The sequence below is a fragment of the Malus domestica genome, chromosome 15 (genome assembly GCF_042453785.1).
Source record: "Malus domestica chromosome 15, GDT2T_hap1".
Taxonomy (NCBI): Eukaryota; Viridiplantae; Streptophyta; class Magnoliopsida; order Rosales; family Rosaceae; genus Malus; species Malus domestica.
This window is the reverse complement of record NC_091675.1, coordinates 5,400,939-5,473,027: the sequence shown is the minus strand read 5'-3', so window position 1 is coordinate 5,473,027 and position 72,089 is coordinate 5,400,939. Positions and strand designations below refer to the sequence as shown.

Genomic DNA, 72,089 nt, shown 5'->3' with positions numbered 1-72,089 from the left:
CATTAAGCAGGATTCCACTTTGATTACTCACCAGAATATTTGTTGGAGCATTCAAGTCTAGTAATTTTTTTAAGAACTGGACTTGGATGCTGCTGCTGATCTTTTCAACTTAGAAGTTCTATTCTTTTTATAATACAAAAAATATATATAGCACATGCATTGATAGAAAATTTATGATTGTATTTCTTAGTCAATAAGATTACAACAGATGGTTATATATACAACTAATAAACCTATGAAAATGACAGCTCATCTAACTGATTTACAGCTCATGAAAACTAACTATATCAGAAAAATATCTTCTAAGTTTTATCTTTTACAATATTAGCCTTAATATCCCCCTTCAAACTAAACGGAGGTTGTCGCAGAGCAAGTTTGTGACGGAGAAGATGAAACCGAGCTTTAGACAAAGGCTTTGTGCAAATATCAGCAAGCTGATCTTGGGTGCAGATGAAGTGAACCGAAAGAGCTTTAGACAAAACCTTCTCTCGGATATAGTGGTAATCAAGTTCAACATGCTTTGTCCGAGCATGGAAGACAGGATTTTTCGCAAGATGCATAGCAGAAATGTTGTCACACCAGAGCTTAGGAGGAGAGGGAAGGGTCAGACCGACATCAATCAAAAGCTTGCAGATCCAGGTGAGTTCAGCAGCAGAGTTGGCTAGAGAACGATACTCAGCTTCAGTGGAAGAGCGGGCCACAGTAGGCTGTTTCTTAGCACTCCAGCTAAGTAAAGATGTACCAAGGAAGATACAGAAACCACCAGTGGAACGACGATCCAGGGAGCAGCCGGCCCAATCAGCATCAGAGAAGGCAGTGATGCTAAGAGGTGTGGGAGTTTTAGAAAACCACAATCCAAGTTCAAGAGTACCCTTGAGGTACCGAAGAATCCGCTTGACAGTTTGAAGATGGGATTCCCGTGGTTGATGCATGAATTGACACACCAAGTTGACTGCAAAGGACAGGTCAGGCCGAGACCAAGTCAGGTATTGCAATCCACCAACGAGGGACCGATATTCTGTGGGATCAGATAAGAAGGGAGAATCATGATCCAGAGGAGATGAACTGAGGGGAGTTGCACAAGGTTTGGCACCATCCATTTTGGATTTCTGAAGTAGATCCAAAATGTATTTTGTCTGAGAAAGAAAAATACCAGAGGACGACCGGTGTATTTCTAGGCCAAGAAAATAGTGCAGTGGGCCCAAATCCTTGATAGGAAACAAAGCACTGAGCTGAGAGATTGTAGCTTGACAAGCTCGAGCATCAGGACCGGTAACAAGGATATCATCAACATAAACAAGAATGAATACCAATGTAGGATCCTTTTTAACGAAGAGGGAATGATCATTCTGTGAACCATGGAAACCAAGAGAAGAAAGAGCAGAATAAAGTTTCTCATACCATGCCCGAGGGGCTTGCTTGAGCCCATACAAGGACTTGTGCAGTCTACAGACATGAGTTGGCTTTGTAGGATCTTCAAAGCCTGATGGCTGAACCATAAACACAGATTCAGAGAGGTCCCCATGCAGAAAAGCATTGCTAACATCCAATTGATTTAGAAACCAATCGAATTGAGCTGCCAAAGTAAGAAGTAACCGAATAGTGACAGGTTTTGCAACAGGACTGAAGGTCTCCGTATAATCCAGACCATGTTGCTGATGGAACCCTTTCGCAACAAGCCGGGCTTTGTACCGAGCAATAGTGCCATCGGGGTTCCTCTTAATGCGGAAAACCCATTTGCAACCGACCAAGTTTTGAGAAGGTTGAGATGGAACAAGAGACCAAGTGCCAGTACTGAGCAAGGCATTGAACTCTTCCTGCATAGCCTGCCGCCAATGAGGGTGTTTGGAGGCTTGTAAGTAGGTATTAGGAATATAGTCTAGAGATAGAGAAGAGGGAAGGGGATGCGTAGTTGCTGTGTAGGCTTTAGGCTTGTAGATCCCAGACTTAGAGCGAGTTTGCATAGGGTGATTATTAACCGGAGATGAAGGAGGAGGAGGGACTTGAGGTGGCAGAGAAGGAGAGGAGGGAAGGGAAGTAGAAGGTCCAGGATTAGGAGTTGAAGAAGAAGAAGAAGTGGACTGAGACAAAGATGTGATAATAGGAGTGGTAAATGTTAAAGATGTGGGAATGGGATTGGGACAGGTACTAAGAAGTGGAGACAGAGAGGAAGAGGAAGGAATGTGATGAAAAGGAAAATGAAGTTCATCAAAGAGCACATGACGGGAGATATAAATCCGTTTTGTCACAACATCGAGACACTTGTATCCTTTATGTTGCAAACTATACCCCAAAAATACACAAGGCTGACTTTTGGGATCAAGTTTCGAGTGAACATAAGGTTTTAACCAGGGAAAGCACTGGCAGCCAAATATTTTGAGTGTATGATAATCTGGAGACTTGTGAAATAGAGATTCCCAAGGAGAACACTGAGAGGCAGTAGGAAGCCGATTAATCAGATATATAGATGTAGCAAAAGCATCAATCCAAAATTCATGGGGAACTTTAGAGGCAGCAAGAAGGGTGCGTGCAGTCTCAACAATGTGCCTGTGCTTCCTTTCAGCACAACCATTCTGTTCGGGGGTGTGAGGACAGGTAAGTTGATGTATGATGCCATGTGTTTTCAAGAAACAGGAGAATTGAGTACTAGTAAATTCCCCACCAGAATCGGATCGCAAAGTCACAATCTTAGTACACAACAGATTCTCAACCATAGACTTGAATTGAGTAAACACAGTGAAAGCTTCAGATTTGTATTTAAGTGGAAAGAACCAGCAATATTTGGAGAAATCATCAACAAAAATGATATAGTAGCGGAAACCGTGAACAGAACTAACTGGTGAGGGACCCCATATATCAGTATGTAAAAGCTCCAAAGGCTTGCTTGATGAACAAGAAACAGAAGAAAATGGTAGTTTTGAACATTTTCCCATCGCACAACTAGAACACATAGACTGAAGGGAACTACCAGTAAAAGAAATACAAGAAGTTGAAGCAATCTTATTCATTATTCGAGACGAAGGATGGCCTAATCTTTGATGCCATATATCCTGAGAGGCCTTGGATGTTGCTGCAAAAGCATGTTGAGCACCAACAGAAGAATTTGTAGTAGAAAAGGGATAGAATCCGTCGCGTACAGGTCCTTTAAAAAGCACCTTCTCCGAAGAAAGGTCCTTCACAAGAAAGTGGAAAGGATACAGGTGAACTGAGCATTGATTATCAAGAATGAATTTGTTGGCAGAAAGCAAATCTTGCTTTAAGGCAGGAACATGTAAAACATTCTTAAGATCAAAGCAGTGAGTATTAGTAGAGACACGAGAAGAGCCAAGATGGAGAATAGGCAAACCTTTGCCATCGCCAATGTAGACTTGTTCAGGACCAGAGTAGGATTCAGGATTTTGCAGTTTTGCATAGGAGTTTGTCATGTGAGAAGAAGCTCCAGAATCAAGCAACCAGGTGTGGGGAGAGGAAGATGTAGTAGCACAAAAAGCAGATTGGGACGGAGCACCAAAATTAGGATTGAGGCGTTGGGAACACTCCAGAGCTTCATGGTCAAATTGCTTGCAAATTTGACAAGTCAGTCGTTTGCCAGAGTTAAAGGAATTTGAGTTGTTGTTGAATCTGAAGCCACGATTCTGAAAATACCGCTGATTATTAGGCCTGGTGTAGTGATTGCGCTGAATATTACCCCTGAAATTTCCACGATTTTGCGAACTTCGGAGATGCGAGCCACGGCCTTGATTTGAAGAAGAAGTGGAGAAACTCTGAGCGATGTAAGCCTGAGAGGGAGGAGGTTCAGTAGGTGTAGGCAAAATACCAGCAGAAGTATTAAAGGCTTGGATCGGTGCAGAGGAAAATTTCTTCCGATTTTCGATCTGAATCTCTTTACTCAACAAAAGACCGTGGAGTTCATCAAGAGTTGTAGAACCGACTCGGAATTGAACAGCATCCACAAATGAGTCAAATTCAGGAGGTAAACCATGAAGTGTAACAGAGATTAACTCAGAATCATCAACCGGAGCACCAGCGCTGGCCAAAGCATCAGCAATTTCTTCAATCCGTTGAAGAAATAAGGCGGCGGAGGATTCACCTTTGGTAATGGTGCGAAGCCGAGATCGGAGCTCATGAATGTGAGAGTGCGACGCCGTTGCAAGTCTTGATTCAAGTTTAGACCAGAGCTCGCGAGAAGAATTGACACCAACAGTATAAGGGATCAAAGAATCAGAAAGAGTTGAATTTATCCAGATTAGGATGTTCTGATCATTTTCATACCAAGAAACAAACTCAGGATTCAAGATTGACGTGCGATTTCCAGAAGAATCACAGAGATACTTCGGCGGAGCCACCTGAGATCCATCGACAATGCCAGTAAGATTATAGCGCCGGAAGATCGGAGCAAATAGTGCACTCCAGGTGAGATAGTTGGTGGTAGTGAGCTTAATCGGGACCATTGAACCAATATTCTGGATGGTAATGGAAGAAGGTGACGGAGAAACACCATGAGAAGACGAGTCATGACCAGAGGAAGGAGACGCCGCCATGGAAGACGATTAGAGTTGCGATTGAGAAGAAAGAGAAGGCGATTAGGGTGACGATTGGGAAGAAAGAAGCGGTGCGAAAGCAGTGTTTAGGGAAAGGATCGAGAGAGAGTCGTAAGACAGATGGCGAGAGATACCATGATAGAAAATTTATGATTGTATTTCTTAGTCAATAAGATTACAACAGATGGTTATATATACAACTAATAAACCTATGAAAATGACAGCTCATCTAACTGATTTACAGCTCATGAAAACTAACTATATCAGAAAAATATCTTCTAAGTTTTATCTTTTACAATATTAGCCTTAATATGCATGACATCAGCATTGTTGGCAATGGCGGATGCAGTGCACGTCTTGAAGCATTTTAAATTACAACAAAGCATATATGCGCACCGTCAAATGTTTTCTTTGGTGTATTTCTTCACATGGATTCACATGTTTCCATGGAGCCCACATTTAGAAACTAACTTAATTTTCTAAATCACCTAGAAATTTCCTAATGTAAAACAAAGACACTCAATTCGACAATTTGGGGTGAATGGACGCATCTGGAATTAATTGATAAGTTAATGCTGGTTATCTGGCCACTTTTTAGGTTCGAAACTAGTGGATGACGAATTTGATACCAAGTTAAATTATTCATTGTGTAGCTTCCGAACTTTCTTTTATCTTTAGTGTAAAATATATCGTTATACAACTTATACTAAAAGAAAAAAAATACTGCTTATTTGGAACAAGTGAAGTCGGAAAAGGAGAAAAAATAAATTGAAAGAAATTAACTACCAGCTCCAACTAATTGGTATGTTTACTCGTTTTTAAATATTTAATTATGAATTTTTAATGTAGAGTTTATGTTTTAATTTTTTATTACATGTGAATAAGAAATCTTTTTCAAAAACGTGCTTTAGTAAACGCAAAGAAGTAAAGAATTTAATACTCACTCTATATAAATAAACATGAAAAAGAGTTGGTCAATATCTTTTTCTCTAAAAGTAGTGCAGGGTAAATGCGTATATTTAGCTTACGACAGTTACTCGTATTTTAGTAGTATTAATCTTTACTTATAAATAAAATATATATTAGATTTAATTTCGGTGAATAGAGAGATGGATACAAATTATTATAGTTATTTTATTGTGTGATCTATCTTAAATCTTTCACTTCCTTAATGCAAATATATTGTTGCATTAAAACAAATACGATGTTCAAAGTACAAATTTTATCTGTTATACTATTTGAATGATGGAAATAAACTTGAAATTTTGAAAAAATTCAGATTTTATAAATTGACATGCACCAATTTCCTTGTTTGAATTCATAAACATATAAATTTAGAATTCATGTGTGGAAAAAAAAAATTGGATTATGGGACCTCCAATTCCTAAGTTTAATTCTATGTAAATAGGTGTCGTTTCCAAATTTTTATGAGTAACTGATTAAAATAATAAACTGCGTATTTAAATTCTATTGTTCTTTTAGATTAACCAAATAAGAAAATTCACAAATTTTAAAAAATAAATTTTGTCATTTTAAAATTCCTCATCTAAACAAAGTGTTATTGTATATTGTATTTTGATATTTACATGCGATTATTTTTCGTAAACAAATAATTCACTAACATTTTCTCTTAAAACAAGTGAAAGACTTTAGATGCAGGTATAACCGCTTTTAGTTACGGACTCTGATTTTTACATGCATTTTTTGGTTCTCACACGCATTTTTTGGTTCTCACACACATTTTATTTTTATGTATCAGATTGAATAAATGAAATGAAAGGCACAAACATAAATAAGTATAAAAATAGCTATACGATCGATCATTATACAATATGTTTATGATATGCAGGCGGTGCCAACTGTGGCATGTCTGTCAGCCTTATTAGTTCCTAGCTATTTCGTCTAGAGATGTAATATCTACACATTTTATTTTACTTCTCATATATCTTTTTGGTTTTCAACCGTCGGATCGGATGAATTGAAAAAAATCAACGGACTAAAATTAACAAGAAGTGTATAAGAAGTAAAAAATGGTGTGTGGATAACACACCCCTTTCGTCTACCCAAACTTTAGCACCCACCAAATCACAAATATTAACCCCCCACTAATCCTAATTAATTAAAAATTAGCACCCCCAGTTTTGTCTTCCCTCTCCCTCGCAGCAAGGTATAATCTTACTCCAAGTCCCCCTCACCCCCGTTACCCCTTCATTGCAGCTGAGCTCAGCTCACACGATATTGCCCCAAATCGCCCTCCCTTAAATCCCCCCAATCCACCACCAAACAATCCAACCTCCGCCACAATGCACGCCAAGACCGACTCCGAGGTGACCAGCCTCGCGCCGTCGTCCCCCACCAGATCCCCAGGCCGCCGCCCCGTCTACTACGTCCAGAGCCCCTCGCGCGACTCCCACGATGGAGAAAAGACCGCCACGTCGTTTCAGTCCACCCCTGTCATCAGCCCTTCCGGCTCCCCTCCCCACTCCCACTCCTCCGTCGGCCGCCACTCCCGCGAGTCCTCCTCCACACGGTTCTCCGGGTCACTCAAACCCGGATCCCGAAAGATCAACCCCAATGACGGGTCCCGCCACCACCGGAAAGGTCAGAAGCCGTGGAAGGAGCAAGCCGTCATTGAAGAAGAAGGCCTTCTGGAGGGAGAAGAGCGATCCAAAGGCTTCCCTCGGCGGTGCTACTTCCCGGCTTTCGTTCTCGGCTTCTTCCTCCTCTTCACCATGTTCGCTCTGATTCTCTGGGGCGCCAGTAAGCCCATGAAGCCCAAGATCACCATGAAGGTTCGTCCGATTCGCCATTGTCCATTCTCAATTCTCCATGCTATCATCTCTATTTGGCTAATTGATTATCTTTGTAGTGATTAAGTCGGTTAATTTCGTTTAATTGCAGAGCGTGACGTTCGAACAGTTCAAGATTCAAGCGGGTTCGGATTCCACCGGCGTCTCCACTGATATGATCTCAGTCAATTCCACAGTCAAGTTCACATTTCGCAACACCGGCACGTTCTTCGGAATGCACGTAATGTCGAAGACTCTAGATCTATCGTACTTCCAAATCACAATCGCCTCCGGAACCGTAAGCCAATTTCCACTTTCAATCATTAATTTTCATAATTTCATCGACTAGTCAACAATTAGATTGCTAATCTCAATTGGTTTATGCAGATCAAGAAGTTTTATCAGTCGAGGAAGAGCCAGAGATCGATCAGCGTTCAGTTATTCGGCGAAAAAATCCCGCTGTACGGGAGCGGCGCAAGCATCAACAGCGCGACGGGGACGACGGCGCTGCCGGTGCCGCTGCAGCTGAACTTCGTGATCCGATCGAAAGCCTACGTTTTGGGGAAATTGGTGAAGCCGAAATTCAACCGGCGGGTTTATTGTTCTGTAACTTTCGATCCCAAAAAGCTCAACGTTCCGATCAAGCTAAACAACTGCACCACTAGTTGATCCAGAGACGAGGAAGCACACGAAATTACAAATTTGTATTCTTTTTCTTTGTTTTCGTTGAAGAGAAAAAGTGGCGGACAACTCAGCGGGCAGACTTTTGGAGTTCGGGCAGAGACTGAGGGTAGAAAATGACGCGGTTTTGGGACTTTTTGGGTGCCCGAGATGAGTGTTGATTTACAGGTTGTATTACTACTTACTATATTCAATTCACACCTTCTCTCTTGTTTATTTATTTTAATTTTTTTCTTTTTATTGTAATTGTAAAAGTATGAAATTATTTATTTATATATAATCTCAATAATGCAATGCAATTCCATTCATAATTATTTTTTGAGTAGTGCTATTCACAAAAATTCTTTAATTTTTAGCTGTGAATCGAATGAATTAAAGAAGATTAATGGTAAAAAAAATTTGAAAAAGTGTGCGATAGAAAAAAATGAGTGTTTAAATATATATATTTTTTCTTTTGCGGTGGGTAAGCACATGTAGATGGATAAACTAGTGCCTCATTAGCCTAAATCCTTATTTCTCAAATATTGAATTACAAATTTTAAGGTACACTTACATTTTTTAGACATAATATAGAGAGCCCGACTAAAAAAATATCACGAAATATCCCAAGTTTGGGTTGGACATAATCATGTCAACCCATTTGACACGGTCAATAAATTGCTCATGTGTTGAGTCAACTAGCATAATTCGAAAATTACATGTTTTAACATGTTTAAGTAATCCCTATATTTGATACAAACATTATATGTTAGGTAAGTTTCTGCTTATGAACATTAACTAATTATTAATCGTAACATTATTAGTAATTATGTTGTGTTCGAATATACTATTTTTGTTTGTGTCCGACATGAACCCGATCTGAAAACACGAATTGCCACCCTAATTGAATTGTATGATTAATGAATGATTTAACTACACTATAGACTCGTTTGGAAGTACTTTTAAAAAGACTGAAATCACTTTTTGATAAAAATGTTTTTGAAACCAATCCTTATTAAAAGTCTAAGTGTTTGTTTGGATGTGCTTTTAAAATGATTGAAGACAGTTTTGGTGAAATTGTTTTTGGAACTAATCCTTAGTAAAAATACAAGTAAATTCTGGAAAATCACTTAAAGTGCTTACTTGAAGAAAGCACTTTAAGTGCTTTTGGAACCAAATTTTTTTTCTCTAAAAGCGCTTTTAGCCATTTTAAAAGCACATCCAAACAAGCTTTAATCTTGGAAAAGCACTTTAAGTGCTTCTTGCAAGAAGCACATATCTAGTGCTTCTTTCAAAAAGCACTTAAATTCTTTTGGAACCCAAAAATAATTTTACCAAAAACGCTTTTAGTCATTCTAAAAACATTTCGAAACGAGCCAATGTCATTATCCTTTGCACATTTTCTAAATATGGACCGGACTGCAAATTCACTATCAGGCCCGAAACTATTGGGCCGAATCTATGGGACAAAGTAAAATTTGTGAGATTTACGAAAAAGCCCACCCTGATGACAATGAGGACAAGCGGTGAAAAATAAAAGATGGAATTTTCCACGGCCAGCGACTCAGCGAGCCAGCATTTCACACAAGCAACCTCTCTCGCTCTCTCTCTCTCTCTCTCTCTATTCGTTTCTCTCTCCTCAGAGAAAAGAACTCTCTTTCTCTCTCTAAAACTCTCTGAGACTCTCTCTCTCTAAAACCTCACGAGCTATGGCTCTTCCCCAGCACCATTTCCAACAGCACTACCCACCCCAACAACAACAACAACAACAACAGCAACAATCCAAGTCTTTCAGGTAATTATTTCATCAATTTCGTCTAATATTTACGACGTTTCCTTTTATTTATTTACTTAAATCTATTTATTTTTCCACATTTTTGTTGTAGAAATTTGTACACAATCGACGGTCAGGTGTCGCCGGCGGTGGCCTATTATGACCCCGGAAATTTACAAGATCACCCCCAGCAGCATCCTCCTTACGTTCCGCCCTGTAATTTCTCTTTCCTCCTCTTTTTCTTTCATTTTCTTATGTTCTGTTTGGTTGCCCAGAATTTGTAACAAAAGCTGGCTCAAAAATTTTGGATTTTTTTTTTTAATACACCAGTGCTCCAAATTCCAGAGGGTTTTAGATAAAAATCGTCACCTTAGCTGTATTTCCATGTTTTGCCCTGCGAATTTCAGCTGAATTTATCATTTTTAATAACGGAATTGCAGAAAGTGGAATACTTTATTAAATTCATGACATTTTTTGTCCCTTAACTTTCCCTAGACTTTCTTAGCAACCAAATAGAGCCTTGATTCTTTGATCTTGAGCTTGTGGAAACATTACCTGAAATGATTAGTATCTTCTTTTTAGTTCATGTAGAAGGGTTTGCGCCTGGTCCCGTGGCTGCAACGGATGGCAGCGATAATGGCGCTGATTTGCAGTGGCATTACGGTTTTGAATCCAAAAGGAAAAAGCTAAAGGAACAGGATTTCCTGGAGAACAACTCGCAGATATCGTCCATTGATTTCCTGCAACCACGATCGGTCTCCACAGGCTTGGGTTTGTCCCTTGACAATACTCGAATGGTTTCTACAGGGGACTCATCATTGCTGTCAGTTATCGGCGATGATGTTGATCATGAGCTACAGCGACAGGATGCTGAGATTGATAGATTCCTCAAGGCCCAGGTTTGGTTTCTTGGCAAAGACCTTATCTTGTTGCTTGGTTGAATGCTTTTTTGGGGATGTCGTAGATGCTTGCAAAAAGATAACTTAAGTGTGTATATAACAGGATGATTACTTAGTCTGCTGATGATCAATGGTCGTACATTTTTGTATATGTTTGTATATAGTGGTATTATGTCATTGTTTGATGATCATGCCATTTTTGTTGAGTTTATGTATGGGTTTGAACATCTAATACTTTTGATCACAGATTCTTGGATTTCGTTTAGGATTATTATCTTCTATAAAAACCATGGATCGATTTTCAATTATCCAAATGTTTGATGTAATAAGAGTTGCAGTTAGGCGAACTGGATAAGTTGTATTTTGACAGTGCTCAAACCGAAACTAGAAAAACTACATTTAAGTGTGCATGCATCCACAAAATTACTAGAATCTGTTATCCTTTGCCTTTCGAAAGGGTCATTCATATTTTTATACAGATTGTGTCCGTGTTATCAACCGTTACTTGAATGATTTGTTATATTTGAGGCCATTATGATTAAAGATGGCACTACGTGTCATGCAGTTTGGTTCAAGATGCTACAAAATGTTATCACAGATAATGATTGCGTCCAACTATGGTTTGATATCTTAACTAAAATATGTGTTATCTTACTAAGTGTATGGCATATCTTTTAATATAAAAAGTGCTTCGTCCGAGCACAATTTGACAACTTTGATTCGTACTCCACCACTATGAATACAATCTAAACATGAACTGTATTTAGTAAATAAAATAAACAAGATTTGGCATAACTCGGATAATGTTTCAAGTATTCCATTTTGATGGAAGATCCTTGCGGCTAAGGTAGTAGGTGTGGTGATGTGAGGACAGTGCGGTTTGTATATTCGTGTTTAAGTAGTCTTTTGTTAGTTAAATTCGTGTATATTCGGTTTCTTATTCTAGTTTTCCTGTTCGCCTTCCGTTTTTGGCTTGTTGGATATTCTGGGGGTCCCATTGCTTTCTGGTGGTTGCTTTTATGTCAACGTGTTTACTTATTAGCAAGGAACAACCATTCAATAGATTCTTTTAACTGATTAACTAACTATAATTTTCCTATTTTATAGGGTGACCGATTGCGGCAAACTATCCTGGACAAGGTCCAAGCCACCCAGCTTCAGACTCTCTCAGCTGTGGAAGACAAAGTTCTTCGGAAGCTGCGAGAGAAAGAAGCAGAAGTGGAGAGCATTAGCAAGAAGAATATGGAGCTTGAAGAGCAAATGGAACAGTTGGCTGTTGAAGCAGGTGCTTGGCAACAGATAGCCAGGCGCAACGAAAACATGATCTCATCTCTAAGGTTTAATCTTCAGCACGTATATGCTCAAAGTAGAGATAGTAAAGAAGGATGCGGTGACAGTGAGGTAGATGATACAGCTTCTTGCTGCAATGGGCGTTCAATCAATTTGGATATGTTTGGCAAGGAGAATAATGACGGGAAAGAGATGATGACTTGCAAGGCCTGCCGGGTCAATGAAGTGTGCATGCTTCTATTGCCTTGTAAGCATCTTTGCCTGTGTAAAGATTGTGAAAGTAAGCTCAGCGTCTGCCCTCTCTGTCAGTCGTCTAAGTTCATCGGCATGGAGGTATATTTGTAATGTGTTATATTAGAAAGTTCTTATCTTTTATGTCTAAGCCATATGTCATATAAAAATTATCAAAAGTCATGCATTATTGTTGTCATATGAGGATTAACTGCTTGAGCACCCTGTGAGACTGGCATTATTTGGCCATCCGAAGATAGGGCTACAGAGTAAAGATTTGAATAGACATTAGCCAGTCCTGTGAATGATTAGTAGCATTATTCTTAAGATTCTTAAATGAGCAGTGATTTTCACACTCCCGTTGATTCTCCTGTGATTTATTCAATTCTAATGTGAAACAACAAAGGGAGGACTGCGGGAGAAGAAAACGGGTGTGCGAAAACGAGTTTTCTTTATAATGTAAATTAGTGACATGCCATTTCTTTGTATCATTTGTGTTCGAAAATGTTTTGTTTTTCAATCTGTGTGACATGCTTTCGTCCGTTTGGTGCCAAAACTTGTATGGGTTGCCAAACTTAGAAACTCAGAAGCAACAACCTTGAACCATCCCGAGCAGGATTTCCAATACGTGGCTGCATTTTATTTGTCCATAACTAGCAACTTACACTGTAACGCAACGAAGAAGTAGCTGATTATATTACGTAGCGTGCAAGGGTGTAAAACCCCAGTTGTACACTCCACCTGCTAAACCGGTTTATGGGTGGGGGAACTGGGAAAATGTTGTATAAACTGGTTTAGTTAATTAATTCAAGATTAATTCGTTTTGGTTTGCTCTCAAACTTAATTAATTTATCGGAATTGTTATTAGCGTTAGACAATTTTCATTGTGCGCTTCAAATCTTTTATATTTAGATTGAAGAATGCATTTGTAAGGAGTGCACAATGAGATTATACTTTTGGCATTCAACTTATAACATCAGAGAAAATTAGCCGATAGAAAGAACATAAAATTTTAACGATTTGGAGAAGATTAGTACGTGCTTGTGCAAGGTTGATACGCATAAACCAGGAAGGCTCATTTAAAACATAGATTATAAAGTTCGGCTCGTCGGGCCGATGTAACAAGAAATATAGACATATGGGCCTCAAATCAAACATCTGGACTGGCCAGCAGGTGGGAGATTATAGAGTCCGGCCCTTCATAACTAGAAAAGTAGGCATGAAAAATGTAAGATTAATTACTCCATTTCTTTGATTCTTTCCATCCAAACAGAACCAAGAAACCCACATGGAGGCTAAGAAAAAAAAGAATGGGGACCATCTCAGAAGTTCAAGTTAGCTGAGGCCGAAGAAAAATAACCCAATATGGTTTGATAATTCATTTCAATAGTAATCAACCGATCAAATATAGGATTTCAAATTATAATATAATATTTTTAGTTTCGTCAAATTTTTGATGTGGGCTTTGATATCATTTAAAATTATGTGAAGTGGACGATTGTATTAACACGTACATATATGCCAGTTATACATTGTTATAACAGTTGACCTAATCACTTGTGAACTGAAAGTGTGATGGAGAGGTAATTTGGATTGCATGAGATGACATGTGATCACTCGTAAAGATGTGGTATTAACAGATCTTACATTCTTCAACTTTATAAAAATACATAAGCTATTATGGTATGAGTCTTGGGGGGGAAGTTTGTAGTTTAATTTGGGGAAAAAAAGGTAGGATGGGAGGGAATTGAAGTTTGCTTTTGGGTGAGGGAGGGAGATTAGATGGATAAACTTTTATCTAATCATGCCTTTGAAAGTGATGACAAAGAGGAAAGTGAATATGCTTCCCCATGATTGTAAAACTATCATCTATTATTATTACTATTATTATCATTATTATTTCCACCTCCACTTCCACTTCCACCACCGCAAACCCCAACCGAACTCAGTCTTGTCATACTCATCCTCCTCATGCACTTTAATTGCCTTTTCCCTCCCTAATTAACCTCATAATCCCTCTTTTCTTAATTTCCTAAACAGTTAGAAACTACTTAATCATATCTAAAATTTGCCAACACTAGTGAGGGGTTAGTTATAACTAAAGCGGTTAAGAGCATTCACTTGTGTCCTTATTGTTGAGGTTTTTGGAAACTATTTTATAATCATTTAGTTTTTAATTTTTAGATGTATTTTTTGTGCTAAAGATAAAAGAAAAGCATATAAGGGAAATGAGGACTAGGGAGAGATGAAGGAAGGTGATTTTTAACTAAACTATTAATATCTCTTTAAACCCAAATTTATGACCTAATATATCCCTATAAATCCAATTCAATATGTAAATTTATTTTTACACCCATTTGATTTATAACTCTATCTTTACGCTGTCTAGAAATGGACAGTGAGAATTGAGGTTTGAATTAAGCCATGGCTGACAACAAACAGAAATTTAAAAGTGAAAACTTCAAATTGTTTTTAGTTTTGATTATTTTGTGTGTCATTTCATACACATTAATTTCTCTCACATTTCCATCATCTTTCAGCCTTTTTCATTCCTCATCTTTTCCATATATTTTTCGTCTATCTCTAGCATACAAAATAAAAATTAAACGAGGACATGGGAGAGATGAAGGGAGGTGGTGAGAATGAGTAAGGCAATGTTATATAAAACAGAAACTTGAAAGTGAAAAGACTTTAAAATTCATTTCGGTTTTGTGTTTTGTGTTTTCATTTTGTGTGTCATTCTATACACATCCCTTCACATTACTTCTCATCCTTCACTTGTCATTTCTCCTTTCTCCCATATACATTTTGTCAATCTCTAGCATAAAAAAACACATTTAACCCACACAATATTCTATATTAATTTCTAGCTAAATCATAAATATTTTTCTTTTCTTTTCTTTTTGTGATCAGTTCAATCATTCCAACCCTCCTCCTTATTCCCTCTAAAGCTGTGGATTTTATTTTCTTCACTTTGTTTGTATTGTGGGGACTTTGCCCAGCCTTTCATAGCTTCATTCCACTTTGTATCTCATTGCCTTCTTTTCACCAGACGTTCGTATGTTAGTGAAAGTATATTTGGGGCTCCAACTATATATTCTCTCTCACTGTCAAAAGTTATATTCCATCGATCCCATTTCATTCTAAAGTGAACACACGAGCTTTTCTGATCGCCATGCTTCCAGCTTTGAGGGTCTTTCTTTCTTTAATTTCTTTAAGTTTACTTTTTTTGTGATCTCCATGTTCGTAATATAAATGTGAAAAAGCAGCGGTAATCAAATAGTTTGCTTGTTTAATTAATCACAATATAAAGAAAGTGATGTTTGAATACAAGCCATTACAATTAGGAGTGAAATTTGATCGATTTGGAATTTTACTTGTTTAGAAAAATGCTGTCACTATCTAGGCTTCTGCTCAAATAGTATGGGATATAATATTGTTTGTATAAAGGATAATTAACGTAGAAAAAAGTCTGGGATATAATATTGTTAGAAATTCTGCAACCCATGACAAATTTAATTTGCCAAATGTGAGTGGACGATTAACCAATTGTCTTGTGTTGATTGACCGGCTACTCACATTTCGCAACTATCCTGCATAATCGATCCAACATTAGAAAAAACTAACCATTACAAAAAGTGTCGAAAGAATTCAATTTTCGTTAAAAGAATTCAATTTTCAAAGAAGGTAATAATTAAGGAAGAAAGTAGTAGTAGGGTTTAACAATTAAGCATCATTATCAGATAAACAAGATCTGTTGAAACCAACATGCCCTATCAATACCATATGCCTTATACCCAATGAAATTGAAGTCTATAATATAATAATAATACACAAGAATGAATGTTTTCCAATAGATATTTGCATTCTCCATATCCGCCAAAACCAGTGCCTAGTTTTGGTGATTGCAGAAGAAACACTCTGCTTCTTCTAGATCTCCTTCTCCTTCTTTCTTTCTTTCTCCGTATTATTGTTGAATGCAATATATGTCAAATAATATATGAGTGCATGCATGACCCCCCATCCCCCACCAAGAAAACAAAAGAAGAAGAAAAGTTATTCTATTTTTTTAATTAAAGGAAAGAAAAAGACAATGTCTAATTCGATATATGTCATCCAAATATAACACTTTACAGTTCAAAGTTCCACAAGCATTAAGCAATTGTCTCATATATTTGTAAGTATATTCCATACTTGTTCTTTGGAAGGACGTGAGACAACTTCACCCTTCTGTAAATAAAAGCCAAAATTGAGAGTGTCACATGGACATAGGTTGTTCAATTTTAGTTCAACTTTTAGCAACAGTAGCAACTAAGATGCATGGTGGAGTGGTCCTAGAAATAGAAACCCACCTTAACTTCACGTCCTTGTCCATAAGCTCCTCAGATCTCAATTAGAAGCTCTAGTACTCAAACCTTAATTTATCTTAGCTTTTAGATTATATACCTAATGTCTTCATCTTCTTCAATACACCTTGGACTTGATGCATGATTCTTTGCATGTCTCTTTAACTAATGTGCACTAAATTACGATTTGTACATGTCATCATCTTCTTCAGTACACCCTGGACTTGGATGTCTTCATCTTCTTCAATAACCTTGGACTTGATGCATGATTCTTTGCATGTCTCTTTAACTAATGTGCACTAAGTTACGATTTGTACATGTCATCATCTTCTTCAGTACACCCTGGACTTGGATGTCTTCAACTTCTTCAATAACCTTGGACATTTTTTTCTTTCAGAAATAACTACATTTTGTGAATGTCATGACTCGCTTACATTTCCATCCTCTTTATTTTTAGGGAGTGATTTCTGGACATTTATTTTCACCTTTGTATAGCACTTTTTAATTCTAGCTATTGGTTTTATTTACTTTGCTGCATCTAATGACTAAATAAAATAGTGTGTGTGTGTGTGTGTGTGTAGAGAGAGAGAGAGAGAGAGAGAGAGAGAGAGAGAGAGAGAGAGAGAGAGAGAGAGAGAGATGTACGTAAGAAGAGAAAACGAGGGAGCAGAAATAATGTCCCTATTTTTTAACAGTGAAGAATTTGAGATGACCATTAGACATAATATGACAATACGTTAGGTACAACATATTAGTGAAGTTAATATTCCATATTGAATGATTTGCATCAGATCACTTAGAAACTTTATGTCTGACTTGACATGATTGAGCAGCCAAAAAAGGGTTTCGTAGTGGATGATTAGGTGGCAATAATATTTGTATGATTATGATATTATATGAAATAAGTAAAAAAGGGAGAAAACAAAACAATATCATTTAAAGAAAATTGGCCAAGCAAATTGCAATGCAAGTAGTCCGGATCAACCTAGCAATATGCAAACGATCATGAATTTGTGATGGTTCATAATAATTAATAAATCAATCGATGAGCAATCCACACAAGATCATGAATTATCATATGGATAATATGGAAATAATTCACCGAATTTCGATGAGATGGGGGTTAGGGTTTGCCAATTTTAATTATATCATGCATTATTGGCTGGCATCAGAAAAAAATGCCACTTTAAGCACTTTGCTTTGTGCAAGTAAAATGGACGTGAGACTGTGAGAGAGGTGGGTCTTCCCTGTATATGCATGAAATGATGGTGAGGATGATGGGGGGTCCCAGATCAGCTTAATATCATCATCTCACGGAATCCCTTGGATTGAGGAAGAAGTAGCTGATAGTATTAGCAAAATTTTCGTTTGCAGCAGCAGCAGCCTTGAGTCCTGCTGGGACCCTAATTTTTCAAACAACCTTTTCTTTTGTGAACGTTTCATCAGCCATAGTATAAAAAGAAGAGAACAGAGAGAAGAAGAAAAAGGAATGTGATGTGCATGTGATCCAACAGCATCTATGTTCCCCCTTAATTCTTCTAATTCTTCAAAACCACCATTCCAATCCCCTTCTTATTTGCATGTCTTGTTTTTTTCTTTTCTTTTTTGACATTCGGTGACTCAAACTTTTTTGATTAATCATGTTTAGGTCATGCATAGATTTAGATTGTACTATAACTTATTTAATTTCGGATCCCAGGTCCCATGGTCGGCCATGGTTTTCAAAATAGCACCGATTAAAAAGTATGGCATTAGTGGAATCTTTGGCCCCAATATATATCATATCATGCATGTAGACCATCGTGATCATCAATAATATTATTGTGATTAACTTGGTGAGCAAGTTTTTAATTAATTAATCAAGTTTTAATACATATATATGTTGTAGAATATACTTTCAAGTACTCTTCTTTCTTTTGTGTATGACTATTTCATAAAGTTCCTCTCACACGTTTATAGAAGGATCGATTTTTAACGTAGAAGATGAATGAACGTCTTTAACAAAGGAAAGAACGAAAGGAAGAAAAGGAAAAAGAGATAAAAGAAGAAAGGAAAGGAGGGGAGAAAGATAGTGGAGGAAAGACAACTCTTGTTTCTCTCCTTTTAATGTAATTATAAAGTGAGCTAAAATTGGCTTTTTTATTCGTTGAAAAAGAAAATGAAGGCCATGCAAGTCGACATTTTTTTTAAAATTATTTGGGATCCCTTTGGACCTTTTGGTTTGAAAATAGATTTTTCCTAGTCTAAGAGAAACTCCTTTTAACATCTTTTTGAACAATCGTTCAAACTTTTGCATGGAGACTAAATCTACATTGTTGTTCAAAAGTGTGAATTTCTTATACTTAGTACCCAATTATTTCATATTAATTAATTAAGAACCATTTTAGAAAGATGAAATCAAACAAAAATATTTAGCTTCTCATATGTAATGAGTCATTTCTCTTTGCAGACGATCACAATCTGGCATGTGCGTACAAACTTTCTTCATTTTGCGCATAAAACTTCTACGTATTATTTTTATAAGATATTTTTGCATGTCTCACATTATGATATCCATATAAGGAAGAATATTCCTTAATTTGTTATTTCATTTGGGATCCATTTGATATGACTTTCTCATACACAAGTTAAGAATGGAGAAGACATTAACTCTTACTTCTACTTTGATTATTATCATTCAAAATAAGCAGCAGGTAGAAAAAGGATAAAAGTACGTATTGATTAGCAAGTTCTACGTGATTAATTAGGACTTGCTTATCAATGATGTCATATATAATTGAAGATAAAAGTACGTATTGATGCAAGGAATACAGTATTCAAATCAAACCAAATGAATGTGACGATGAAATCATGAGATTCCTTTACCAAATAAAGTCAGTACCACCTAAAGCGGCAACAAGCTTTAGGAAACTATAAAGGGTATACCTTAAAGAAAAGGATAAGAACGATTATTATTGCTCTATCACTAGGGTTTCATCCTTAGTGCAACAATATTAAAGAAAAATTTAGAATAATGCAGTAATTTTTCACAACTTGAGAATTTCACCTCTCAGTAGTAAATTATTGCTTCAATATATTTAAATTAACTTACAGAGTTCAATAATCATTCACAAATTAGATGAGACTTTTCACATTTTCTGCATGCATTTATGGAAGCAGGTTGCTTCCTGTTGACTGAAGATAAAAGTATGTGATCGATACAGAACAAGAAGCCCAGGAAGCCCAGATTCAAAGATAGGATAGAAAGTCAATATCATACCACCGGACAAAAATCTGGGTCTAAGAAGCAACAAACTGGTATATCTTGTCGGATCCTTGATGATCTGAAAAACGCATGCCCATTTGCTCGTGGCATCTATTATCCCCTCGTGACCTTTATGTTTGTTTCTGTCTTTTATTAGATAAATATACACATGATATAGCCCCCCAGCACCTGCAGGATTCGAAACCTATAGCACTTTGACCCAATTCAATCCATGCCATAAGAACCCTATATTAAAGAAAAGAAAACCCTAATATTTAAAAAACACCCTAATTTTCATAAAAATAAAGTTAGCTGGATATATAATAAGGTTTTACTGTGTAAGAGGAGGAAGATGCCAGTAAAAACGACAAAAGAGAGCGCGAGAAGAGAAGAGACAGAAGAAAGAACCTTGTAGCTTTGTCGTATAGAATACAGATTTTGATTCTTTTTTCCAATTTAGTAGAAAGAAGGAGAAAGAGTTAGAGTAGTTTCTCACTTTCTCTGATAATATAAAATTTAAAGAACTATTCACATTTAATATATGCAGGGTTTATCCGTATTCGCTCTGTGTTTTAAGTTGTCTCTCCTTGAAATTCTCGTACCGGATAATATAATAAGGCTCATTAAGCAGAAAAATCCTTGTTTTTAAGTACAAATGAATAAATATAGTTCCTTTTTTTGTATGGTATCGGCGGTGGTCATGTGAGAGGAGGTGGGGTTTGGTTTCACTTTCACTGCGTTTTAGAAATTAGAATAGAATCTTCTTGCTCTTCAGCACATAGCTAGAGAGAGAGAGAGAGAGAGAGAGAGAGAGAGAGGAGGGGAGAGATGGGTAGTAGCAGCAGCAGCAGCAGTGCATGTGTGTTGTGTTGGGTGTGATTTTGGTAGTGATGGTGGTGGTGGGCTCGGTATAGGATCATGTCTGAATTGCTGACAACTTGTGAAAAAAAATCAGGCTTTGTTTTTCTAGATTTCCATACTCTGTGGACCCATCTAACCCTTGTTTCATATGTCTTATATTATTCAAACAATGGTAAAAATTGCTTCATAATTTTACATTTAGCTAGCTCAGTTAATTACTCAATCAACAAATCATGCTTGGATTAATAGGGATTCGTATAGGTCCTCCATAATGTCGAGCGAAACACTTCATTAGGGACTTCCCATGTCACATGCTAAGCTGAGTAACGTTTCAATCACACATCGTTATGTATTGTATAAACAAATACATACATAATGTGTTTTAACTTAACAAATGTGTAGAAAGGTAAATGGATTAATGGAGTTAATTTAACTCAATCAACAAATCATGGATAGATTAAGTATAGGTCCACCATAGTGCTGAGAAAAACTTCACTAAGACTTTCATGTTATTCGCGTGCCAACTGATTAAGATGTACGTCTCAAAGACAGTTATGTATCGCATGAAATATGTAACTTTTGATGTGTTTTAATTGCATGAAATGTATAAAAAGGTATAGATGGAGTAATGGGGTTAATTTAGTTTGTAAAAATTAATTAACAATAAAGTGTAGATGCGTAGATGGGTTGGTGGTGTAAGCTAGCTAGGTGTGGGTAATGTGTACCTGGGTAATATTCCCAAAAATGTGTATGTAACATGAACATGGGAAAAGGGTGCTGGTAATAAATTTATATATATATATATATATATATATATGCAAGGGAAACAAACAAAACAAGAATCACGAGAATGGGATACCTACACAGAACCTTCAAAATAAAAAGGACTACTGTCTCCATGTCAGCCGCTGAAACGCTGCAGAAACTGCACAGAAGAGTGCGGCAGGTTTAAGATGTGTGTGAGGGCTGATGACCTGGGAATTAAGAAACGAAGGAGAGAGAGAGAGAGGGAGAAGAGCCAAGAGAGTATTAGAAGTTCTTCGATCTCATGCTAGAGAAAAACCCCATTTCCCATTTTAATTGAATATCGGGACTTGAAGCTGACATTGTTTCATCTTATTTTCTAATATTAGTTCCTTTATTTTTTTTCTTAAAATAAAAAAGCTTATATATAAGTAACTTCTACAGTGTGTGTGCCAGTACACCACATGCAAATATTTACCTTAATACATACTAATATAGGATATTTTTAAAGACATATATATATATGTGTGTGTGTGTGTGTGTGTGTATTTACTGGTGATGGGCATGCACTTGCCGGTTCTTGTATTTTCATGTTTGATATTTGAAAATTTAGTTAATAAAATGAAAGTTCTTTGTATTTTTTCAATTCTAATGGGTATTTGCCATTCTTGCAAAAAAGAGAGATTACCACATAACCAGAGAGAGAGAGAGAGAGAGAGAGAGAGAGTAGCATGTATGACTTCCCTTGCTTCAGGTACAGTAAAAATACGACCTTACTTGAACATGATCTCTTCTATATATACGTTGTACCTCTGTATCCTTGATTTCTAAGGAGACAACCCTAGTTTGGTGGATGAACCATCACCGTGTGATCAGAGCATGATTAACAGCCCTATGATCCTTGGATCCAGTGGTGGATCTAGGAAATAATATTTGGAGGGTCCGTAAGAATAGCGCGCCTAGCGCGCCCAGCACGCAATTTTTTTTTACTAGAAATAACATGCATATCACCATTTCATCGAGTCTTGGTAGGCCTAAAGTCATTTGGAAAGGCATATTGCACACCTGTTAATGTATACAAGGGGCAGCACCTAAGGTGTCCATGAACATTCACTAAGTCTTGGTAGGCCTGAAATCAGTTGGAGGGCATGTATGAAGCCAACTCTAATCTTCAAAAGGGCAGCATCCAAGGTATGGACATTTACCGAAGTTCGGGGGGGGGGGGGTCCCCTCAATGCATCCGCCACTGCTTGGATCATTTGAGCAGTAGATGATCGTTCTCAGCCAACAACCGGCTGGGGTGGTCACATGGTTGTTTGACAGACACCCTTTCTTCCTGGGAAGTCCTCGTGTTGCATCCCTCCACCTCTTTTGTCCCTTCGAGGACATCTGATAAGAAAAAAGAAAAAAAAAAGTACATTTTTAAAACATAAACACTGTAGGTTATAAATTTGTAAATTGGTCTTTTGAAAATAAAATTTACTTCGTTTTAAATATTGATACATAGAGTAATGTTAATTATACATGTATGTAGCTCGCAATATTGCGGACATACTCTTTGATAAATGTAAGAAAATACAATGTACAGTCGGACTCTATTCTAAAGTGTTTGCAACGTAATGCGTCTTATGTGTCTAAATATTATTCTCACTCACGAGGAGTTTTCTAATAATCTTTTGTTGTGTGAATTTCAAATGAGGAAAGCGCCGAAAAAATGTAAAAGTGAGAAATTATAAGTGGGGAACTGAACTGGGACGGTTTGATGAGTTTAACTTTGTTTTCCAAATAATGAGAATCATAGGCATGATCAAAATAATCAGTTGAGTATCTCTGTGAAATAATTAGCCATCATTTTCCTATTGTTTTCACTTTGCACCTGGAAGGCCTGATTGTGTCCCTACAATCCCTACCCCTCTCTACTCCTTGCAGTCAGTCTTTCACTTATCATCACAAAATAAAATCCATTCCTTACTTTTATATAATAGGATTCCTTAGTGGCCACTTATTACAATGACTTTCATGCAATCTATCTCAAGCTATACCTTCTTCCAATGGTCACATTACATTGTGACACTTCTAGGTACTACGCAAAATTTTAAAAAATAAAATGGGAGCATTCATAAATATTTTTTTTTTATACAAAAAGGGAAAAAAAATATACACACTCACACACACACACATACACATTTACAAACCATAACCACACAAGTGAAATTAAAAATAAAAACATGTCGAGCACAACAGTAGGAATAATGTGATTCCAGAAGTAAGTTCCGCTGACTGAATGTCTAATAACAGTTCATCTGCTTCATGAACAAATGTCTCTAAAGTTGAGTTAAAGAAACCGGCCAAGTGACGAATATCTTCAATAATCAATTAAATCTTCAAAGAAAAAAAACATTAATTAAGAATAGTATCGATAACAAGTTTTAGTCTCCCTCCACACATTCAACATTTCATTAATTGTTAGTTTTTAGTTTATGATTTTCACCTCTTATTTTGTATTTGTAAGGTGAAAAGTGAATCACTTTGTATTATGGAAGATGTCATTAGTATTGAATCTCAATGAGATGTAAAAAGAAAAACGAAACACATATATGCCTCTTCCTACTCTCTTTTCACAGAGAGTCAGCGAGATAGAGAGAGTAAAAAGAAAAGAATATTTCTTGGGCATTACAAAAGAGAGAGGAGGAAAAAGCTGTAATATAATTTTTGTTTTTTTGAGTTTATTCACGTAAACTTTTGGGGCCAATAATTCAATCACCTGGACACGTCAACAAAGAAGCCAAGCCAACCGATGGTGGATGTCAAAAGCAGCTGGTTGGCAGGGCTAGAGAGAGAGAGAGAGAGAGAGAGAGAGAGAGAGAGAGAGAGAGAGAGGTATTGTAAGTTAGTGAGTAAAAGGTCGTAGTGGCCAGAGAGAGAGAGAGAGAGAGAGAAGATTAAGCTTGTAAGTTAGTGAGTAAAAGGTCGTAGTGGCCAGAGCGGGAGAGAGAGAGAGAGAGAGAGAGAGAGAAGCAAATGGAAGAGAAGGTTAAGCAATAGAAATAGAAGGAAGGGAAGAGGAAGAAAATGTCGTCATGAAGAAACAGGCTTTAAATCCCATCACGTTGTTCGATGTATCCTTTACCTTATATATAGGTTAATGTTAGAGAGACCAAATTAGAATAGACAATTTTGAAAACTAAAGGACGTGTAAGTTGATGATTGGTTGATTACTTAAATGTGATAAACATGCTTATTCCTATTGATGACACATTATTTAATTTATAAATTTAATCTCTCTAACATTATTCTTATATATATATCTACTAGAGAGAGAGAGAAAAAAAGGGCACGAGTAATAGAAAGGGGTATGCTATCCACGCACTTCTTTTTACTTCTCACACATCTTTTGTTAATTTCAGTCCGTTGATCTTCTTCATTTCATCTGATCCGATTGCTAAAAATTAAAAAGGTATATAGGAAGTAAAAAGGAACGTGTAGATATCACACCCCTACTACCCTAATAGAGAGAGAGAGAGAGAGAGAGAGAGAGAGAGAGAGTAGAAATGATGGGGATTCGAAATTGGAGACTCTGTTTGGTTTGGTTTGGTGCTTCTTATTAAACAACAAAAGGAAACTTACAAATTGAAAAAGAGGACACTCGTTTGACGTGAACTTTCCTTTCCTTCCTTTCTTTTATCTTTTGTTTAACATTTACATTACCCTATGACCAATAATTTAATATTTTCCTTGACCAACATACCCTTCTAGGCTTCTCCTCCAAGATTCTCCCTCTTCAAATAACCATGCAATATTCATTGTATTTTGTAATTTTTTCTCTAATAGATTATTAGTGGAGGACCAACATACCTCATTGATCATGCTATTTACGAGTAATTATGCTTATTCCCGAGTGTATTTTAATGCATTGGATTTGTATATCATGAGGGAATCAATCGTTCTAGCTAGCTAGGGTTTTCGCATTACTAAAACATATTGCAAGTTTAACAATTTTTAGGTTACAATATTAGCAAAAATTCTTCAACCCAAGAAAAATATTGCGGAATAGTTGTGGAAGGTGAGTAGCAAACTGACTAGTTGTACTGTGTCAATGGCTTGGCATGTATCAATTGATCAATTGTATTTTGTCAATCAATTATTAGTTGTATTGTACCTATCGACGATTTTTGGTCATATTAAAGTAGAAGTTCTACAATGTTGGACAAATTTTGTAAGCAATCAGTATATTAACTGCATCCTGTCTGTCGATTGATTGCTCCACATCTAGTCAAGTTTATCCTTTTTATACTATGCGCGTTAGAGAAAACCGAACATTAACTATCTCACTTGTATTAGACAATGCAAGTCCAATGTCAAAATTAATCTGAGAACTGTTTGAATATATATGACTAGACATGATCTGGGCATACATACATGCAAGCAATGCTATGCATCTTAGGGTTGAATTAAATGATATGGTACTACCACTAACACCAAAGCAGATTTGCAGATTGCAGAAACTAGCAGAATGAGCAGAAGAAGCAGAATCATCAGAACTACCTTAGGAGGCACTACACAAGCTGAGGCCTAACAAAAGCAAAAGCGCATTGATATATATATATATATGGAAATGCCTCTACAGCTTATAGCTTACTAACTAATTAAAAACTAGTAACCAATGAGACCATTCAAAGGATGTTGGGGAGGGAGAGGGGTAGTATTGTCATTTAACAAAGACAAGGGGTACAGTAGTACTCCTGCACCATCTTCCTCCTCCCTGTGCGTAATTTTAAATGGGTGTGCGCGGGATCGATTGTCAGTACAAAGCCAGTGTATGAGAGAGTCAGTACAAAGCCAGTGTATGAGAGAGAAGGAAAGAGTTAGAGAGAGAGAGAGAGAGAGAGGAGAGAGAAGGAAGAGGGTCACGGGTTTGTCTTGAAAGGCCCTTATTTCACAGTCCTAGTCAGACAGACACATATTCTCTCCCACACATAACATAGCCGAGGAGGGAAGCAAAAATTTTACAGTAATTTTAGAGAGATTATAAATTTAACAGAAAATTTTATTTTAATCCTTGTCTCTTGTCTAAGATTAAAAACTAATTCTAATCCTTGGCATTTAATTGTAATTTTTTAATATTAAATAGGTTATGATAATTATTGAGTTTTTTGTTTGTAGGTTATACATTGATTTCCCATAAATAATAAAAATGTTATTTATCATATATTTTTCATTGTGTGTAAATTTCTCCATATTTATGTATATGCATATTACGCACATATGTATGTTTAGATACTATAGTTACGTATCGATACATTTGTACCGAAAGTTATGTACTAATACATTTGTACCGAAACCTACGTACCGATACTTCTATACCTAGAGTAAAATAAGGTACCTAAAGTTATGTACTGATACATTCGTACCGAAACTTATGTACCGATACTTCCGTGCCTATAAATCAAATAAGGTACCGAAAGTTATGTACAATTTGTTTTTGTTTTGTTTTTGAATTTTTTTAATAATAAGAATTTGAATTTTTATTAAATTTGTATCTATTAATATGATTGGAGCACAAATAAAATACATTTATTATGTATGGGTAAAGAATTTTGAATGGTAACATAAATAATAGATGTGCTATAATTACTCATATGGTAAGTTTTAAAATAAAGACTTATATTAGATTTTGAAAATCATTCAGGTTAGAATCTAAAACAATCTTATTGAAGCCCTAAAATCTAAAAGCTCTTATATTTAAAATATATTTTATAAACTATATCACGTATTTGTTGATGATTGAATTATTATTTAAGTATTGATTAACGTGATTAAGCTCTGTACCGTGATTAATTTTTATTAGTAACACATCACATAATTTACAAATGTAATCTAAAAAAGTAAGTATACTATCAAGGAATGGGATCTTCTCCGGATCTCTTACTTTTAATCCACCAAATTAAGCTCTGTACCGTTAAAATTTGATCCAACGGCTACAAACAGAGACCTATTATAAAAGTTATAATAACTTTAGTCGTTGGATCAAATTTCAACAACACAAATCCTCTGATTTGGTGGATTATGAGGAAAAGATAAGGAGAGGATCCCTTTCCATTAGCACTCAAAGTTTTATAATATCACACATATCATTTCTAAATTATTATTATTTTCCAATAAATATTATAAACAAAAGAAAAGGAAAAAACAAAAAAACGAAAAGCAAAATAAACACAGTATTACTACTACTACTACTAGTACCACCACAACCATCCCCTTTTCTCCAACATTTTTATCCCCCCAAGCTTCTCACAAACACTCACAACAAACATTCATTCCCTCTCTCTCCCCCCCCCCCCCCCCCCCTTTCTCTCTCTCTCTCTCTCTCTCTCTGTGTCTTCATTTCCTCATCAGATCTTCTCTCCTCTTTCCTTATCTCTCTAAAGTTCTGAAACCTTTTTCAATGGCGTTGATGATAGACAACTGCGAGGGCATACTGCTCTCTCTGGACTCCCACAAGTCGGTCCCGGCGCCGTTCCTGACCAAAACCTACCAGCTCGTCGACGACCCCGCCACCGACCACATCGTCTCGTGGGGCGACGACGACACCACCTTCGTTGTCTGGCGCCCTCCCGAGTTCGCCCGCGACCTCCTCCCCAACTACTTCAAGCACAACAACTTCTCAAGCTTCGTCCGCCAGCTCAACACCTATGTAATCATCTCATCTCATAAAATCTCTTCACATAATAGTAATCTTACGAATTTGTTTATATCTATCTACTTTTTTGTTTGTGGGGTTTATTTAGTTCGTTTTTGGGATATTTTCTAGGGTTTTAGGAAGATTGTACCGGACAGATGGGAGTTTGCGAACGAGTTCTTCAAAAAGGGAGAGAAGCATTTGCTTTGCGAGATCCACCGGAGAAAAACAGCTCAGCCACATCAGGTGGGTCTCAGCCACCACCACCACCACCACTCCCAACTCGGCATGAACGGCCACCACCACCATCCTGGCTTTTTCCCCTTCCCAAGTCCCGGCAGCATCTCGCCCTCCGACTCGGACGAGCAGCCCAACTGGTGCGATTCGGACTCCCCTCCTCTCTTATCCCCAACGGGAGGTATTAACACAAACATTAACTCTAACAACAATAATTTCATGAATATTAACAATAATAATACCACGGTGGCGGGTTTGGCGGAGGACAACGAGAGGCTGCGGAGGAGCAACACCATGCTAATGTCTGAGCTGGCACATATGAGAAAACTCTACAACGACATCATCTACTTTGTTCAGAACCATGTCAAGCCGGTGGCTCCGAGCAACTCATACCCTTCTTCCATGCTTCTCTGCAACCCACAGCCTCCTAAACATAATGGTCCTAATAGTAATTTGAACCAACTTCTAGGGTACTATCCGGCTGCTCCTCCACCTAATGCCAAACAAAACCCTCATCATATCATGAACTCTTCCAGTCCGATGAGCAACACCACGTCGAAGAGCTCCTCCGTCACTATTCTCGAAGACCATCACCAGCAGCCTCCGAGCGGTAACAATGGGTGCAAGAACACTAAACTTTTTGGGGTGCCGCTGCTTCATTCGAAGAAACGATTGCACCCGGAGGAGTACGGCTCGAATAATCACCATGGGAACAACATGATGGAGGCCAGCAAGGCTCGTTTGATTTTGGAGAAGGATGATTTAGGACTCCACCTCATGCCTCCATCCAGATGTTAGTTCTAGCTCTCATTAGTCACCAAATCCCACATTAGAGCTTTTTAAAAGGTTTTATTTTTATTACTTTACATTTTTCAGTTTTATCGTTTGATTGCATTTTGGGTCTGCTGAGATGAGATGGAGTTTTAGGATGATCTATATTGCTGATGAAGTGATGATCAAAAGTGTCCTGTGTTTGCGTGCGTGTGGGTGTCTGTGATCGAGTACTACTACTCTGATCTCTCTGTATATATAATTAACTTTAGTGGATATCTTAAATTTTGAGTTGAGTTCAAATTAAATGGCCATGTTTTTTTTGTTTTTGGTTTAGTTGTTTGATCTATATGTCTTCAGTGATGCAATTTATTGTTGGTCTCGATTGTTGGGTCTTTCTTTCCTTTCTTTCTACTCTGCAGTTTCTGGTTGTCATCCCTGAATGTTTCAGTTACATTAATGCCTCTGTGAGAGGAAGAGAGAGAAAGAAAGCTGAGAATTTACGGTCTGTTTCTTTGAAAATTTGCTCTAGGGCTCAATTTCTCTGATCAGTCGACCCATTAATGGCTTATACGTACAGGTGTGAGTATGTGACATCGGAATGAAAATTTTTAGGATGCTCTGGTGTACATACCTTGTATTGCGGGTTATAGGGTTTTTAGTTTACGTCTTGATCATTAATGCTTAAAAATCCTGCACTATATAGGATGCTCTGAATCACATTAGAAACTTTGGAAAATACTCGGTTTGATAACAAAAAAATAAAGAGAAAATTGAGAAGAAAAAAAAATAGAGATGTAAAAATAATAGTTAAATATGAAAAAGCAGCTGACACGCAGCTGCAAGACAATTCGTTGTTAAAAAACAAACGATGATCAAAACCATAATAATAATAATTATTCTTATTATCATCTCATCAGTCGTGACTATTTTGGTGAAAGCAGAAAAGCATATATATACTATGATTTACTGAATATAGAGGAAGCCATCATGTCGTTTGATCAAGGTTACAATCTCTATTTCTCGTTTTCTATGAAAACTGTGTCAGTACTCCGCGCAGGAAAAAAACAAATACATTCTTACAAATACACGAGAACGTGTTGTAGTTTTAAAAAATATGAGAAATAAAGAGAGACAAAAACAACAAAAGAGTGGGGTCTTCGATGAAAGCGAAATGTAATAGAAACTGACTGAAAAATAAGGGTTTGACGTGTTTCTATCAATGCTTCTCTGCTTCTTCTTCTCCTTCTCTGGACGAGAAACCTTTGCCTTTTCCCACTTTAAGTTTCTCTGATCCAACCCCTTAAAACTCTAATTCTTCTCCTTTCATTCATTGCATGCTCACATCACTCTTTCTCTCTCTTTCGATCTTTCCCATATCTTTCACTTCTTGACCAGTAGTTTTTGGTTTCCATACATAAATATAACTTTCTTTAATTTGCTAATAAACCCCCTTTTTATGACTTTCATAAAACTTTGACCAAATCATTATTTCCACAGCCACAGGTTACATGTATGGCAATTTTCTCTGACCCTATGTCTGTTAATTTATTAATTTTGGGGGTGATTTAAAAACTCAACGAGTGTGAACACTTTTTTTTTTTTTTTTAATAAGGATGATAATAGATTAAGCGAGTCAAGTTACGTATAAAGTTTGGTCGTCGGACTACAATAGTAGAAATCTTACTCTGTAAACCCGCACAATGTGAGTGTGAACATTGAGACAGAGATCCATTTCAAGTGTCTCCGGAGAGGAGTTAAGGTGATGGAAATTAATATAGAATTAGAATTTGGAATATCTTTGTCGTACTCGTAAAATGGTATTGGTTTTGGTTTTCGTCTTGTAGCAAAAACCCTAACCCTAGATCGACACAAGTCACCATTGTGCCCCTTCCGAGCTTTTGTCACTTATCGTGTCGTCGCACGTGACAAGGAAAAAATTAAAAAAAAAAAAAAATAATAATATATATATATATATATATGGACGTGCAGTATTTTGTGTGTGTAGAAGTAATAAAAGAAGAAGAAGAAGAAATTGAAGTTTATGGTCTGCTTTTTTTTGGTCCAAGGGCTCCAAAGTCCAAAGTCTCCAACCCAATCGTAAGGGGTTAAAGATAAAAGTGGGGTGATGGGCTGCAAAAGTGGATACGGATCATCCGGGTAAAAAAGATGCTTTATGGAATTTTGGGGGGACCGTTTTTGTATTGGACCTCGAAATGGGTCGTTCTTCAAAAAGTAACAAGGGAGAAAAGGAAAATGTGATTTTAAAAAGACATGTTTGCTACGTTTTTAGTCTTTTTTAAGACACTTTGTTGACATGTTCTTGTTCTCTCTTTTGGTATATCACACTTTTTTGACAGTTTAAAGATTATTAGTGATATAATATTGCGATATTAAGAAGTACACACGATTGCAAGGCTTCTGTTTAGTACTGTGTTAGGGTAACTTAAAGCATTTTAAAGTATATTTATTTTTGGTGTTTGTTTAATTAGGACAAAATATAAGAAGAAAAAGAGTAGTCTAGATAGATTCATCATTTCATTCTTTTATAGATGCATTATATTGTTTTGAAATATTAAATCACAAAGAATAATTCAATTTTCATCGTTTTAAAAGATTTTACCCTTTTATTACGTGTGTGTGCCAAAATATCATTAAATAAACTAGAAAATAAAATGGCATGGTAAACAACTGGAACATTTTTTTTTTTTGTCAAACGATGAATTTTGTTAGATTAGCCACCGACGGGGTTTAAACTTACGCCGTCATGCAAGGGCTCAACAACTAGGACACATTTGATAACTATATTTATTTTTTTTGGTTTTAGTTTTCTATTATTTTTTAAACTAAAAAAAATAAAGGCAAATTATGAAAACTCACCAAAATTCAAAATTCAAAATGAAAACTGAAATAGTTATCAAACTACAACAAACAAAGAAAAAAAAGGGACAATTTTCAGTCTACTACTATGTAAATTGCAGCAATGTTTCTTTTAAATTTGTTTTATTTGTGTTATTTCCTCAAATCGTAAAGCTTGTGGATGAATAGTATTTTGATAAAATTATCCATATTATTATTTTCTGTTTCTAGTTATGTAATTTCCAATACCGCGACCTCACTTTATTTTAGTAAAGTTCCCTTCCAAATCCTCATCTCCTTGAAAAGGGAGTTGCTTAATTGGAATCCTCACATCTAAAGGTTTGTTATTTAGTAACACAATTTAGTGGTATTTTTTTTACTTGTAAGTGAGAGGTTTTAAGTTCGATTCTTGTTAAAGGTAAATTTAAACCACATTATTGCTAGCTCATTGTGAGACTTAACTCACTCGTTAAAGCTTTTACTGCCACAAAGATAAGTCTAAATTTTGGAATTGATTATAATTAGGGGTGGGTTTGGTTTTAATCGCTTCGGTTTTTTGTCAAAATAAAAAACCGAACCAAAATTACTGTTTGGTTCGGTTCAGCTTTTTCTTTTGTTCGATTTAGTCTTGGTTCGATATGATCACCATTTGAGGGTCATATATAATTTAAGTGAGTACGTGTATTTAATATGATGACTATCTAAGATGATGATTGTATTAAACACGTACCAGTTTTATAGTCAAATTCTCAAAGGTTATAACGGAAAGAAACGTGTAAATTTGTTATTCGAGTTCTATGGAAAAATTGATAATATGATCATACGAAACCTGAAAGATAGAATATTATAGTGTTCCAAAGCTGACAATTGGTGGAAAGGAAGGAATGGGATTTTTAACGTGTAACGAGAGCAGCACACACCAAATTTGACAGGAGAGAAAAGGCAATGCGACTGCGTTATGAAATCCACTTCTTGTTGTTGAAAACCAAGTCCAAAACACGAATTTAGAAAACAAATGAAACTAAATCATAAATTTAGACCCAAAGTCGAAAAAAGCCCAGATCATAATTTTGGGTTTCCAGTTGACCCATGGGGTAAATGAACAAGGCCATTTCCAGATCAAGAGAAGTTGTTCTTGTCGGATAGGATTTTATTTTATCTATTGTTTGATAATCATTTCAAATTTTAATTTTTATTGAAGAAAAAAATTATTAGAAATTTGTTTCGTAAGCGTTTTTAGTATTAGAAAAAATTATTAGAAATTTGTTTCGTAAGCGTTTTTAGTATTAGTTTCAGGTGGAACTATGAAAATGACATTTTTTGGGGGTTAAATTGTAAACTTGAGGTCATAGAATGAAAAGTGAGATTCTATCGTAAAACTAATTGTCAATATGAGGAGCAGTTTAACCTCTTATAAACCATTACAATGTTTCTTCTTTCACCGATATGAGATTCTTTTACGTTCACATTCTCACACTCCCCCTTACATATGACGAATTTTTAAGTCAAACATGTGAACAACACAAATTGAGTAACGTGCAACACGTGTGATTGTTGGGCTTCACACGTTGGCTACCTTACTCTAATGCCATGACGAAAGTTGAGGATTCACCATTTAACAAATTGACAATATGAGGAGTAGCCTAACCTATTATAAGTTCTTACAAAGTTTCTCCTTTTACCGATGTATGATTCTTTTACCTTCATATTATGATATAATATTGGTGAACCATTAACGGGTGTGAAGAAATGGAAACAATTTTTTGTTTGTTTGTCAAAAATGAAAACTAGAATTATTTTTGGAGAATTCAAAATTTGGCTCCATTTTGAAATCAATTTTTGTTTATTTAAAAAATAAAAACTGATAAAAATTACCCACAAGTGTTTAGTTGTCAAAACAGTGAAACTGAAAATTGAAAAACAAAGTCGTTATCAAACATTGTTGTGAAATCGATGGTATGGATGCAGTGGAATAAAGTAAATAAGACATAATATTTACGAGGTTCGGCAAGTGTGTCTACGTTATTAGGGCAGCAGTAGTAATCTCTCTTATTATCAAATGGAAATTACAAATGGAAACAAGAGATTGTATGTTTTCTTCTGTCATAATATTTGTGAGCTAATAGGCATTTATATAGAAAAACATATCGTTCCTGTTAAGGCCAAAAAATGTAAAAGTAGGCTGACAAGATCTTCAACATTGGTTGGCTGAAAAAAAAAACGATAAACGATGCTTATTTTCTCATGTGGGTTATCCATCTTTAAAACAAACATGCTTTTGAATGTTGATTATTTTTTCTTCCACAATAAGGGGTGGTAGCAATCCTAGATGATCCGACCGTTGTAGCTGGTTTAGTATGGACTTAAAACATTGATACGATCTCAAAAGTCTTTCTCAGTTAGACAATAACAAGAGAACATTTTTAATACTGTTGTCTGAAGTTCCACACTCTAATTATTGGCGATGGCATCACTTGGGCATTTCGCATATTCATCTCTAGGGATGGTTTTGGTACGGTTACCTTACCAAAACTCTCGTACCAATTACCATACCAAATTTTTGGTATTGTAAAATCAATTACCATTATCGTGCTAAACTTTTGGTATGTCAAATAGTTCGGTTAGTATGATATGGTAATGGTAATGGTAATTACCACTTTGTTTCGGGTAACTTTTTTGGCCAAAATTTGATTGTTTTTTTCATCAACCCAATTCAAGGCCCCTTTTTTTTTTCACTTTTTATGTCCTCATCTCATATTTTACATGCACAATTATATAACTCTGTAGCTAATTCATATTTTTCAGATGATTTAATCATACTTGAAGCAAGCAGGTAGCAAGCACAGACAGTAAAAAATTGTTGGCAACAAAGCACAAAGTAGAAAGCACAGCCAGCTCACACCAACACAAATTCCAGCATATTTCATGTAATTGACGCTCATTAAATATATATTATTTTATATATATTTCATGATTATTTTATATATATTTCATGTACTAAATACTACATATATATTTATATTTTTTGGTACGGTATGGTAATACAATAATAATGGTATTGAATACTAATACCGTACCAAAAAACTTTGGTTCGATATATTGCCGATTGACATAAAATCAATATAGTACGGTTGGTTGACACGATAATTTGGTAAAACAGTCCACCCCTGAATCATCTCTCTAGCATGCAAGGTATAAAATTCGATGATATCGGAAATATCAGTAGTCCAAAAACACGGAAATATCAGGATATTAGCGATATCGATAAAAATTGAATAAAAACCACGAAAATTGTAAGAAAAACTTGGAAATTTTTATTGAAACTTTGCAGGATGTTTATTTAGTCAATTATCTATTAGTTTATCATAAAAAATTGGAAGGAAATGCATTGCATGATGGATTTAACTAATTTAAGTTGATTATATAACGAGCTGACAAACATTGTGAGTGTATTTGGAACTATCAAATTAGTCATTTATCCTAATTAAATCTGAACTCTATATCTGGATTTCGAAACCCTCTCAGGCTGCCATGTGGCAGCCCCCATCACTCATCACGTTTCTCTCTCTCTCTCTCTCTCCTACCTTGAGACCCCATTTCCTTCTCTCACTCACTTCGACTCTCTCTCTTCTCTGCACTGTCTCTCTCTCTCGAAACCCTCTTACCTCTCTCCCTCTCTTGACGTGACCACACACACACGCAGTAGCACCATCTGCTCGACTCGAGCAGCTCGAGGACACCACTATCATCACATATCATCAGTCTTCTCTCTCCCGCCTCTGCGAGAATGGCGGAGCCCATAAACTCTATGGCGAGTCTTCTTTGATTTTCTGGTTAGGTATGTCTCGGATCTCTCTCTCCGTGTTAGTGTGAAGCTCAAATTAGTTCGATCTGCTGCACTGCACAGCAGCAGAAGTCCTTCGTTCACCACCGCAGAAAGAACAGACATGGAGTGAGCGAGCGGAGGGGAGACACACCTCACCCACCCCACCGTGACCTCCACCACAGTGGCGCACACTCCGGCGAGCACCATCACCACCTGTGAAAGGCATAGATCTTGGCAGAAAGAGGCGCAGATCTTGGCAGCTGCGACGACGGAGCTCAGCTGTCGTTCCGACGATAGAGAGAGAGAGCGATATTATCACGATAATCAATTGGAAGCATGTGAAAATATCGATATTTTATACCTTGCTAGCATGTCCTAAAAGTCATTGGCCCATTCTCATGCACTGTTTTCCCATATTATCTAATTTGTTTTAACTATTAAGGTGCCTCAAAAGGTCTCTTCTTTCATTGATGTGAAATTTTTTTACCTTTAAATTCTCATATGTCCCTTTATGTGTGGTGAATTTTCAAGTAAAACACGTGAACAACACAAATTGGGTGACGTGGAGCATATATGGTGTTGGATTCACACGTGGGCTAATCTGCTATGATACCATGAAAAAGTTAGGGTTCCACCACAAAATAAATTAGTAATATGAGAAGTAACTCAACCTTTTATAAACTCTTACAAGGTTTATCCTTTTATCAATGTATAACTTTTTTACCTTCACATCCTCATAACTGGGGTACTGACTGATCAATAACCATTTTACTCACCATGTTATGTTGTAACACTTGCCCATCAATACTCTGTCTACTTTTTTGTTATGTTGATAACGAAACATCCACCTTTCCTACGTTACACGTCATGGCAATGCTTTCTCTACGTTTTTTGTTATGTTGATAACTAAACATCCACCTTTCCTACCTTACACGTCATGGCAATTCTTTCTCTCATATGTTAAGATTATTCAATTTTGTCCTCAGAGAGAAAAGAGAGAAAAATCCTAAGCCAAAACACTTTAGTGCTGTCCATTTTATTTTTTTGTTTTTTGGGTTGAAGTGTCCTGTTCTATATTGATCTCACTGAGAGATATTGCTAACACATTTAAATCAATCACTCCATCATTCTGTGCTAAATTTATTAATGTGAATACTTTTTAAGGCTCAACACTTGGAGAGTTTCACGTGATCAATCATGAAGAGAAAAATTATGAGCAGTAGAATGATCCAACAAAGCAGCACGTGGATGGTAAAAGATTCAAGTAAGTTAATCTCTTCTTCTTAGTTCTTTTACGCATTGTCAATTATAACCAACCAAATATATAGGTGAGCTTACATATTATGTGTTATTTATTTATTTTTCGCCGTTAATTTAGTTATTTGAATTAAATTTATTCTAATAATTGTCCGGAATCCAACAAACACTGCATGTCATGGAACTACAAGCCAAACTATCCAATCAAAAGAAAGGTTCATGCACATGTTGTTGTACTAAAAACCAAAATATCAAGTTCAGATCGGATTTTGATTAAATACGAATAATGTATAGCTATTTGATCTAACTAGTTGAAAGATTTTTAATAGAGTAAATCAGAGGAATGGTCCAATTGTAGCTTTAGTCCCTAAACTAAAACTTTCTAGATTTAGTCCCTAAAACTTAGACAAAATGTAGAGCATTGACCCTAGGTGTCAAATTTGTTAGATTTTCCGTTAGAGTGTTTGAGTGGCTGATTTATAGGCCCCACACCTAAATATTTCAGTGCTACCTGGATTAGAAATATAAAAATTAAAAATTAAATTTAAAAAAAATTAGGAAAATATATCTCGTTTGGATGTGCTTTTAAATGACTAAAAGGGTTTTTGGTGAAAATATTTTTAGCTTTTGGTGAAAATATTTTTAGAAACAATCCTTAGTAAAATTTTTAGTAAATCCTGGAAAAACACTTAAAATACTTCTTTGAAGAAGCACAAAACTGATATTTCTTGTAAAAAGCACTTAAAGTGCTTTTGAAACCCAAAAACATTTTATTTAAAAGTGTTTTTAGTCATTTTAAAAGCATATCCAGACGAGCTCATAATTAAAAAAAAAAAAAAATTCTATAGACCCATTTGCACTTCAACTCTCGCAACCCACCCCTTTAACTTTGAGTATTTGATCAACTCCCCAGCCTACCTCTCACCCCCCACCCCCCCCCCCCCCCCCCCGACCTCCATCTACCAATCCCCACAATATAGCCGATCCCCAACCCGTAGGCTACAAAGTTCCGACCTATGTGCGGTGAGGGTTTCAATTGCAGGTGGTGGGGAACCAAAGATTAAGTTGTCAAGGCAGTGTGGACTAAGGTGCTGTGAGGATGAAGGTCATTGTGTGAAGTCTTTTGGAAAGGAAGATTGTGTTCCAAATTTAGATGTGAAACTTTCTTTGGTTTGGTTGTTGGGAGAGTACTATAATGAAGGCTGGGTTTGGAGAATGAGGTGGGCGGAAGGGGAATATGGGAGAGAGAGAATTCAACCTTTTTTATTTTATGTATTTTCTTTTTCCTTTCTCTATGTTTGTATTTTTTTATAGATTTTTTAGGCCACATGACATCCACATCAACAAAAATGTAGAGCCCACAGAGACCACATCATCATAGTAACAGAAAATCTCATGGTGTTAGTACCAAAGGACTAATGCTCCACATTTTGTCAAGTTGAAGGACTAAATCTAATGGATTTTTAGTTCAAGGACCAAGCTACAATTCAATCAAAGTTGAGGGATCATTTCTCCAATTTTCTTTTTTTAATAAGAGTGAGTGACTAGTTTGCTATTTATTGTTTTTGTATTTTTAACTGTATAGTATAAGCCACTTAGTACTACGGTCTGATGGTATTCCTCTTCACTTATAAGTGAGAGGTCTTATGTTTGATTCTCGCCAAAGGCAAATTTGAACCACTTTATTACTAACCCATTGTGAGGTTAGACCTTTCCCCATTTCCTTAGTGTAGATAATATCATTGGTTTAAAAAAAAATCTACAGTATAGGGGTGGGTAAAGGAGGCAACACATTAGGGGTAGGCAAAGGGTATAGGAACTGCGAGTCGAGGCGGGTAATCAAGGTTCGGGGCTGGTACTGGTCGATTCCAATTTTTTAATAAGAGAAACAGGACGGGGTGAGGCGGGGCGATGCAATTTTAAAGGCGGGCCGGTTCCAGATGTATAGAAAAACGGGGCCCTGGACTGGCCCGTTGGTAATTGCAATGGAACAACTGAGCAAAGTTTCCTAAACAAAGTCTCATCGACTCTATCACTCGAGTTCTCGAACTCGATTCTCTCTCATGTGCGTCGTCCCCTCCCCTTCACGGTTCCACCAACACTCCGTCACTCTCCGTCAGTGATCTCTGCCACCACCCGACATCACCGCCGTTGCGAGTCTGGGCCCTGGAGACCACCATGACGACCTAGCAACCTCGATTATCCTTTTCGAGTCCTCGATGATATCCCAGACTTAGAGAACCCATGCACTCGCACCACCTATCTTCTCGATTCTCCTTCTTTCTTCCTCGACGACATCATTGCCGTCGTGACCACCAACACTCCATCACAACCGCCAGTTCAGGTGAATTCTTTGACCTCTGGTTCTTCATGCAAGACATTTTCTCATTCTTTTTATTTGATTTTGCATCCTTTAAATTTCTGTAGCCTGCAACATTTTCCCATCCCTGTAGCCTGCAACATTTGATTTCCCACTTGCAATGGTTGTCACACTTGAAAAATTTAATTTCCCACTTGCAATGGTTTTCCCATCTGTGTTCAATCTGTGCAGTTGCTGTGTTCAATTCAATCTGTACCAAAAAAGAAAAAAAGAAAAAAAAAGGACATATTCGATATGTGTTCAATAGGTGACTTCTCTCGTGACACATTTGATTTCATGCCTCTTATCAAAGATTTAAGCAGGAGAATAGGTAGATCTGAGTTGGGCAGCGTTGAATCTCATTGTGGGTGGCGATTTGGAACTGGGTTTGATGGGTTTGGATCTAATGGTGAGGTGGGCATGGGCGGAGACGACCTTGAGTGGTAGTGGTTTGGGCGGTGCTATTAAGTGGTGGTTCGGGCAGAGACGGCCCTGATTGTATCAAACCGATTGAATTGTATAAAAAAAAAGAGGGACCCGTGGACCCGACCCATTTCACCTTGGCTAGGTTAGGTCTGGTTCCTGTATTAAAATATGTTGTACCCGCCCCGGCCCGTTTCTTTTAAACCTGGGTCCGGTCCCTTCAAAATTGGGCCCGGCCCGTGCCCAGCCCTACAACACATGATGACCATACAAGCAATACTAAAGTAGTGTAGATAATATCGTTGGTAAAAAAAAAAGCAAAAACAAAAACCTCTACATTACAAGGGTGGGTACCCATGATGACCATACAAGCAATACTAACGTACTACCGATCATGCTCTGTAAATAGTAGAGCTGATACGAACGGACTTGTTGCAGTAAAAACCAAAGTGAAGAAAACAAGATAAATTGGGACAGTCACAGTCCCACTCCCATGTGATGTGAATTTGCTTGTTGCCTATGCGTTGTGTCACTTTCTGATTCCCATCTTTAATATCTCCTTTTTGGCTGGTGTACTGTGAAACACAAATATTGAAATACGATATTTCTTTGGCTCCAAAGTTCCACCTCCAATTATTGAAGGGAAAGATTCCCCAGCGGGGAATAAAACAGACGTTACACCAACTTTAGAACGGAAAGAACCTCCTTAGACTAAGAATGTTAAGTGTCCATAAAAAGACAAGGATCATAAATTTTCATATCAATTCATGAAAGAAAAATAGGAAAACTAATGAAGATGACTTGAAAACTTTGAGTTTTAACGATAAGGAAAATAAATAGTACCAGGATTGACTTTAGTGTAAAAATATAATTTTTTCATTAAAGTGAACAATACCAATAATTTTTCATTAAAGTTCCAAGAAAAATTTACATCTAACAATGTTGTTGTATTCTGCATCCACTTTCCGACATTATCCTGTATTCTGCACCCACTTTCCGACATTATCCTTCCAACTTTTGGTTAAAGGGAACTTCGATATTTTTACGAACTATACATGAAGCAGGTCCCTGATTTTAGCACCAAGTAGAGTTTAGTTAAAACAAATTACAACTTTCATTAAAAACTTAAGATGTTGCTAAAAACATCTACTTGTTTCTAATCTTGAAAAGTGGTTTTGTTATTAGTTCCTATTAAATATTAACAGTCTAAGAGAAGCGTTTTTTTCTTTTTGAACAAACAATAGGGGGTGGGCCTAACAATGGACTAGTAATAATTTGGTTCAAATTTATCTTTCGCAAGGATCAGACTTAAGATCTCACTTATAAAAAAAAAAAAAGGTCGTACCCAGTGTACAAGGCTCCCGCTTTACGCAGGGTCTGGGAGAGGTGAATGTCGGCTAGCCTTACCCCCATTTATAAGTAAAGAAAAATATCATTAGACCGTAATACTAAGTGACCTAACATAAACTCTTTACTCACTAATTAAAGCAAAAGTACATTTACTCCTAACACTAGTTGTACATTTACTCCCAACACTATTTGTTACATAGTGGAAAATTATTTTGCACGCTCTTGTTTAAACATTTTCAAAAATTAAAAATAAATATAAGTATGCGCATGAGAAGAAAAATTTTGTGTGAAGAACACTTTCGGTATTACATCTGATGTGAAACTTTCTGTTTTCTTTTGTTAACAAATTCAACAATACAGAATGGAATCGTGATTCGTTTGTAGACCAATGTTTTTTTCTTTCTAAAAGAAGCGTTAAATCTTTTTAGTCTTCCGGATGCTGGATTCTCGACCATATGTCTTTTCCAGCTGCTTTTCTAGAGATCGACAGCGATGGGATAGCGGAAGACAATAGAAACTTCTACATGTACGAAGTTGTTGAATTGTATAAAAGAGATTTTTTTTTTGTTCGAGAGTCCTGCAGATAATGTCATCATGCAATAAGTATAACATAATCGGTAACCTCCATGTAAATAGTGGAATGATTGCGTTGAAAGTGAATCTTACTGAATAAAAGAAAGGACATTGCATATGCTAATAAGTATTTGAGCTACTTCACATATTACTAATTGGTACTTATGACGGAACTTTAACTTTCTTCATGATAATAGGGTAGGTTGTTTCACGTGTTAAACTCAATAGTCAGACGTGCTCCACGTCATCCAATTTTTGTGTTCACGGGTTAAGCTTGAAAATCTCTCACACATGAGGGGTGTGTTGAGAGTGAATCATACATCGGAGAAAAGAAAGACCTTACATGTGCTTATAGATAATCAAATTACTTTCCATATTGCCAATTTGTTTGTAATAAAACTTGTCCATGTGTTAAGTTTGAAAATCTCTCACACAAGAGGGGTGTATTGAGGGTGAATTCTTCGTCGGAGAAAGAAAAGACCTTACATGTGCTTATAAATAAAGGAAAACTAATGAAAATTCCTAAAAAACTCTAGTTTTAATAAAAAATGACAAATAAATGTGTAAGTGAATAGTACCAGAAAAGGTAAAAATGTGATTTTTCGTTAAAAGTGAATATTACCGGAGTGTTTCATTAAAAATCCCTATAAATAATCGAATTACTTTCCATATTGCCAGTTTATTTGTAATAAAACTTGTCCAAGTGTTAAGCTTGAATTTTTTTCACACATGTGGAGTGTGTTGAGAATGAATCCTACGTTAGAGAAAAGAAATACCTTACATGTGCTTATAAATAATCGAATAACTTTCTAATTGCCAATTTATTTGTAATAAAACTTCAACTTTCGAAAGTGATGAGCCTAAATAATTTGAAAATGCGTAAGACTGTCGGGCCATTAATTAACTTCTAACACATACATGAATATAATGGTTTCTCTAATCAAATCATAGAACCTAGCCATGCTTTGTTGACGGTAAATGAATTGGTCCATGTCAGTTTTTGTCGAATGAAACTGATAGACGAGTGCGACTTTGACAATGTCTGCTACTAATTATTTATTCGTCATAATGTAGGTATTGCATAGTTAATATTTCGTAAACTTGCACCATGATAATAAAATAAATAAATATTTGTGTTCTAACAGAAATATAACAATAACACCAGGCGAATGTGACGATCGCGTCAAAAAATTACTCGACAAGCACAACCTGAAATCGCTAGTTGCCGGCTTTAATTTATTTAATCAGACACAAAGCTGCTGCTAGCCTGACATCCTAGACATATATGAAACTGTAATTGCCATTTTATTTAGCAAGGGAATGATCACATGCTTGCTATAGAGCAGGCAAGTTATCTCTGTTGCGACACTTACCTCTGATCAGCTCATGAGGCTTGAAGCCACGACGGGGCTTCTCACCACATGTTCACCTCCACTCTCCACCCAACTCAGAGAACCAAAAACCACTGTCTCTTTCATTACTCTTGGACCTTTTATACTCATCACAAAGCTCAGCTTCTCACCCACCTCCGTGAACTCTAACTTCTCCGGAACCACTCCAACCACAAACCCTTTCAACGGTGTCAAGCTGGCAACGTAGGTCGATGGCCCCTTTCCTAGGTTGGTCACCGTCCTCCGGAATTCATGAGTCGTTTGTACGTCCGAGTGCTTCTTGTTTGAGTTGAAGAATGCAATGAAAGAAGGGTAGTTAAGATCTAAAGAAGGAGTTGAACAATTGTTCGAGGCATATTTAGTGATGGTTTGGATTTGCTTATTGGTGTAGTTGAGTGCACAAAGAAGGTTAACGTAGTCTTCAATTTTCGCATCGTAGATGAGCCCGGGGTCTAGGGCCTTGTTAGGGTTGACATGCCCGGCTCCGATGGCTAGAGGACTAGCTGGCTGGTAAGCATCACCGATGTCTTTTATGGGGCTACCCGTGTTATCCAATATGTCTGATGTCGTCATCATGGCGGATCTAATAGCAGCAGGGCTCCATTCTGGGTGTGCACCTTTCAGCAGCGCCGCTATTCCAGCTACATGGGGGCACGACATGGATGTCCCTGACAGTAGATTAAAATTACTGAACAAGTCTTTCTTTCCCACCACGGCCGCGAAGATATTTGGAGGCCATGCAGCCAAGACTAACGACCCTGGAGCCAGAATGTCTGGCTTCAAGGTCCAGGGGAAGCTAAAGGAAGGCCCTCTAGACGAGTAGCTGGTAACACTTGGTGCTGGTTTGGCCCCAAGAAGTGTCTTTTGAAACTCCAAGCTTGCTTTTGGCCGTGAGTTGCTGTTGATGTAATCTTTGATCACTTCACCTTCCTTTGGACTCAGAAAGATTGCGGGAAAAATGCTTTGAATGAATAACTCCAAATCTGTGTTGCTGGTAATGAAGATGCCTCCGGCAACATTTGCTCTGCTGACATTATAAACTTGATAGTCCAACGTATCATTTCTGTCCTGGCACACGACGATTTTCTTCCCCAACTGCTTCAATGTTTTCCTATTGTTACACGCATCCAAGAAAACAACTGGAAATTGGGTTGAAGATGAATTTCCGGGATAGAGCGTGGACCCCGTGACGGAGTTTCCATTTCCATGATGCGCAGTTCCCTTGAATTCCCGATCAATTGTACCAGCTGCAACCGTGAGAACCCAAGGGATACCATTGTGCAAGGTACCAAAATAAGGACCCTCATTTCCTGCCGATGTGGACACAAAAACACCTCTCTCCAAGGCAGAAAATGTTGCTATGGCAAGAGGATCCTCATACAAATGAACACCATCAAACCCAAATGACAAGGACAAAACGTCCACACCGTCTATAATTGCTTGCTCAATGGCAGCAATTATATCGGACGACAATGCTCCCGCCACACCCCAAAGAGCCTTGTACATGGCCACATGCGCTCTAGGAGCCATGCCACTGGCAGTTCCTGGGGCGTAACCAAAAAATGATGCCCCGGCCACATAATTTCCTGCGGCCGTAGACGAGGTGTGAGTCCCATGCCCATCAGTGTCCCTCGTTGAATTCACCTCAATGGTCAAATTGGGATTCTGGGCAACGAGCCCTTTGTTAAAGAACTTTGCCCCAATAAGCTTTTTGTTGCACAATGAGGAGTTGAATTGGGTGCCACTTTCACATTCTCCTTTCCATCTTGGTGGGATTTCTGACATTCCATCTTCGTTAAAGCTTTCACTTTCTGGCCAAACGCCGGTGTCCACCAAACCAATGATCACATCTTTTCCGTAATTCGCAACCGGCCACACTCCGGATTTGGAGTTGAGGCCAAGAAACTGGGAGGTGTGAGTTGTGTCTTTTTTAACTGGCAAGTCTTTCACTGAAGAAATGTAGCCTGGAGAGCTTTTTAAGGCCTCAAGCTCGGAAGCAGTGAGACTTGCACTGAAACCATTCATGGCATGAGTATAACTATAAATGAGTCTGGAAGACAGGGTGGAGGAGGAGGAGGTCGCAGTGGTGCTAGGGGTAAACTTGCCTAATGTGGAATCTAACGTTGCCAAATACCATGAATGGTGATCAAAAAAGGCTTTAGGCATCACTGATGAATCCATGTGGATGATATAGTTTTGGGATTGAGCAAAGGTTGAGACAATTGCAAGGTGTGAGATGGTGGCAATGGAAAGCCAAAAATACAAGGAAACATGATCGTAACTAGTCATGGGTGTTGAGCACAAGGGACGATATGAAAAATTTAGAATACAAATGAATTCGTAAAGTTTGTGAACTTATATAGGGCGTTTAGACTAACTCCAACCATGACTTATAACATAAAAATTTACAATAATTTTTAAAAATTATTTAACTTAAAATCAACCAAAAACTCTAAAACTCTATATATTTATAAACATCCACACAAAACTCATTTTTCTCCTACAATTCTTCAAATTTTTCTTTCTACCATTTCTTCTCATTTCCAAAATTTTCAAGATGGCAAAAGAGCATGTTAGAGGTCGTAATTGGACATTCGACGAAGATATTGCTTTATATTTGGCATGAATTTCTGTTAGTGAAGATGGTGCCATCGGCACCAATCAAAATAAAAAGGAATTGTGGGGTAAAATCGTTGATAAGTTCCATGAAAACTCCAACGCCGGTCGAAGGGAAGTTGGTGGTGTTTATGATCGGTGGAAGATTATCAACAAAGCGTGCACTTCGTGGAAGGGAAGCTTGGAAAGAGCCATGGTTGACATGCCTAGTGGAAGAGGCGCCTCAGAAATTGTGAGTTTCTTTGTTGATATTTTACTTGTCATGTACATAATAGTATTTTGCAACTAATTATTTTTATGTATTTGTTGCATAGGGTGACAAAGCAATGACAATTTATAAGACAAGAACTACACCAAAAAATCAAGCTTTTAAGTTGCATCATGCTTGGAACATCCTCAAGGATTGTCCGAGGTGGGGAACCGATGCGAATCAACAATGTGGAAGATTATTTCATAATGAAGCCCCACCCCCAAATGATGTCAATGAAGGTGTGAATTTTGCCGACAATGAAGGTATCGACCAAATGAGCCCAACTTCTTCTTTGCCAAGGCCCTAGGGTAGAGATAAGGAAAAGGAAGCCAAGAGAAAAGAGAAGTCCCAAGATCTGATACGTGCACAATTTGCTAGCGAAATGGTAAGAATGAACGAAAACCAGTGTCGTTGGCAAGAAGAATAGGCCCAAATGTTTTTGGCCATGAAGCAAGAAGGGGATAGAGAGCAAGAAAGATATGAAACTAATTTGATAATGGTGGACCTCGACAAATACACTCTAGAGAGGAAGAGATACTTACGTGGTAAGCAAAAATAAATTTTACGAAGGAATGCCATAATGAGTATATTTCAAGATGATGATTCATCTCAAGACTATCACTCAAGTCCACCACCAAGTCAAGATGGTGGATATCATTATTAAGTTTATGTAGTCTATGAGTTTTTTATTGTATTAAGTTTATGTGGTTTATTAATTTTTTTTTTTTAAGTTTATGTGGTTTATCATGATTTTCATGTATTGATTTAGTAATTTTTCAAAATTTATCGGAATTTAAATATTTTTAGGTTAAAATGTTCATAAAATTAATTTAGGATAGTCTACATAATTTTTTTTTAAAAGTTAATTTAAAAAAAATAGCCTTAATTCATTTTTTGATAATCTGGGGCTAAAATTTTAGGCCAAAATGGTTGGAGTAAAAAGCTGTTTCTGGGCTAAAACCTAAATTTTCTGAGCTAAATATTTTTAGATTTTAGGTCAGGGTTGTAGATGGTCTTGGGAACCAATCCCCCCAAAAAAGTCTTCATCACCATCTGATCATCCCAACTGGGAGTATATTATGGATAATATATTATTGGTGTCCAATTGCCCGTGCATGTTTATGGATAATATATTTACGCTAGATGAAGGCCGTTCATTTGGCAAGGCCAAGGAGACCATCTCGTCATTGTATGGACCGCCACAAAACAAGGGCATATGGGGAAATTGGGGTACACAGCGCATGCAAAATGCAAGTGGAAGGAAGTAAATATCAGTATCATTAACAAAATATAGTGAAGAGAAATTGTTTTAGACCTTAAATAATTTCTTTATTTTAAAAATGTTTTTTTTTTATTTTCTCTTTCAACCTGAAATAAAATAAAATAAATATCTCTTTCCACAGCACCAGTTTGAGAATTTATTCAAGCAAGGGTTTTGATGCTTCTCTTCCATGGCTGCCCAAAAAATCTCAAAACTCCAAAATCCATCGGAACTTCAAATTAAACTCAAAAGCATGAAATCCCCTTTCATGGCTGCCCTATTCGAATATCGCCTAAACAACATGAAGGCATAAAAGAAGAGGGAGTGAGAGATAACGTAGTAGGGGGAGGGAGAGAATATAAGACAAAAAAGAGGAGAGGAGATGCCGAAAGAGTAATGCTAGTGAGACTAAATTTTGTAAACTAAATGATATGGAAGTTGGTGATTGGATTATTACTTAATCGTTGATAAAAATGCTCATTTTCTATTAGTGACACCTCATTTGGTTTGCTAATTTAATCTACTAATTTAATCAACGCCTAAAAATGGTGGAATTTGAGGTGGTGAGGTTTGTTGATGCACAAAATCAGTGAGGACTTTGGAACAATGTAAAGTGTCAAGTTTGTGACCTTCACTCGGGTGCTCCGGTCACTAGTGAGGATAAGTATGTAAAGAGATAGAGATAGGGAAGCAAACACAAGATGTAGGTGGTTCACCCAGATTGGCTACGTCCACGGAGTAGAGGAGTTCTCATTAATAGTGAAGGGTTTACACAAATACATAGGTTCAAGCTCTTCATAAGTGAGTTTTAATGAGTAGTTTAATACAAATGACATTAGGGATTCATTGTAGGAGAATGATCTCCTTTTATAAAAGAAGAGAGTCTCTAGCTTTATTCTGACGTTGACACGTGTTGTGCTGTGATTGGCCTTGTGGTTGAAGGGAAACTCTTGTGGGTTCTTGACGGTATAACATTGACCGGTGCTCAATAGTTTCGGGATTGGTCAAGTATGGTACAAACAATGCTCCCCTAAGTTCCTGAGTAAGGGAAGCTTCTCGGTTGGGGACTTGCAAAATCCAAGCCACTGAGTAATCACGAAACTTCTAAGTACCAAAGAGTGGTATTGTAACGACCCGAAATTTCTAATTCGGAAGCCAAACACACAGGTAGGCCACAATAAAATAATGGTTAATTATAATTCTAACCAACCACAAAAAAAAAAAAAATCATTTTGTTTAATTTATGACTGCATCTAACATCCTAGTTAGACTGTTTATGTACCCTAAATGAAGGGATCAAGCCATTTCTGGTTCACCTTACACTTCTAGAACAACATACTAAAATTTCATTCCAATCCAATGGTCGGATCTCCGCCAATCATGAAATCAAGTGGCGGTCAATGTTTTATTTTACAAACTTGCAAATCCAATTTGGGAAGATCCGTACGTCGGATTCTTAATCCGTAAGTTCCTAAAGTCCTCAAATATTACGTATTATAATGTCTCAAAGTTTGGTGACTATCCAACGGTCGGATCATCGATTCCTATATTGACCAAGTAACGTATCGTAGTGAATTTAGGTTCTAACAATCAACCTACATCATACGATTACCAAAAATGAATTCAAAACATCCGATTTAGTCTAAAGATAGCATCGACGGCCCTCGAGCCACGCACCGCGCAGGTGGCGGTCGACCTCCCCGACTCGCCGGAAAATTTCAAGTATTTCTAAAAATTATCAAATTTTACAAAAATGAAGATCTCAAAGAGTAGAGCAAAATTTATACCTGTGGCTAAGTCCAATTTGGCCGGGAAAGGTTCCAAATTGACTCGAACCCGCCTGAAACCCTAAGGTGGGTGCTCTTCGATTCAACTTCCTCGGTGTTCCAACTCCCCTACAACTAGTTGGGCTTTGTTCCTTAGGGTGACGGGAATCTATTGGTGGTGGTGATGGTGGGAGTTACATTCAAATTTGGGTGGATCGCCACCACGAGTTCATCGAACCCCCCTGTGCGGGTATTCACTATTGCAGGGCCAATTTCCCTCAAAATCAAGGTGGAATAGGTAGAGGGGATGATGGGGAATAATTTTCAGGTGGTGAGGTGCTTCAATTCACCGGAAATTGGTCGGGAAACCATCGGTTTCCATGGCTTTCGCCGGTTTGGGTCGCACGGGTCAAGAAACCCGTTGACTCCCCCTTTTCTCTCATTTCCCTCGCCTCTTTTCTTTTGATTGGTCCCGTGTTTCACCCCATCTCACAGCCCTCCACGTGGCTCACTCCTTGCTCCAGAAAATCTGGAGCCTTCCAGATAAATGGCAAAATGACTATTTTGCCCTTAACTTCAATCGTTAATAACTTCTTCTTTATAACTCCATTTTATAAACGGTTTCCGCCTATGTGCTCATAGGATCATCCCTTATCCAAATATGTCAAGAAATCCAATAAAACATATGAGGATAAAATACGGTCCTAGTAAACTTTCGCTTAGCCACCTAATGACATTTTTGTCGTTTCCACTTATCGATAAATTTTTCCACATATTCATGTATCTTAAAATTTTCAGGGTATTACATTCGACCTCCATTAAAATAAATCTCGTCCTCGAGATTTCTACCCTCGAATAACTAAAAGGAATTAGAATTAATTCCACCATTTTGTGTTTAGCGAATAAAATCATAACCTCAATCTATGATTTTATTCAAGCTCCAGAAATAAATACTTCCACAAAGTAATCATTTACACATAGGTTTCCTACTACGCTCATTGGTAGAATAAATATCAGAAATTCTAGCCATACACATTGGCAAAATAAATATCACAATCATTGGTAAACCACTTACCATCATTGGCGATACGCAACCGTTACCATGATTCTTCCTCAAAATTTCTAGCCATAATCATTAGCGATATCAAACATCAGAAAATTTTTGCCATATTCATCCTCGGCAAAACAAATATAATAAATTCCAGCCAAACCATCATCGGCCAAATAAATATCAAGGTTTCAAACCACAATCATCAGTGGCTAAGCATATATCACAATTTCAAGCCAAACCATTTAAATTGGCATTCAAATATAAGAAATTCCAGCCAAATCATTGGAATTTCAAATCACAATAACTGGTAAAATCACTTACCATTATTGATTATACACAGCCGTCACTACGATTCACTCCAAGAATTCGTGTGCCAACATAATCCAATCTGATGACCGGTTTCACGGCCGATTATCCTCACTTCAATCTGACCACAACAACACGAAGTAGGGTAACGAGAGTGTCTATTTAATCCTACACCCCAGAACCAAGTACCCTCCCCACGGGATATGGTACAAGTCTGGCCGTGTAAGCTTCCAGAGGTTTAGGAGATTGAAACCCAAGGCAGCGCACGGTACCAAGGGCCATACCACATAGACTATCCCGCAGGAGTAGCCCGACCGCATAACACCTTCTGAATGTTTAAGGGATCGAAACCCAGGGGAACCTCATAGTCCCTTTCACTTTCAGGTCATCAAAATCATCCAGGAACCTGCATTTACAATCCACAGGAACCTGTACTCACAACAACACACGTGAGTAATCCACAATACATATATGTATCTCACATATTCATAGAAATTATGAAATATAGCAGCTACAATGCAAATCATAATTTCCATTCATAAAACTCTATAATCGCCATGGAAATTGCACCATGCCACATAAATGAGTGATCCACCACACACACACACACATACACATACATACATACATACATACATATATATATATATATATATATATATATATATATATATATATATATATCACATGAATGGCACATTATTCACAAAATTTTGAAATAATGTATTCACAATGCATAAGCAATTCACATAAATGCCTCAAGATGCATAAAACTTATGAAATATTGCAAATCACTACAATCCTGTTTCACATCACTAAAACAAGAGAATATAAATATACAACTTACAGAGAAATATCCAGTTTATGTATATGAGAAAACCAGCAAGAAGAGCATACCTGCACTAGTTGCAGAACCCGAAGCCATGACCCTTCTCTTCTCTCGCAGATTTATCAAGAGCTCGACTTACAAATAGGATTAAGTCCAAATATGAGCATTGGCACTGTGAGAAGAGAGGCCACTATATATATATATATATATATATATATATATACACACACACATAAAATCTTTACCATAACATATTAGGATTCCCTATTAAAATCCATATAGGAAACAAATACTTGTTTCCTTGTTCTGATCTTAATGCTATACAAAATCCCTCTTTGACAAGGATTAGCATTCCTTTTATCAACAAGACTTTTCTATCAAATTGAACACCTATAGCTGGTCCTAAAACTTCTATATCTCATACTTATATCCTTACATTCTCCGACTTGATATGAGAACAGTTTCAAGTTCTCAGCTTATTCAACCATTCTCAGATAGAAGTGATCACTAAGCCTGTTGACAAAAAGTCTTCAATCATAACCAACTAACAGACATCTCAAAATTCAGAACTCTTGTAACTTTATTACTACAATAAAGAAAAATAGTTCTCAAGAGTCACATACATTTAATTTGTATCCTCAACATTGTGAACTTGATCAATATTAGCAAATAAGCAAAATAATTTGCTCCCACTATTTCACACCATTGTCAGCAAGATTTTAAGATAAACCATTGCTCCAAAACAACGTATGAATCAACAATTCAACAACAAGTGCTTTGAACAAACTAACCAAAGCATCAAATGAATTTTCCCAAACTTTATTTCTCAAAACAATAGATCATCATAACTGATCTCAATTCAAAAATAAAATAAACTGAAAGCAAGAATAACTAACCTGATACTATCTTCATTCAACCATAAACTTTAAAACTTAAACTTAAAATCTGTTTATATTGCTACACCAGCTCCCTGAACTTCACAGCAGCAATTGAACAATCACTTTGTAATAGATCACTCCCACTGATCAAATGATTCAAGTATTCCCATCCGAGAGACATGAGCTTTAAACACTCCAACTGGCAATGCCTTGGGTCAAATGATCTGTAATCATTACATCAGCACTCAAGTGCTCCACCTGAATTGCTCATTCTCTAACATTTTCTCGGAGTTTAAGAAACTTTACATCCATCAATCTTGAAGCTGAAGTTCTCTTATTGTTCTTGGCAAAGAATACTGCAGAATTGTTATCACAATACATTTTAATAGGCATTTGCACAGAATTGACAACCTTCAAATCTGTCACAAAATTCTTTAACCATACAGCTTGTTTCATTCATTCAAAACAAGCTATAAACTCTGCCTCCATTGTTATTGTAGCTATGACAGTCTGTTTTGCACTTTTCCAAGAGACTGCACCACCATTAAGCATAAATATATAACTTCCAGTGGATTTTCTATCATCTACATCACCGGCCAAATCAGAATCAGTGTAGCCAACTAACTCCAAAAGCTCATCCTTGCCATAAACCAACATGTAGTTCTTGGTTCTTTGCAGGTACCTTAAAACCTTATTTGCTGCTACCCAATGTGACTCTACTGGATTTGCTTGAAACCTACCCAACATTCCAACTATAAAAGCAATGTTTGGTCTTGTGCAAATAGTTGTATAGATCAAGCTTCCACCAATGAAGCATAAGGAGTTATCAAAATTTCCTTGTAAACATCACTGCAAGGAGACTTCTCATTATGATCAGGTTCTTCAAAAATGAATCTGCCTTGTGACAAATCTGCAACATCTTGATCTTCAAAGAATCTGGCATTGTAAGTTTCTTGAATCCTGGTGTGAGCTTGAGGACAATAAAACTTAAAGCCTTTAGATTTGTCTGAGTATCCAATGAAGTAGCATGATTGAGTCCTAGAGTCCAGTTTCTTCTCATTTGGATTGTAAATTCGAGCCTCAGCTGTACATCCCCAAACATGGAAGTAATCAAAACTAGGCTTCCTACCATTCCAGATTTCAAAAGGTGTAAATGAAACAGTTTTGCTTGGGACTCTATTCAGTATCTAAGTTGTTGTCTTCAATGCTTCACTCTATAGGAATCATGGTAACTTTGATCTTTTCATCATACTTCTTACCATTCCAATCAAAGTTTTATTCCTCCTCTTTGAAACTCCATTTTGTTGTGGCGTTCCAGGTGTGGTGTATTGAGCCACAATGCCTTGTTGTTCTAGATAGAGAGCAAACGAACCTTTATGTTGTCCAGCTTCACTGTACATGCCAAAGTACTCTCCTCCTCTATCCGATCTAACAATCTTAATGGTCTTTCCCAATTGTTTTTCTACCTCAGTTTTATAAATTTTGAAATAATCAAGGACATATGACTTCTCACTAATTAAATAAGTGTAACAAAACCTTGAGAAATCATCAATGAAGTTGACAAAATAAGAGTTACCACAAATGGTTTTAGTTGGAAAATGACCGCAGATATATGTGTGTATAATTTCTAGCAAATCATGACTCCTCTTAGCATCTAGCTTCCTAAAAGTAGTCATTTTGCCCTTAGCACAATCAACACACTCAGTTGCAGTGGAAAAATTCAATTCAGGGATCAACTTAGCTTTGGACAGCTTTAAAACTCTTTCTTTGGATATGTGTCCTAACCTTTTGTGCCAAAGAATGAATGAATCATCATTGCAGTGCATCCTCTTAGCGCTTGTGTTTAAAACATATTGATCAATAGACTCTAGAGTATAATTCAAACACCACATATTGTCACTCAAATATGCAGTTCCCAAAACACAATCTAGGTGGTTCTTTTTAAAAAAAATTAGACTTTCATCGTCACCTAGAAAGGCAAAACCATCTTTGACAATCCTAGAACTAGAGATCAAATTTCTTCTCATCTTAGGCACATAAAGCACATCCTTTAATTTCAGTATAAAACCAGAAGACAATTTTAAACATACCATTCCAATAGCTTCTACCGCAACCTTAGTTCCTTCTCCCACAAAGACATTATAGTTCTTAAAACCAGTTTGTTTTGATTTCACAAAACCTTCCAAAGAATTTGTGATGTGAACTGAGCAACCAGTATCAAACCACCAAGAATTCACAGGAATATCAATCAAATTTGACTCAACACAGACATTGACTTGTTCTACACCCTTACTTTTAAGATAGTCCTAAAAAACTTGACAATCTTTCCTAGTGTCATTTAGTTTTGCAGAAAAAACATATAAGTTTAGCAATATTTTTAGTTTTGACCATAAGATTGCTAGATCCCTTAATAGAGTCCTTTACATTAGCAGATGCATTAGACTTAAAAGAAGTTACCTCGGTATTAGAATTCTTACCAGAGTGTCCAGAGAATGGTTTGAATGACTTCTTCCCCTTGTCTGGTTGCACAAAATTCACCATTTCAATATCTTTTCCTCTTTCTTGCTTCTGTCTAGCCTTTTCTTGAACACACTGTGCTATTAGCTCATCAATATCCTAGTTCTTGTCTTGAGTGTTATAAGACACCTTTAACTGACTATATTTGTTTGGAAGGGCTTAAAGGATCATGAAAACTAGATGTTTCTCACCAATATTAACATCCAGAGAATTCAATTTCTCAGCTGCATCAATCATTTTCATGATGTGGTCTCTGATTGATCCTATGCCCTCAATCTTGTATGTGGTAAGCATTGCCATATATTGACTGATTTCTGCCTTCTGAGATTCTTTGAACTTCCTTTCAATTGCTTGTAAATAGTCAATAGCTAATTCATGCTTCTTGATCCTACCTTGAACAGTATTAGTCATGGCACTTTCAAGTATAGAAAGCGCCACTTTGTTTGCTTTGACCCATCTCTCTGCATCAACTTTCTCAACCCTAGTGCTTTAATCAATCAAAATTGGCTTAGGAGTTTCAAGGGCTATGTCAAATTCATTGAGTGTCAATACGAGCCCAATCTCACGTCTCCACTTCTTGTAGTTGCTTCCCCTGTGAGAACAGGAATATTTGCCAAGTTCATAGTCCTCCAGATATTGCAGATGCTGCACCATTCATGAAATCACAAATATGAATTTATTAGTTCCTGATTTCATCTCAACATCACTTTACACTTCATGACTATAATCACAGACCCATACATATAGTCTTAACAACAATCTATTGATAAGCATATATAGAGTAAAATGATATAACAAGAACTTTAAACAACTCGCTGATTTCTTTCATATATCCTTAGACACCAAATGGTTTAATGGTGTCTCATACATGTGAAAAGCAATTTTAAATATTATCATGGTTAAATCAAAATTGAGATTTATACTTAAAAGAAGTTGATCTAACATATGACTCACTGCATCAATCGATTAATGCAGACTTTAAAGGCCAAACATATTCATCTATACAGGTATTCAATGGAATCAAAGCAATTAATAACAAACATTTTAATCATAGCATTTCAAATTCACGAATCGGACAACGGAAGCAATTTAGAATTTGAAAATAGAAGATTTTAGTGTTTGAAAGGAAAACCCAGATCGGTATTCATGGAAGAAATCAACACTCTCTTTAGTTTGGGAAAAAAGACCTCATTCGGTAATGGTTTAAGGGTTCCAACGGTCAAATTTTATTTTTAATTTTAAGGAGCAGTTATTTTGTCATTTTCCACTACTGCTTCTTTTAATACCTCCAGAACCAGACTTCGATTCTCCATGAGAGCACAAAAGTTTTTTTTTTCTTTTTTATTGTAACATACAAAAGTCTCTTCTTTACAGATTGAACTCATATTTATATGTCTTGTGACTCTGATACCACATGTAAGCTTATAAATCACAAAGACCAAGACCAAAACATGAACTACAACTTAAAGAGAAATATCCAGTTTATGTATATGAGAAAACCAGCAAGAAGAGCATACCTGCACCAGTTGCAGAACCTGAAGCCATGGTAGCAAGCTTTCAATGTGCCTTCTCTTCTCTCGCAGATTTATCAAGAGCTCGACTTACAAATAGGATTAAGCCCAAATATGAGCATTGGCACTGTGAGAAAAGAGGCCAATATATATACATATAATCTTTACCATAACATATTAGGATTCCCTATTAAAATCCATATAGGAAACAAATGCTTGTTTCCTTGTTCTGATCTTAATGCTATACAAAATCCCTCTTTGACAAGGATTAGCATTCCTTTTATCAACAAGACTTTTCTATCAAATTGAACACCTATAGCCAGTCCTAAAACTTCTCTATCTCATACTCATATTCTTACATGTGCTGCTGGGAATGATGGTCCTTCTGATAACTCAACACATAATGGAGCACCCTGGATCACAACAGTAGGAGCTGGCACACTTGATCGTACTTTCACTGCAACATTGACTCTAGAGAACGGCTTCACAGTTGAAGGAGAATCATACTTCCCCGAAAGCGTTTACATTGCTGATAAACCGTTATACTACGGGAAAGACAGCGTTAGCATATCAACTTGCAACTTTGGAGCATTAGATCATAAAGAAGTGGCTGGAAAAGTAGTCTTCTGTGATAATCCCAGGGGGTGACATTGATGGACAACTGGAAGAGGTAAAAAACGCAGGCGCTTACGCTGCAATCTTTGTGTCAGATATGCCAGATTGGTACGCTGAAAACTTCACCATTCCTGCTTTGGTTCTACCAATGGCGAAAGGCTCTTTCTCTTCAAGAGAACCAGACCCCATCACCCCAAGCATTCTAAAACCCGACATTCTTGCTCCCGGTGTTGATGTACTCACTGCAGTTGCACCTAACAAGAGGTTCATGGAAGTAAACAACTATAATTTGGTGTCAGACTATCAACATCAGTGGCAGCACCCATGTTGCAGGAGTTGTAGCTCTCCTAAAGGCTGTTCACAGTGAATGGAGCCCTGTTGCCATTCGATCAGCGATCATGACCACAGCGTATAACCTCGACAACACTAGAACCACCATAAGAGACCAACGAGACGGTCTTGCTACCACGCCTACAATTCGGTGCAGGCCATATCAACCCGAACAGAGCCATGAATCCTGGACTCGTCTATGACATGGATGTGCAGGACTATAACGAGTTTCTATGTGGCCTCGGATACACTACCAAGCAGATGAGCGCTGTAATCCGACGAAATCAATGGAGTTGCAGGCAACAACCTACTGAGCTAAACTACCCTTCTTTTATAGCCATCTTCAACAGCACAGACAACTCTCCGAAAGCAAAAAACTTTACTAGGCTTGTGACAAATGTGGGAGATGATGCATCAAGTTACTTTGCATTTTTGGAGGTTCCTCATGGAATGAAGATTGCAGTGGAGCCTAGCACTTTAACATTCACAGGAAAGAATCAAGAACAAGGTTTCGTGTTGAGAGTAGAGATCGATAGCAACGCTCCGAAGGTGACGTATGTCTATCTGAAATGGATTGATCAACATAACCACATAGCATCAAGCCCTGTAGTATTCGTAAATTACTAGTTTCAGACATCATGATACCATCTGCATATTAATGTCCAGGATCCAAATATTACAAAACAAAAGGGAATGACAAAATAGAACACAGCGAATTACAGCAGTGACATTATGTGGAGCAAAAAATAATCAAGAGGCAACACGTGGATTTTTAGGTGAAGAGGACAAAATTGCCCTTGAGACACACCGGGTTTCCTACACGCGAGCAGTGGAGAATCATCCATCAATCGAGTCAAGAGTGCCCAAAATAGGTAACAAGTCTCATCCATCTTTACTCCATATCCTCTACAAGGAAATTATTACATAACCTCCCAAAACATTTCTTTTATTATGATAATTAGCCAATTAATATATTTATACCTAATTAATATATTAATTGCTAATTGAATCACCAAATAACACCCCAAAAAACACTTAAAGGCCAGCCACCTTTTCTCCAAAGGGGACCGGCCACACTCCCCTATAAAATGTTGTAAATTTGAGTAGTTTGAATAGAAATTTATTTGTCCCACATTGGCCATTCCCAAAAGATTTTATCACTTTATAAGGCTTTGTCCTTTAGAGAAAGTGATTGGAGTAATAGGCTTGGAGACTAAAATTGGGCTCACCCTTGGGGTTGGGATTTGGGATGTACTAATTAATTGGTAATTAATATATAATTAATTGTCAAAAGATGGGCCTTAGGCTCTAATAATTAAATTATTTAATTAATTATTTTTCGGATTTACTTAATTATTTTTAATTAAATTCGAATTTAATTAATTAATTATTTTCATGAAAAGACTCATCATTTCAGATGAAGTATGAGAGTTCTTTCTGAACACAGAGCAAAGCACCCCTCTGAAGAGATGTCTCCCAATAGTCACACCTCATTCTCATACCTGTTGCAAACAGGCATCCATCTGCTATATATACATCCATCTGCATGGCATTTAGAACACAGAAAATAATCAGCTTCATCTTCTACATTCCTAAACCTTCTTACTGAGAGAAACACACTAAATTCGCTAGAAGTTAAATTTTCCGGTGTTGGAATTTTAACTTGATCGTTAAATCCTAGTGAAGCAGACGTCCGTAGAACTACAAGCACAGAGTAGAGACGAAATTTCTGTTTCAAGGACATTGCGGTACGCAAGCCTCGATCTTCAAGTTGTCTGTTTTTATAATTCGTATTCTAGATTATATTCTGTTAATTCTTATCGCATTTATTCTTTATTAGCATATATAAATTATCACAGATTGTTGACATTTATCCAACATAAAAGCCCTATTCTATTCTCCAAAAGGGACTGCTCATACTTTTGCAAAACTCCCAAAAACTCTCCAAATACTTTTCTCTCTAAATTCTAACTTTGGCATCAGAGGTTCTTCGGCCAAAGCCCCCCCCAATTCATCGCGGGCGCGTGACGCTCTTGGCCTTGACCTAAGGTGTTAATTGTTTTGTAGGTGCATTCTTGTCCAAGATCAAGGAGGAATAAATTTGCATCCACAAATTGGTGCTTTCATTGAGAGTTGAAATCCATACTCGTAGAAGACTCTCGCATAAAAAGGTTTTTCTCTATTTTCTAGTCCATTTGAATATTTTTCATACGTTCTTATTATTAGAATTTTTTATTTGCAAAGGTTATTTGATAAAACGTATAAGAAAAATATAATGGCTAGAAATTTAGAAAATTCCTTAAGTGAAAATTCCAATACTCAAGAAATGGGATCGTGGAGATCCATGAGGCAAAATGCAGTCGTAAGCAGAGTGGCACCACTACTACAAGGTTCCACCATGGCCTAAGCCATGCCATCCAAGCTTGCACGGGCCCGAGCCCAAGCCTTGCATTCGCATGCACCATGCATTGAGCAGCATGCTCCCGTAACCCAGCCTGCTCCCGTGATCCAGCATGCTCCTGCGGCCCAACCTGCTTCCGTCGAGCAGCCCACTCCCGTGGCTCAGCTTGCTGCCGCTGAGCAGCCCACTCCCGTGGCCCAGCCTACTTCCGCGGCCCAGCCTGCCCCCGTGACCTTCCAAGCAGCCCAAGTCGGCCCAAGACTATCCCAACCATCCGGACCTACCATCAAGCCTGGGGCATTTTCACCACATTTCTTCGCAGATTTGACATTTCCCAACTCAAATCTTGAGCCCGGAGCCTACCACACTTCCACTGCTCAATGAGGCACATTCTTTCCAAGCATTTCCAATCTAAATGGCGAACAACACTTGTCTCGACAAGTCATAGAGTTGACGAACATCCTTGCACAACAGACAACCTTGGTGAATCAACTCTTGCAACGCACCGAGATCCAACATGCCTCGGACGAGGTGTCCCGAAGTAGGTCAAGGGCAGATGAACCTCTCCACCAGCGTTCCAGCAAACAGCCCATCAACCAGCCACGATCCGAGCGTTCTGGCAGTTTACGCTCCCGCCTGGATCCTTGGGATAACATATACTCTCGTCTTAGCACACGGAGAAGCGTGTATTCCCGATCAAGCCCATGGACGAGCATACAATTACGGTTGAAGTCACATTCCGATTATCAATATGGACAACCTTCCAAACGAAGTGTTCATTCATAACTAGGCTCACAATGAGTATTCTCCACCTCACATTGGAGTAGGCAGCACGGTAGACGGAGAAAAGCAGTCACTCAATCCGACTCAAGTTCATCCGACAGCCTGCGAGCAGCCTGTTTACTTGCCAGGAACATGCCACATGCACCGCGACTGCGACATATATGAGTCGATCATAGGGATGAGAGGCCTAAACCCATAGATCACGATCGGGGGTAGCCGAAAGTTCCACTGCCCCAGCAGAGGCAAATTCAAGAAGAAGTTGAGAAGCTCCTAACGGAACGATTACGCAATTTCCAACGTAATGAGCCTGCTGATGATGCGCTTCAACGAGACATGACCAACATAAGCATGTCACCATTCACGAATGAGATCGAGCGGACAAATCCACCTCTCGGGTTCACTATGCCTCACTTTACCCCGTACAAGGGAGATGAAGATCCAGATCGACATCTCAAGCACTACTGCAGTACCATGATCATCTACAGGAGCAACGACGCGCTTATGTGCAAAATTTTTACCACAACTCTACAAGGCGAAGGGCAAGATTGGTTTCACACTCTACCGCCGCAGTCGATCCAAAGTTTCAACGAACTTTCCTTTATTTTCATTAATGAGTATTCGTCTAACTGTTCAATCAAAATGACATCTGACCATCTCTTCAACATCGTAAAAGACCCTAAAGAGACAATTCGCGACTATGTCATGAGGTTCAAAGCTGAAAAGGCCAAGATTGTTGGCTGCAATGAGGACATAGCAACGGCAGCATTTAGAAATGGGCTTCTGACTGAACATCCTTTATTCGAAAAACTAATAATGGGAGAATAACTAACCCTAGCAGCTTCGTATGCTTTGGCAGAAAAGCATGCATTATGGGATGAGGCCAAACAGTCTAACAAAAAACGAGTTGGAAAAGAAGCACATGGAACGTTCCTCGACCAAAGAAGACTCAGGGCCTGAAATATTCACCAAGTTCACAGTTCCAATCGGCCAAATTCTCCGCAAGCTCAAGAACGAACCTTGGTTCGAACTGCCGCCACCGATCAAAGACGATCTTACCAGGCTGGATCATACAAAGTATTGCGCATTCCATCAAAGGACCAGGCCACACTACCAACGGCTGCCTAAAATGGAAGCAGTGCCTTGAGAAACTGACAAATGAGGGTCGATGCGATGAGTATCTTGATAGGTCAACGAAACAGCCTACACAAGCAGAGGAAGTCTCCATCACCCCTTGAACCCCGTTTGGGCTTTTCCAAATAAGTTCGAAGTCTCAAGCAGCTCGACGAACAAGGCCTCGCAAGCCAAAGATTATCCAGTTTGTTATACATTTTCTACCTTCCAGCACAGTTGATTTATTTCTTTATTCTCAATGAAGATTCAAGAAGTTACTCATAAGCCTGGCCCAATTGCTGTCCATAATAACTGCTAAAAACCCTTTTTGGGTCTGCTCTCCAGTGCGAGAGGGTAAACCAATTCCCCGACACCCAAAAAGGTCTGCTCTCATGTGCGAGAGGATAAACTAATTGCTCTCCAGTGCGAAAGGATAAACCAATTCCCTGACACCCATATGGGTTTGCTCTCCATTGCGAGAGGATAAACTAATTGCTCTTCAGCGTGAGAGGGTAAACTAATTCCCCGACACCCATCTGGGTAAGCTCTCCAGTGTGAGAAGGCCACATAGCTTAAAAGATCGAATGCTTGAAGATCAAATAGGCAACAAATGGTCAGGGGCAACAACCGCTTTTGAACTTAACAGTTCACTCATCCAACACTTCATCTTTAGCAGCTCTGATCTTAGCAGCTTTATCCTTGACTACTCCATCTAAGGCAGCTGAGAAATCAAACTTAAGCAGTTTCCTCATTTTTGGCAAGCAGCCCAGACATGGCAGCCTAAACCGTTGCCCATGCCACGCCACTTCCTCGGCCTATGCCGAGCTAATCCTTGGCTTCAATCAAGCCGAGTAGCATAAGCAATGACCTCTACCACACCACCTCCTTGGCCCATGACAAGCCAACTCCTGACCCTTGCCAGCTGACGTGCCGCATCACCCCAACGGCTGCCCCGTGGCAACACCTCCTAAGAAGAAGACAAGGAGAATTAAGTTTTCCTTACATCGGTGCGGCGCGGAGAAGACAGAGAAAGCAACGAAAGACGATCATTTGCACAGGAAAGTGTAAAAGATTGCTAGGGGAGGGGGAACAAATATCATCTAAGCTTTCTCTCTCTTGTAAGGTAGAATACATCGCTCTCCAAAGTTGATTTAACAACCCACTTAAGGTGGGCTTAAATAGGCTTTGAGAGAAATTTATTTCCCTTTCCTAGAATGATCTAATTTCATATTAAAGAGAGAATCTACATCAAAATATGAAGCAGTCCTAAAGCAAGAAGATCTCTACACCTGCTGCCCTTTCCTACAAGCAGCCCAGTAGGTGTGGGGGCATTTGTGGAGCAAAAAATAATCAAGAGGCGACATGTGGATTTTTAAGTGAAGAGGACAAAATTGCCCTCGAGACACACCGGGTTTCCTACACGCGAGCAGTAGAGAATCATCCATCAATTGAGTCAAGAGTGCCCAAAATAGGTAACAAGTTCAAATTTATCTCATCCATCTTTACTCCATATCCTCTACAAGGAAATCATTACATAACCTCCCAATATATTTCTTTTATTATGATAATTAGCCAATTAATATATTTATACCTAATTAATATATTAATTGCTAATTGAATCACCAAATAACACCCAAAAAAACACTTAAAGGCCAGCTACCTTTTCTCCAAAAGAGACCGGCCACACTCCCCTATAAAAGCCCTATTCTTTTCTCCAAAAGGGATTGCTCATACTCTTGCAAAACTCCCAAAAACTCTCCAAATACTTTTCTCTCTAAATTCTAACTTTGGCATCGAAGGTTCTTCGGCCAAAGCCCTCTCCAATTCATCATGGGCGCGTGAGGCTCTTGGCCTTGACCTAAGGTGTTAATTGTTTTGTAGGTGCAATCTTATCCAAGATCAAGGATGAAGAAATTTGCATCCATACATTCAAATTTTCAATAATGATCGAAAAGGCTCGATCTTTTACGTTAAACTCTTCTCTTAGTCCCAACGAGAAGGCAGAATCTCATAAATGTCAGAGGTGACCCTCTTTTGGTAGACATGTTTCATGAGCTGTTGTTCTCTTTTAGTAGCTGCAGTTTTCTGGTTTATTCAACATGTCAATAGTGATCACAGATTGTTAGTCCTAAAGTGAAAGAAAACAAAATTCAAAACCACCAAAAAATGTTTTTGGTGTGTGGTGTGGTGTGGGACCTAAAAAATTGAAGCGAAGAACAATAGGGCCGGAAAGAAAGAAACAGAAGTGAAGAAGTTGAGGTTCCACCATAAAACTAATTGGTAATATAGGGAGTGGCCCAACCTCTTATAAGCCTTTGCAAAGTCCTTCCTACCATCAATGTGGGACTCATTCTCAACACGCCCCCTTACATGTGGCTAATTTTCAAGCCTAACATGTGAACAACACAACGGGGTGACGTGGAGCAATGTGGGACTCATTCTCAACACACCCCCTCATGTGTGGCGAATTTTCAAACCTAACACGTGGACAACACAACGGGGTGACGTGGAGCACGCGTAGCTGTTTGGCTTCACACGTAAGACAACTTGCTTTGATACCATGAAGAAAGTTGAGGTTCCACCATAAAACCGATTAGGAATATAGGAAGTAGCCCAACCTCTTATAAGCCTTTGCAAAGTTCCTACTCCCATCAATATGGGACTCATTCTCAACAAGAAGGTCCTTCTAATAACTTTCACAATAACACCAAAACCAGCAAAACTGCATAATTCGAGGGGTCCAAAGGTTTCATCATGCCTTTGTGCATACATATGACATCCTTAGGTATCAAACCTGACAGAATGCAGTAGCTAGGGCCCGAATGTTAAACCCTAAACCTAGCACGAAACCCACGAATGCCTTGGATTATGCCTCTTTAAGAGAATGCAGCATGGTCATTTTCGTTCCTTTTCAATCAAAGAATTCAACAATGAGAACTTACAACTTACCTAACAGAGCGGAAAGGTTAAATTGCATCGTATCACACCATTCATTTGCGATGTTCATGTGATGAATCAGGTGCGTGAATAGATTATACTCGAAACATTGAGATGCCTACTTCTTACTATAGAAATTCCTTTTCTTATAAAAGTAACCTTTTTGGTATGTAGTTTTGATCTTCACATTCAAAATGGGCACAGCCACAATGGGCAAGGCCATCATCAAAACACACCGCCCATTCATAAAAATTGCTTTTTATGGAATCTCCATGGTCGATTGGTTGCGTTTTTGCCCGTAGAAAGGGAAGATGCTACATTGGTCCGTTAAAGCTCTTCTCTGATTAGGTCTCAGTGAAAACTGAAGCATCTTAGGTCACCCTCACCATGGAGGGATGAAAGAAAATGAAAATTCAAGTAATTTTAAACCCCAATTTTTAAAAGTAATTTTAAACCCTCACCATGGTGATCACATATAAGATATTGATGCATGAAATCATGTGGTTTATTGTATTTGAACATAGTAAAATAGCAAACTAATACAGTTTAAGCCTTAACCTAATGATGATTAGAACAACATAAATGGTGCAATAATGTGCCAAATTTGAGCTGCCACAATATAATTAGTCAAAATGATTATATGTAAGTGGTCGTTCGGTCCAAGTTCCTCGTAGGTTGTTGGTTTTGTCGAACAACCAATAGTTATTAGGTCTTGGTTCAGTTGACATCGTATCAGTGAATTCGTTCCCAAAAATTGATTGTAATTGGGATATCACTACAAGTCTACAACAAAAGAGTGTAATAGTCACAAGCAAGTTTTTTTTTATTTTTTTTTTATGACAAAAGATAGTGTTAGTGGGTTAATTAAATTGTTGAATATTAGAAGAAAGGTGGATCGGTGGGGATTGAACCACACCAAAGTGAATAAACATTATGGCTTTCCGTCACAAGCAAGTGCGGCTGTTGTTGAGATAACAGTTACTCAAAACGTGGCTACCATTTTTCTTGTAGAGAACGTAACTAAGGTTGTACAATTGAGGGCACATGAAAGGCTCAATTTCAAATTCGACACTTGAATAAAATAGCGTATGTGGCTGATATAGTAAATCTCGCGTCTTCATTGGAATCTCATTGTATAAAGTTTGTTCGCGCATGATTTCGCCAGTTTCTCTCAATGCCTTATGGTTGTAGTACTCAAACCAAATTTCTTTTATCTTCTTATTACTGAAAATAGAGAACCTCAACTTGTAGTGTGTATTCTTTAATCATTCTCCTACTATAAGGCGAGAGAAGAGAGAAACGATCGTGTCGCTACACACTATGTGATAGGTAAGCTAATGTCGATTTTGACATTAAGACGTGTATATTGGTTTTAAGAGACATAGGTTAGAACTCCTAAGGATTAAAAAAAAAAAAACCAGAAGTAAAATGCAGGCTATCAAGTCAGACACTGATGCCTGTCCAATCTCTCTTAAGTAGCATCGACATAAACCATTAGCCTTTTGTTTTATCTATTTAAGCCTTTTGTTTTGACATAGACAATATCGACCAGAAGTTTATTCTAAACTCGATCGGACCTTGAACATAACGTTTTGCGTTTAAACAAGGAAGGTCAACATCATTCGCTAATCAACAATGGTTCTTTTAAAGCTCGAAAATCGTCTATTATTTGCAAATCGATAACTAGAAAGATGGATTTGTCCAGCATGACCACACTTCTGTTGTTAATGCTGTTGCAGATCAACAATGCAGTATCGAATGTTGAGGAAATCCAGACGTACATCATTCACATGGATCATTCCCACAAACCCGAATCGTTCTTAACGCACGAAGCGTGGCACAAGTCCACCGTAAAGTCATTGTCGTCTTCGTCTCCTGCAGAAAACGGTGATGGCAGTGAAATGTTGCTGTACTCATACAGCCATGTCATGCATGGGTTCAGTGCAAGGCTCACTCCTTCTCAGTTGTCTAGATTGGAGAAATCCCCGGCTCATGTTGCCACGTATCCCGAGTCTTTTGGCAAGATGTTCACAACTCACAGCCCTAAGTTTCTTGGACTTAGGCAGAACCTCGGTCTATGGCCTAATGCCTCATTTGGCCAAGATGTGATCATAGGAATTATTGATACAGGAATTTGGCCAGAAAGTGAGAGTTTCAGCGATAAGGGAATGTCAGAGGTGCCATTAAGATGGAAAGGCGTGTGCGAGAATGGAACTGCATTCACCACGTCTCTTTGCAACAAGAAGCTCATTGGTGCTCGATCTTTCAGCAAAGGGCTCGAAGCTGCAGGCATACCGATTTCCAGACAATATGACTATGATTCGCCGAGAGACTTCTTCGGTCACGGAACACACACATCATCGACAGCTGCAGGCAACCATGTGCTCAGTGCAAGTCATTTCGGATATGCAAAGGGCACGGCAAGAGGGGTGGCGCCACGCGCCCACGTTGCCATGTACAAGGTCTTGTGGGCGACAGATTCAGAAGAGAGTGCAGCTAGTGATGTGCTTGCCGGGATGGATCAGGCGATTTCTGATGGTGTTGATATCATGTCACTGTCTCTTGGCTTCGACGTCTCTCCTTACTACAATGATATAATTGCCATCAGTTCTCTTTCAGCAGTTGAGAAGGGAATTGCTGTTGTATGTGCTGCTGGGAATGATGGTCCTTCTGATAACTCAACACATAATGGAGCACCCTGGATCACAACAGTAGGAGCTGGCACACTTGATCGTACTTTCACTGCAACATTGACTCTAGACAACGGCTACACAGTTGAAGGAGAATCATACTTCCCCGAAAGCGTTTACATTGCTGATAAACCGTTATACTACGGGAAAGACAGCGTTAGCAAATCAACGTGCAACTTTGGGGCATTAGATCACAAAGAAGTGGCTGGAAAAGTAGTCTTCTGTGATAATCCCCAGGGGGGTGACATTGATGGACAACTTGAAGAGGTAAAAAACGCAGGCGCTTACGCTGCAATCTTTGTGTCAGATATGCCAGATTTGTACGCTGAAGACTTCACCATTCCTGCTTTGGTTCTACCAATGGCGAAAGGCTCTTTAATTAAGGAGTATGCAACAAGAGCCAATACAACTAAAGTTAAAACCCTTACCTTTTTGCACACCAATTTGGGGACAAAACCGGCACCGGAAGTAGCGTCTTTCTCTTCAAGAGGACCTGACCCCATCACCCCAAGCATTCTAAAACCCGACATTCTTGCTCCCGGTGTTGATGTACTCGCTGCAGTTGCACCTAACAAGATGTTGATGGAAGTAAACAACTATAATTTGGCTTCAGACTATCAACTAATGTCAGGGACATCAATGGCAGCACCCCATGTTGCAGGAGTTGTAGCTCTCCTAAAGGCTGTTCACCGCGAATGGAGCCCTGCTGCCATTCGATCAGCGATCATGACCACAGCGTATAACCTCGACAACACTAGAACCACCATAAAAGACCAACGAGACGGTCTTGCTGCCACACCTTTACAATTCGGTGCAGGCCATATCAACCCGAACAGAGCCATGAATCCTGGACTCGTCTATGACATGGATGTGCAGGATTATATCGAGTTTCTATGTGGCCTCGGATACACTACCAAGCAGATGAGCGCTGTGATCCGACGAAATCAATGGAGTTGCAGGCAACAACCTACTGAGCTAAACTACCCTTCTTTTATAGCCATCTTCAACAGCACAGACAACTCTCCGAAAGCAAAAAACTTTACCAGGGTTGTGACAAATGTGGGAGATGATGCATCAAGTTACTTTGCATTCTTGGAGGTTCCTAAAGGAATGAAGATCGCAGTGGAGCCTAGCACTCTAACATTCACGGGACAGAATCAAGAACAAGGTTTCGTGTTGAGAGTAGAGATCGATAGCAACGCTCCGAAGGTGACGTATGGGTATCTGAAATGGATTGATCAACATAACCACATAGTATCAAGCCCGGTAGTGGTCGTAAATTACTAGTTTCAGACATCGTGATACCATCTGCATATTAACGTGCAGGATCCAAATATTACAAAATAAAAGGGAATGACAAAATAGAATACAGCGAATTACTGCAGTTACATTCAGATTTTCAATAATGATCTAAAAGGCTCGATCTTTTACGTTAAACTCTTCTCTTAGTCCCAACGAGAAGGCAGAATCTCATAAATGTCAGAGGTGACCCTCTTTTGGTAGACAGGTTTCATGAGCTGTTGTTCTCTTTTAGTAGCTGCAGTTTTCTGGTTTATTCGACATGTCAATAGTGATCACAGATTTTCAGTCCCAAAGTGAAAGAAAACAAAATTCAAACAACAACAACAACAAAGCCTTTTCCCACTAAGTGGGGTCGGCTATATGAATCCTAGAACGCCATTGCGCTCGGTTTTGTGTCATGCCCTCCGTTAGATCCAAGTACTCTAAGTCTTTTCTTAGAGTCTCTTCCAAAGTTTTCCTAGGTCTTCCTCTACCCCTTCGGCCCTGAACCTCTGTCCCGTAGTCACATCTTCGAACCGGAGCGTCAGTCGGCCTTCTTTGTACATGTCCAAATCACCAGAGCCGATTTTCTCTCATCTTTCCTACAATTTCGGCTACTCCTACTTTACCTCGGATATCCTCATTCCCAATCTTATCCTTTCTCGTGTGCCCACACATCCCACGAAGCATCCTCATCTCCGCTACACCCATTTTGTGTACGTGTTGATGCTTCACCACCCAACATTCTCTGCCGTCCTATAAAATTTTCCCTTGAGCTTCAGTGGCCTACGACGGTCACACAACACGCCGGATGCACTCTTTCCATCCAGCTCGTATTCTATGGTTGAGATCTCCATCTAATTCTCCGTTCTCTTGCAAGATAGATCCTAGGTAACGAAAACGGTCGCTTTTTGTGATCTTCGCTAGATTGCTCATGTCATTAGTGTGGATAAGTATATAAATGGATAGAGATAGGAAAGCAAACACAAGATGTACGTGGTTCACCCAGATTGGCTACGCCCACGGAATAGAAGAGTTCTCATTAATTGTGAAGGGTTTACACAAGTACATAGGTTCAAGCTCTCCTTTAGTGAGTACGAGTGAATGATTTAGTACAAATGACATTAGGAAATATTGTGGGATAATGATCTCGTAATCACGAAACTTCTAAGTATCGGAGTGTGGTGTCGTCTTGACTTGCCTTATCTGTCTCATAGGTAGATGTGGCATTTTCTCTGGAAGTACTCTTCCTCCATCCAGGGGTGGTATCTTTAACTGGTGGAGATGCACAAGGTAATGTATCAATTTCACTTGAAGCTTACTTGTAGTTTCAGGCTTGGTCAAGCACGATACAAACCATGTAGTAGGAGTCCCCCAAGTCGCCGAGCTAGGGGGTCTGCTGAAAGAGGTGACAGACAAGGTAAGCAATCAGAGCTCCGACTGATTGTTCACCTTCTCCCCATCTTGCAGCAGCATGAAGGATAAAGAGAAGAAAAATGAGAAGAGATGATATGAGATACTTTTGCTTTTGAAGAAGTAACTTTCCACAGGCTTATTCTTGAACTGAGCTGGAGGGTTTTCTGGTTTCCTCCAGAGTATAAGGCCGACTGAAGAATTTGAGGGTCAAAACAAGTCCATCAAATCTAGAGTACGTTCCACCCTGCTGATATGGGATACTTTTGCTTTTGACAGAGTAATGGATGTATCGGCACGTGTGCTGTTACGCTTGTCTCCACATGCTTCCTTGTATCCTTCGCACTTGCCCTATCTGTTCCTCAAGCAGATGCGGAATCTTCCCTGGAAACATAAGATGATGAAGATGAGTACTCGAGAGCAATGCCAGGTAAGTAATCAGGTAAGGGGTTCCAGGCAGTCAGTTCCTGGCTGGAAGCTTGATTCCAAGTACTGACTGATTGCTTTCTTTCTCCTTGTCTTGCAGGTAAAAACAAGGCCAAAAGAAAAAACAGGGAAAAAGCATGATATGGGATACTCTTGCTTTTAACCCTGATGATATGAGATATTCTTGCTCTAGTATAGCTTGTTTGCAGAGGTATTATCGGGGGGAAAGAAAGCTGAATATTTCGAAAGGCTTTGTTGGGAGTGCCCTCTCAGATATGATGAAGGGTTGAGCATTTTTGCAGGTCTGCCTGTCCGTTGGGGATGGAGGTCGACATATATAGGAGTCTCCCTAACAACAAGTAGTAATGCTATTCCTTTACCCTGCTTGGTCATTGCACGGTAGTGGGAGCTGCCAGTTTCACATGTTTTAACTCTGTCAGAGCACTTTGAAAAAGTGGTCTGTGGTATCTGGCTCTCGAGATTCGGAGAACGATGCCTCTTCGATTTTTGAGAAAGCAATCATGCTGGGGGTCTGACTCTCGAGATTCGGAGAGCAGTGTCTCTTCGATTTTTGAGGAAGTAATCATGTTGGGAGTCTGGCTCTCGAGATTCGGAAGGCAGTGCCTCTTCGATTTTGGAGCAAGCAATCTTGTTGGGAGTGTTGTCTCGAATGTGAGTAAAGGTTGGACATGTTTGCTAGTCTACCTTGCCATGAAGCACAAAGGTTGACACACAGGGACTTTCCAATTATCCAGCAATGGTACTGTTCCTTTACCCTCTCTTCGATTTTGAGAAAGTAGTCATGTTGGGAGTCTGGCTCTCGAGATTCGGAGGACGGTGCCTCTTCGATTTTGGAGCAAGCAATCTTGTTAGGACTGTTTTCTCGAATGTGAGTAAAGGTTGGGCATGTTTGCTAGTCTACCTTGCCACGAAGCACAGAGGTTGACACACAGGGACTTTCCAATTATCCAGCAGTGGTACTGTTCCTTTACCCTTGTGGGTAATAATATGGTAGCTAGACCTTCAAAATTTATGTGTCTAAACTTTGTTAGTGCTGTTTCTTTGCTATTCTTTTACCTTTCTTGGTCAGAGCGATGTAGTGGGAGCTGCAAGCTTCACGTGCTCAACTTTGGCAGAGAACTTTGGCAAAGTGATCTGTGGTACCCATGAGTTATTGTTGCGTGTGGGAAGTGGGTGATTGAACAGTAAGATTCATGTGCTTTCTACTTCACCAGAAGTCTTCGACAAAATGCCCATAATTTCTGCAAAGCTGAGTGTGCGTGTGACAGGTGCTGACAAGGCTAGAAAAGTAGGTGCCTCTTCGATTTCTGAGATCGGCCCTCGTGGTCTCTGAGCAGCCCAGCTTTTGAGAAAGCGAGCGCCTCTTCGATTGATTCAGAGAACGGTGCCTCACCGATTTTTGAGAAAGCAATCATGCTGGGGGTCTGGCTCTCGAGATTCGAGGAGCAGTGTCTCTTCGATTTTTGAGAAAGTAATCATGTTGGGAGAGTGGCTCTCGAGATTCGGAGGGTGGTGCCTCTTCGATTTTGGAGCAAGCAATCTTGTTGGGAGTGTTTTCTCGAATGTGAGTAAAGGTTGGGCATGTTTGCTAGTCTACCTTGCCACGAAGCACAGAGGTTGACACACAGGGACTTTCCAATTATCCAGCAATGGTACTGTTCCTTTACCATCTCTTCGATTTTTAAGAAAGTAGTCATGTTGGGAGTCTGGCTCTTTAGATTCGGAGGACGGTGCCTCTTCGATTTTGGAGCAAGCAATCTTATTGGGAGTGTTTTCTCGAATGTGAGTAAAGGTTGGGCATGTTTGCTAGTCTACCTTGCCACGAAGCACAGAGGTTGACATACATGGACTTTCCAATTATCCAGCAGTGGTACTGTTCCTTTACCCTTGTGGGTAATAATATGGTAGCTAGACCTTCAAAATTTATGGGTCTAAACTTTGTTAGTGCTGTTTCTTTGCTATTTTTTTACCCTTCTTGGTCAGAGCGATGTAG

General features: G+C 38.2%; 7 protein-coding genes across 7 annotated transcripts; 6 read left to right on the top strand and 1 right to left on the bottom strand.

The window, feature by feature from the left end:
* The first annotated feature begins 6,663 nt into the window (after positions 1 to 6,663).
* On the top strand, positions 6,664 to 8,325 carry LOC103455958 (uncharacterized). Its single transcript, XM_008395571.4, has 3 exons — positions 6,664 to 7,333; positions 7,443 to 7,628; positions 7,718 to 8,325. The coding sequence occupies exons 1-3, from the start codon at positions 6,845 to 6,847 to the stop codon at positions 7,997 to 7,999; spliced, it is 957 nt and encodes a 318-aa protein (XP_008393793.1). The 5' UTR covers positions 6,664 to 6,844; the 3' UTR covers positions 8,000 to 8,325.
* Positions 8,326 to 9,547: 1,222 nt separating this feature from the next.
* On the top strand, positions 9,548 to 12,489 carry LOC103455959 (probable BOI-related E3 ubiquitin-protein ligase 2). Its single transcript, XM_008395572.4, has 4 exons — positions 9,548 to 9,785; positions 9,877 to 9,980; positions 10,347 to 10,663; positions 11,771 to 12,489. Exons 1-4 carry the CDS (start codon positions 9,700 to 9,702, stop codon positions 12,296 to 12,298), a joined length of 1,035 nt encoding a protein of 344 aa, XP_008393794.2. The 5' UTR covers positions 9,548 to 9,699; the 3' UTR covers positions 12,299 to 12,489.
* Positions 12,490 to 27,637: 15,148 nt separating this feature from the next.
* On the top strand, positions 27,638 to 29,448 carry HSF8 (heat stress transcription factor B-4). The gene is given in 2 exon segments (NM_001301120.1): positions 27,638 to 28,073; positions 28,191 to 29,448. Coding segments are annotated over 2 exon segments (1,152 nt in total). The 5' UTR covers positions 27,638 to 27,824; the 3' UTR covers positions 29,094 to 29,448.
* A 13,356-nt stretch (positions 29,449 to 42,804) lies between these two features.
* On the bottom strand, positions 42,805 to 45,470 carry LOC103455956 (subtilisin-like protease SBT3). The gene has a single exon (XM_008395568.4). The coding sequence runs from the start codon at positions 45,391 to 45,393 to the stop codon at positions 43,093 to 43,095; it is 2,301 nt and encodes a 766-aa protein (XP_008393790.2). The 5' UTR covers positions 45,394 to 45,470; the 3' UTR covers positions 42,805 to 43,092.
* Positions 45,471 to 57,214: 11,744 nt separating this feature from the next.
* LOC139192520 (subtilisin-like protease SBT3) lies at positions 57,215 to 57,661 on the top strand. The gene has a single exon (XM_070814736.1). It carries the CDS (start codon positions 57,215 to 57,217, stop codon positions 57,659 to 57,661), a length of 447 nt encoding a protein of 148 aa, XP_070670837.1.
* Positions 57,662 to 60,551: 2,890 nt separating this feature from the next.
* On the top strand, positions 60,552 to 61,043 carry LOC139192516 (uncharacterized). Its single transcript, XM_070814729.1, has one exon. It carries the CDS (start codon positions 60,552 to 60,554, stop codon positions 61,041 to 61,043), a length of 492 nt encoding a protein of 163 aa, XP_070670830.1.
* A 4,913-nt stretch (positions 61,044 to 65,956) lies between these two features.
* Positions 65,957 to 68,242, top strand: LOC103445661 (subtilisin-like protease SBT3). Its single transcript, XM_008384679.3, has one exon. The coding sequence runs from the start codon at positions 65,957 to 65,959 to the stop codon at positions 68,240 to 68,242; it is 2,286 nt and encodes a 761-aa protein (XP_008382901.2).
* The last annotated feature ends 3,847 nt before the right edge of the window (positions 68,243 to 72,089 follow it).

What these genes read in the sequence shown, in the direction of transcription:
- LOC139192520 (XM_070814736.1), top strand. Translation starts at nt 57,215, where the DNA reads ATGAATCCTGGACTCGTCTATGACATGGATGTGCAGGACTATAACGAG.
- LOC103455956 (XM_008395568.4), bottom strand. Translation starts at nt 45,393, where the DNA reads ATGACTAGTTACGATCATGTTTCCTTGTATTTTTGGCTTTCCATTGCC.
- LOC103445661 (XM_008384679.3), top strand. Translation starts at nt 65,957, where the DNA reads ATGGATTTGTCCAGCATGACCACACTTCTGTTGTTAATGCTGTTGCAG.
- LOC103455959 (XM_008395572.4), top strand. Translation starts at nt 9,700, where the DNA reads ATGGCTCTTCCCCAGCACCATTTCCAACAGCACTACCCACCCCAACAA. An exon ending in TCCTCCTTACGTTCCGCCCT is followed by an intron (nt 9,981 to 10,346) that starts GTAATTTCTCTT and finishes TCTTCTTTTTAG; the next exon opens with TTCATGTAGAAGGGTTTGCG. An exon ending in ATAGATTCCTCAAGGCCCAG is followed by an intron (nt 10,664 to 11,770) that starts GTTTGGTTTCTT and finishes CCTATTTTATAG; the next exon opens with GGTGACCGATTGCGGCAAAC.
- LOC103455958 (XM_008395571.4), top strand. Translation starts at nt 6,845, where the DNA reads ATGCACGCCAAGACCGACTCCGAGGTGACCAGCCTCGCGCCGTCGTCC. An exon ending in AGCCCAAGATCACCATGAAG is followed by an intron (nt 7,334 to 7,442) that starts GTTCGTCCGATT and finishes GTTTAATTGCAG; the next exon opens with AGCGTGACGTTCGAACAGTT. An exon ending in TCACAATCGCCTCCGGAACC is followed by an intron (nt 7,629 to 7,717) that starts GTAAGCCAATTT and finishes TGGTTTATGCAG; the next exon opens with ATCAAGAAGTTTTATCAGTC.
- LOC139192516 (XM_070814729.1), top strand. Translation starts at nt 60,552, where the DNA reads ATGACCAACATAAGCATGTCACCATTCACGAATGAGATCGAGCGGACA.